At 47.3% G+C, this 71,285-nt stretch overlaps 5 protein-coding genes across 5 annotated transcripts; 3 read left to right on the top strand and 2 right to left on the bottom strand.

Annotated features, from left to right (window-relative positions):
- Nucleotides 1-28,560: 28,560 nt before the first annotated feature.
- On the bottom strand, nucleotides 28,561-29,427 carry LOC127228561 (keratin-associated protein 5-2). The gene has a single exon (XM_051193425.1). It carries the CDS (start codon nucleotides 29,386-29,388, stop codon nucleotides 28,561-28,563), a length of 828 nt encoding a protein of 275 aa, XP_051049382.1. The 5' UTR covers nucleotides 29,389-29,427.
- Nucleotides 29,428-35,769: 6,342 nt separating this feature from the next.
- LOC127227813 (keratin-associated protein 5-1-like) lies at nucleotides 35,770-36,657 on the top strand. The gene has a single exon (XM_051192138.1). It carries the CDS (start codon nucleotides 35,770-35,772, stop codon nucleotides 36,655-36,657), a length of 888 nt encoding a protein of 295 aa, XP_051048095.1.
- Nucleotides 36,658-47,327: 10,670 nt separating this feature from the next.
- Nucleotides 47,328-48,035, top strand: LOC127228566 (keratin-associated protein 5-5). The gene has a single exon (XM_051193432.1). It carries the CDS (start codon nucleotides 47,370-47,372, stop codon nucleotides 48,033-48,035), a length of 666 nt encoding a protein of 221 aa, XP_051049389.1. The 5' UTR covers nucleotides 47,328-47,369.
- A 5,407-nt stretch (nucleotides 48,036-53,442) lies between these two features.
- LOC127228564 (keratin-associated protein 5-4) lies at nucleotides 53,443-54,232 on the top strand. Its single transcript, XM_051193430.1, has one exon. The coding sequence runs from the start codon at nucleotides 53,486-53,488 to the stop codon at nucleotides 54,224-54,226; it is 741 nt and encodes a 246-aa protein (XP_051049387.1). The 5' UTR covers nucleotides 53,443-53,485; the 3' UTR covers nucleotides 54,227-54,232.
- Nucleotides 54,233-63,310: 9,078 nt separating this feature from the next.
- On the bottom strand, nucleotides 63,311-64,022 carry LOC127228567 (keratin-associated protein 5-5). The gene has a single exon (XM_051193433.1). The coding sequence runs from the start codon at nucleotides 63,998-64,000 to the stop codon at nucleotides 63,341-63,343; it is 660 nt and encodes a 219-aa protein (XP_051049390.1). The 5' UTR covers nucleotides 64,001-64,022; the 3' UTR covers nucleotides 63,311-63,340.
- Between the last annotated feature and the right edge of the window lie 7,263 nt (nucleotides 64,023-71,285).

Below are 71,285 nucleotides of genomic sequence, written 5' to 3'. Positions count from 1 at the left end.
GACCAGAGAGCTCCAGATACAGTGAGAGACTGCCTCAGAAAAATAAGCCAACAACTGAGAGAAACAATAGCCCTGACCTCTGGACTCCACACATGTGCAAGTACACCCTCCCTACACACACACACACACACACACACAAGCATAAACACACAGAGATGACCAGGTATCTGCTACTGCTGTAATACATCTCTGGAGGATGGAAGGCCAGGATCAAGGGTGACAAAGTCACATTTCTCTAAAAGAGGATCCGCCTGCTTATCCAGCTTCTGACGATTGCTAAGTGTACTGATATGTTCATGGGTTCCCAGTCTCTGTGACCTTCCTCACATGGCCCTCTCCTCTGTGTGTATGTCTCTGATGTCTCCCACAGGGAAGGACTCAGGATCAGTTCAGGTCTCAGAAACAGAGCAAGACTCAGGGTCAGGGCACGGGGGGGGGGGGGTCAGAACAGGACTCAGGATCAGAAGCATTAGAACAAGATTCAGGATAAGGGCAAGAATTAGGATCAGAACAGGATTCAGGATCCGGGTCACAGCAGGACTCAGGATTGGTGCATCACTGGGGGTCAGAGAGGGATCTGGACCAGGGCGGGAATCAGAATTTCTGTGAGCCTACAGAAGCCAGTTCTGGAGGAGCTCATGGAGCCAGGCAAGGAAACTATTTAGATAAGTCTTCATCTGCGTAGTGCACGGGCTCCTCCTGGTGGCTGCATGCTCTGAGCTTTTGGTCCTGGTAAGACAGGACCTGACTTTGTAAGCACTGAGGCAGGGACCTCAGGGTTCTAGGCAGTGAGAGTTCAGAACCCTGAAGTGGGTGCCTGCAAGTGCAGCTTAGGGTGTTGTGTAGAGATGCCCACTGGCCCATTTGTGGGCCAGGCTATTAGGTGCATGGTTTCCTACTTTTTCCCCTGACCCACCCTCCTAAAGAGTTTCTGAGGTGATTCAGGCCCTGCCAGAAGAGGCAGACAAGGTACAGCAGAGACTGTGGTAAGAGCATGGAACTCTGACCTCCGGGAAGACAACAGCTCCCTCTTGCAGTGTCTCCAACTGTTCTGGGCCCTGCTGGACCCTGTCCTGCCCCTCTACATACCACTCAAACACATGGGGAAGTAGCTACGCCTCTACTGCCCCTGCTGGAACTTCCTGCTTCTTGCACCCACTGACACATCCTTGTGTCCAGGCTGGACACCAACCACTATCATAGCTTCAGTTTTCTGTACTGTCTGATTCTTCTCCACTTTTCTCAGCTGGGACGGGTATTAGTGCCATGCCCATGGCAGCTTCAGGCCTGCAAAGGGGCAGGTGCACTGGGGCTGAGAGGGCGCCACCTAGTGGCTGGAAAGGACAGCCTTCAGGAGGAAAGGCTGCTCTCCTCTCCCAGTCCTGTTCTGGAGGGTGAGGGAGAAGAGGAGACAAGTAGCTAGCTGGCCTTCCTTGGTTGGGGTATCCACTGAAGGACATGAACGCAAGCAAGAGTGCATTCTGGATGAGAGTGGTGGAGGCAGGAGCCCTTGAGGCAGCCTCACCAGTGGAATGGAGGATCTGAGCTGCTCAGGCAGCAGGAGGAAAGAAGGAGGTCGTTCAGTGGGAGGAAGGCCCGGCCATCCAGCACTACGGGCAGCAGAGTTGCAGAGAATGGGAAGCTTTGAGTGTGAACAGGGCCTACTCAGCATCCAATCAAGTCACAGACCCTGGGCCCATGCTGCTCATCCTCTGCTTCCAGAACATTCCAGAGAGCTCAGTCTCCCACTGTGTCTACTGGTGCTGATGAGGACTTAGGAATGGAGCAAACCTTGCCCTCTACTGGGGCCTGTGCCCGCAGTGCCCCTGTGTTCTGGATTTCCCACATCTCCACAGTCCACTCAGAGCCACACGGCCCACTCTGAGGCCTTGCCTGGAGCTTTGAGTCCCCATGAGGGCCATATGGGGTGGGCAGACTTGCAGGATGCTGCTGACCCTCCCGAGGGGCCCAGGGAGACTTGCAAAACGTCACAGAAAAATGAAAGGAGAGGAGATGGGGAGACAGCTGCGGCCTCCTGTAAACAGTCTGATTCCCAATGCGAACCAGATTGTGGCCCAGGACCTCAGGTAAACATGTGCATCGGCAGCCCCCAGCCCCCCACCGCCCAGGAGGCCCAGGGTCTGCATGGCCCAACTCTGGGACACATCACCGTCACCGCCCAGACGGTTCCTAATTAGGCAAAATTAGGCCTTGCATTCCTCCCAAATCCCCAAGATCTCTGCAATTTCAGGTCTTCCCCAAAGGAAAACATCGGGTAATTAAACAGCACGAGCAAGAATGGTATAGAATGTTCTCTGGCTGAGGAAGCAGCTCTGGTTTCCCATCCACCTTGGCTGGTCAGAGGATCTGCTGGGAGGTGGATTAACCATGGCCTTGTTCTCAGGGCCTGGGTGGCCGTGGGCCTGGGAGAAGGGGGTAGGCAGACCTGGTCTTGGATGTCTGCTGGGGGGGGTGTGGGGCTGTTAGGCCCCCATGGCCTGTGTCTTGTCTGTAGGCCACACCAAGGACAGTGTCTTTGACAGTATACTGCGGGGTTAAGTGGGGGTGTATGCAGCTGGCAGAAGTGCCCCCTCAATCCTCAGTTCTTCATGAGCCTGGGAAGCTGCCAGTGCGAGGTGAAATCCTGCCCAGTTGCCCTACAAGCCTTGGGTCTTCTATGTACCCATTGCTTGCTTTCTGTGTTTAGACCTTTCACACTTTTCCCCTACCTTTTAAATTGTGTTTCTTCCTTTTTGAAGATTAAATGTTAGAACGACCCCCTAGCGAATGCCGTTTTCTTACACAATTTTATTTTACTTTATTTTATTTTTGAGACAGGGTCTTACTGCATAGCCCTGGACATCTGGAACTCAAGACCAGGCTTTGAATTCATAGCAATCCTCCTGCCTCTGTCTCCTGAGTACTGAGATAATGGGGGTCTAACCGCCATGCCTTTCTTCCCTAATTTTGTAAGAATCTGATTTAGTCTGTCTTATGTTTTCTACTGTGTCTGTGCAACTAACCAGATACGTGCTTTTTTCCTTCTCTCCTTTCCTCTTACCCACAAAACAAAGTTGCCTGCTGGGTCTTTGTCCCAGGTGGTGGCTTCTGCTGCGCTTCCTGCTTTTGTTTTCCTTGCTCTGAGCATTGAACCTGGGGCTTCATGCGTAGGAGCCCAGCACTTTGCTGCTGAGTGACACTCTTAGGCCATAAAAAAATATTGCTGCCATTTCTTATTTAGAGGTCTTACCATGTAGCTTAGGCTGGCTTCAAATTCACAGTCCTCTAGCTCAGTCTCCTGAGCACCAACGATACAGCCCCAGCTCATGATGTTCTGTGTGTGTGTCTGCATGTATGCACATGTCTGCATAGACACACAGTGCTGTGGGTGTGGGTGTGTATAGGCCAGAGGGCAGCATCGGATGTCCTTCTCAATACTCTCCATCTTGTCTTTGGAGGAAGTCTCTTGTTGAAACCCGAGCTCTCTGATGAAGTTAGACAGGCTGGCCATGGAGCCCCAGGGACACTCCTGCTTCTGCCTCCCAAGTGCAATCTGAGATTATAGGCGTGTGCTGCCGTACCCAAGCTTTTAACCTAGGGGCTGAAGCTCAGGAAGATCAGGACTTTACTGAGGTGATTTTTTTTTTTTCAACTACAGGGTCGCAGGAAATTCCCAGCACAGCTTGGAGTCCTCACATGCTGCCATACAGTGTGGGGCTCCCATGGCAGGATGGGCATCCCGTAGCTGGGTACCTGGCTCTGTGCCAGCTCACAGCAAGGTGGGGCATGCAGCTGCCACGGAGACACAGGCAGGTTTCTTCTGTGCACACCTTACCCCCATCTCCTCCCATGAAGTACTCAAGCCCTCTTGTCCTTCCCAGGGGCTATATGGGGCTAGTTTTCTTTGGCTTGTCTTTTCCTCTGTGTGATGTCCTGAGACCCTGGCTGTTCCTGAGTGGACAGTTGTATTCCCCATCGCAGACCCACAAGCTCACTCCCCCCTCCCACTGAGGACAATTTAATCATTTCCAGTTAGGGTTATACATCAAAGAGTATAGGTGCAACTGTGTGCGGGCTGCGTGCGAACACACATGTTCTTGCCTCTGGGCTGGGCGCCCAGAACCGGGACTGTTGAGCCGTATGGTCAGTGTATGTTTAGTTTTTTGAGAAACTGTCAAACAATTTTCCAGAGATGATGTGCTATTCTACCTTCCCACGGGTGGAGTGGGGGACACCTCGTTCTTCTGGCTCCTTACAAGAGGCCATGTGGAACTGCCATCAGTCTTGCTGATGCAGGCCTAACGGACTTGTGTTCTTGCAAGGCAGTGCGGGCTGCACGCTCTGCCAGGAGCTCACTTGCCTTTGAAGCATTTCATTTACACCCACCCCTCCCAAACCTCTTTGAGGTTTCATATCGCCTTGACTGGTTCATCTGCCTCTGCACAATGTAGTGTGTGTGTATGTGTGTGTGTTTTAGTTTGGTTTTTTAGAGCTAATATCTCACTATGTAGTCCAGGCTGGCCTCAGATTCATAGTGACCACCCTGACTCTCTGACCAAGTTCTAATATTACATGTGTATACCACCAGGTCTGGTTTAAACTATATAGTTTTGATAGTTCCTTTTATTTTACAATTACAGCCTTTATCAGATAGTGCTCGAAAACCTTTCCATTTATAGTTCCTTCTGCACACTGCTTTAATCAGTCTTACACTGAGTGAAAACTTCGTTTCAGTGAGGTCTAATTAGTTTAACATTTTGGTGTGTGTATGCATGTTCATGTATTTCTGGATATACGTGTGGAGGGAGTGCATGCATGAACATGGAGGCCGGAGGTTTGTGTTTTGTGTCTTTGTCAGTCACCTCTACTTTATTTACTGAGGTAAAGCCTTTCATTGAGCCTGGAACTCACTGGTTCAGCTAGTCCAGCTAGCCAGCTTGCCCTGAGCCACCTTGGAACTACAGGTGGGTCCCCTCACCTGTTAGGAAAGTGTTTTACTCACTGAGCCATCTCTCTGGCTCCTCATCCATGATACTAGGAAGTAGCCCAGGAGGTGCATGTTTACTCCTGTGTGTTTCTTAAAGTTCTATAGATTTTTATACAATGTGGCTTAATACCTGTGAGATTTATGCAGCTTAGATCAAGGCCAGTTTTTACTTATTTTATTCATGTTTTTTGTGTGAGCAGGCACGTAGAAGCAGAGGTCAACCTCTGATGTCATGCATCGGGAGCTGTCCACCTTGATTTTTCAGACAGGGTCTCTCACTAGGACAAGTTTGCCAGCCTCCCATCTACCTCTGAGGTGCTGGAATTACAAGTGTGTGTTGCCAAACACAGCTTTTACATGATTCTGGGGATTCAACTTGGGTCTCAATCATCTCTCCACCTCCATGGGTCTTTAAAGCCTGTGGACGGCCAGCTGCCCTGGATACATGTCTGATGCGCTCTTCCTCTGTGAGCGACTTTGCAGCCTCCTGAGAATAAGGGAACTATGGAGGGGGTGTCTTCCCTCTGTCTGTGGTCTGCTTGGATGCCTCCCCTCAGGGTGTCCCTTCCATGGGTTGCCGACTTTGAAGCGAGTCTCAGAATCAAGTGGAGGGGCGCCTCCATTTTGCTAAATAAAAATAAGGTTAGCTGTTCTAGTTTTGATAAGAACTGTTACATCTATATAATCAACAAAGAAAAAAATATAAAACCAACCACCGTGATTGATGATATTAATGTACTTAGTGAGAGAATACCAAGAATCTCCACAGAGCCCAGGTTCCACAGGAATCACCTCTTTCCTGTCCAGTCTCTGTTACCTGCTGATTTGTGTGATTACTTTGGGTCTTAAGAGTAGAAAGTCAGGAAGCCAGAGAAAAGCTCAGCAGTTAAGAGCACTGGCTGCTCTTTCTGAGGACTCAGGTTTGATTTCCAGCACCCACATGGTGTCTCACAACCATCTCTAACCGCAGTCCGAGGGGATCTGACATCCTCTTCTGGCCTCACAGTGCCCGGCCCAATGGAGTACAGACATACATGCAGGCACACATTCATACTCATAAAATAAACAATCTTCTTAAAAGGATAGGAATTCATACCCTTATTGTTATAATTTCTGGAAGCACTTTCTCTTCTCCTGAAAAATGTATTTTTATTTATGTTTTGTTTTGGACAAGGTCTCATGTAGTCCAGGATAGTCTTGAAATTGCTATGTAGCTGAGGATGGCTTTGAACTCTTGATCCCTCTGCCTCTGCTTCCCTAATGCCGGGATTCCAAGTGTGCATGCCACCATGCCTGGCAACCACGCACACCTTCTTTATTATGACTGTGAGTGGAGAAATGACTATTGTTTGATAGTCATTTCTCTTGCATGTCCACTGATTATTCTGTCACTTACACCCTCCCCTACCTCAGAGTCCCCTCAATCTTCCATGGATGTCCCTTCTGAACTACAGTGCTTTTATTTTTCAGTTTGGATTTTGATTCTATACATTCTATATAGAAAGAACAGGAAGCATTGGGGATGGTGGAGATGGTCCCATGCTTCAGTATGTTTCTTGTTATTGCAGAGGACCTGAGTGTGATTCTCAACACTCACATGGGGCAGCTCACAAACACCCGTGATTCCAACTCCAGGAGGTCCAACAGTCTCCCCTGGGCTCCTCAGGCACCTTCACTAACACATGTACATACCATGCCTCATACAAACTCATGCACAAAATTAAAAACAAATAAAACTTTAAAAAACTAGTTTAAGAGAATAAGGGAATTCCATGGTAAAGTCCCTGACCCACAGAAATGACCAAAGCTCTGTCCAGAGCAGCTAACTGAGAGGGCCAGTCCTGATCTGCTCGGGAAGTTACAGCCGTAGCTAAGGATGCTCTGTCACAGCCACACACTGCTAGGGTGGTTTGTGACCGACAAACCCACCAGCCCTCAGAAAAGAAGCCACAGTGGTCCATGGCCCCTGCCCAACCCCCAAGCTTATGTGGCTTCACACTGGTATCAAAATTGAGATGGGAGCGCCAACGGAACTGGAGTCCAGCATTTCTCATGAACACATATGGAACAACCTGGCACGTCAGATCCAGTAACATATACAAAGGATTAGCCGTGGTGGAGGCATGCAGCCCTTACTAGGAGCAAAGAGTATCTGGGTATTTGAAGTCAGCAAATTCCCCATATAAACAGACCGGATTCACCGTATTAACAAACGAAAATTCCCACAGGATTATAGTCATATATATCAGAAAAACACTTGAAAAAAATCCAAAATCTATTCAGCACAAAACTCTCAAGCAGCTGGGAGTTCAAAGGCATTTTCTCCATCTGATAAAAAAGGCATCTATGAAAAATATGTGGTGGACTTTGTAGCAAGTATGGAGAGATTAAATGCTTCCCTCGGAGATAAGGAACAAGGCAGGAATGTGGCTCCCCGGCCTTGTCTGCCACCCTTCAAGCAAGGGTCTGGCTTGCAAGGCCTGAGAAACAAGAAAGGCGACAGATTGCAGAGGAAGATGGAAGACAGGCTGCCTGCCTGCCCATGTGCAAATTCTGCAAGGGTCATCAAAAAAACAATTTTTTTTTTCTGCTGTAAGTAATGAATGATGGGTAAAAGTATATTGTGCAAGGCTAACAGAAAAGATGGCAAACTCAGTCTAAAGAAATGATGGCACTGTCCGAACAGACGGGTTCCAGAGAATATTTGCAGATAATTAGCATTTGAGAAAAGGGGCTCACATCATTCTCCAGTGGACAGTGCAGATCAAAACCTCACCAAGAGAGGGCCTGGTGGGATGGCTTAGTGTGTCAAGACACTTGCCACTAGGCCTATTGCCCTCAGTTCAGACCCCTGGACCCATATGACAGCAGGGGAGACTGAACTCCAGCAGGTTGTCCTCTGGCCTCCACACACACACTGGCACACACTCTCTCTGCCACCTTCCCTCTCTCTCTCTCTCTCTTTCTCTCTCTCTCACACACTAATGTAATAATTAAAAAACAATCTTTCTGAGAGTACTAAGGTTTCATGGACAACAGGAGAAGGCAAGTGTTTTGGGGGACTTGAACCCTGTGTACTAAATTAATTTATACACTTGAATGATGTATTAAATGACAGGGCTGCTCTGGCAAATAAAGGGCTTTGCTGTGTCTCTATACACAGACTTATCATGTTTCAACAGCTCCACCTGAGCACACCACTGAGAAATGAAAGCAGGTGTCCGCACAAAATCTGGCTCACACACAGGTCACTGAGATGGTTTAGTAAGTGAAGAAGCTTGCCACCAAACCCAAGAACCTGAGTTCAATCCCTGGGGCCTGTACTGGGTAAGGAGAGAAGCAATCCTCACAGGTTTGTCCTCTGGCCTCCTCTCAAACGCCACAGTACATGCATGCTCTCCTCCATAAGTAATAAGTGTAAACATCACCTTAAGAATTTGCACACATAGGTTCATAGCAGTAAAGTTCACAGAAGCCCCAAGGGAAAACAGTGAATATCCCTCCATGTATTTGTGGGTTAAGGCATTGTGGTATATCCATGCATTGGAGTTGTATTCCACTGTAAACAGGGATGAGACATTGATGAATCTAGAGCAAAAGGACCACATCCCAGGCAAATCCACGAATATTCAATGTCTATCACAGGCAAAAAGAAAAGGAGGCAGGGGATTAGCTGGTGTGTGGCCTTGGAGCAACCGTGAGGAGGCAGAGTGGCTGCTGACAGCTGTGCAATCCTTTGGGAATGGACTGCGGCAATGCCACCCAGCTTTGGGCAATGCCACCCAGCTTTGTGACTGCTTTCAGACCCACTGACTGTGCACAACACTGTGAGATGTGTCCGTTATAGCTTAAGAAAGCTGTGAGTCAGTTGGTCTGTGTTCTGGAAGTTAACTGCAAAGCTCAGCCATTGTTCTTTTCTTAAGCATGGTCTCGCTGAGGCGCTCAGGCTGGCCTAGAACTCTCAGCCTTCCTTCCCCTGCCTCTCCAGTGGTGGGACTGCATGCGTTCACCACCACACAGGGCCCATGGTCTCTTACACAACCCTGTGAGGGAAAACAAGATCATTTGACCTTTTAGACACACACCCAGCTGCCCCCATCTTCATTCCTTCCCATGCTGTCTCCTGCCTGTCCCACCCCTTCTCCTGAGAGGACCAGACTGACAAGTCAGTGCTGGAACTACAGTCCCCAAGATGGGCTCAGCCCTGCTCCAGCAGAAGAGTGTGTCTGCATCTCCCAGTGTGGATATCCCCTCTCTTCTGCTCTCCTCTCCTCTGCTCTCCTCTCCTCTGCTCTCCTCCCCTCTCCTCTCCTGTCCTCCCCTCTCCTGTCCTCCCCTCTCCTGTCCTCCCCTCTCCTCTCCTGTCCTCCCCTCTCCTGTCCTCTCCTCTCCTCCCCTCTCTTCTCCTCTTCTTACCTTAACTTGTATTTCTCACTCTAAGCTGCCTTTCAAGAAGAAGTCATTGCAAAATCCCTCTTTCAAAAATGCCGTTTTAAGGGCTAGTGAGCTGGCTTAGCAGGTAAAGGCACCTAAGCCAGGCCCAGAGTGCTGTTTGGTTCCCTGGACGCACACAGTAGAAGATGAAAATTGACCTCTGCAGGTCACTCTCTGACTTCCACATGTGCCAAGGCACATGACTGTCCTTCTCCCGCCCTATAATAGACAAAGAATGTGATAAAAATACCCAAAGTATTAATAGGGTTTTGTTTTTGTTTTGTTGTTTTGGTTTTGTTTGTTTGTTTGTTTGTTTTGTAATTTCTTTAACAACCTAAGAATTTTGTGGTACTGCTTCAGGGGACCTGGGAACTGGCATGGCAAGGATCAAGGGTGAGCGTTGGTTGAGCCTACCTCTGATGGCCCTCAGGAGCACGTGGCAATGAAGGTGGCCTCGCTGGTTTTGCTTTCTGTAACCCGATTGTCACTTCGTTGCAGTCACTACCTCTATGGCACAAGCTCCCATCTTCCAGTTAACTCATGCCCTAGAAGACACAAGTGTGACACACATGGCTATGGGGTAGTCTTCATGGCTCTTCTCCTTTCCTTCTGTTCTTACAAAATTCTGCTTTGATTCCACAGGAATACTGTGTTGTCCTAGCAAGACGGAGGTAAAGTGTGATGCCTGTGTCCCACAGAACCCTGCCTCGACCAAGATGAGCTTGCTTTCCCCTGTGAAGGTCCTCTTGTATCCCTCTAGAGCAGTGGTTCTCGGCCTTCCTAATGCTGTGACCCTACAATACAGTTCTTCGTGTTGTGGTGACCCCCAACCCTAACATCATTTTCATTGCTCCTTCATAACTGACTACTGTTATGAATTGCAAGGTAAATATCTGTGTTTTCCGATGGTTTGGGTGGTTGTGCCCCACAAGTTGAGAACCACTGCTCTAAGGATAGGTTCAGATAGGCCAAAGTGTTTGGGGGAAGCATCTCACAATCCCACTGTGGGACAGCTAGGGGTGAAAAGCCAGGGACAGGCAGGCACCTGAAGGCCAGGGTAGGAAAAGAGTCTAGCGACCTTGTGTAGGAGAGGCAGACCTGTATGTACAGCATCCCCACAGGAAGGCCCCACTGTGAACGGGTTCCCATGGAAGAGCCATGAGGAGTGGCCCTGACCCTGTCTACTTTTCCCACGCCAGAGGAAAGCCGTTCCTGGCTCTGGAGGAGGGTGCTGGGCCAGCGTCTGCTGAGACTCACACTTGACATGTGGTACAATCAGGACTCCCCAGGGAGCCAGTCTCCTCCAGCATGGTCAGCATGCCTGCCTGTGATCTGGCTGAGCCCCTTCTGGGCCCTAAGCCTTGATTTCCTTCAACAGGAAGGGAAGGGCCCAGGGGATGAGGCCAGCCTCATAGCTGTCCTGGGAGCTGGGCATTCGCAGCTGATAAGGGATTATCTTCTCAGCTCTCACCTCTCTCCCACCCTGTAGCCTGGAAGTCAATGGTGGGAGAGGTCTCCCTACAGGATGTGTTAAGCAGAATTTGATAAGAGTAGTTAGTACAGGCCTCTTAAGTCTCATACAGACAAGAGGCCTGGTGTCACTCATTACAGACATTACAGACGTGTGTGTTTGCGAGTTAGCACTGAGGCCTCAGGGAATGGGAGGTCTTATCAGAGAGGCAAAGGTAAAGCCAAATGGTAAAAGTCACAGGGTTACCTTCTGGCTGACAGATGTTCTGGCTGACAGATGTCCCTTGCAGATGTTCCTCTCATGGCCACCAGTGAAAATTTTGCTGTGCTTTGAGAGGCCACCCAGCCTCTCTCGTCTTATGGCTCCCTTGGCTTGGTCTTTTGCTGTGACAGCCTTTTTGGACAGAGAACAACTGAATGACCACCTAACACAAGGCTGTTGACCTCCACCCTCACAATGTTGGAAGCTCGGCATGTCAGTGAAGGCATCAAGAACACATAGGTGCCCTGTCCTTTGACCCTGGTACTAGTTGAGTACCTACCTCCACACCCCTGCCAGGCCAGCAGGCCTCACCTGCCACCCGCTGGAACCATACTTTAAAGTGGCAGCAACAGGTTGTTTATTCTGTGTGTGAGTGTACCCCATATATTCACCATGGAGCCACATCTGTTCTCACGGCCATGACAGCAATGCCCACATCTGACCTGCCTTTCTGTCACATGGAAACCACACCACCTGACACACGGGCACACACACAGCTGTGTGCAGAGAACTATGGGACTAAGTCATGAACACAGCCTAGCAATGTTCTGGAGAAGGGAATGGAGGAGACATCACATATACCCACAGGTTACAGCCTCCTATCTGAGAGATGGGACCAGGGAGCTAGGCTGGACAGTGCCACACTTCCAACAGAGGGTAAAGCTAAGGTTACTACTGTACCCGGCTGCTGAACATGGCCCCATGATGGCCACATTTATCCCATCTGGGTAGATTAAATTGTTGCCAAAGACCGAGATTGTTCCCAGCTGCTGGCCCCCAGGCAGGGAGTGCTCTAGAACAAGCATAAACTTTTTCTACATACAACCCTCCTTTAATATGAGAGATTCTACCACACCTTCAGATGCATAGGTAATATTCCACTCCTGACAAGCTCACCTTTGACCTGCTGTCAGGAAAAAAAAAATTGGTATGCATATCAAACATTTACTGATAATTACGGTAATATTAACAATTTATGTAAATAAAATGAAAACCAACTCTTCAGTATGCACATAATTTTACCACTTTTTAAGGCTGAGAAAATTGCTAAGGTGGAGTGATGGCAAAGTAGGTTAAAGAACTTGCTGTAAAAAGCCTGGAGCCCTGAGTTGTCCTGGGTCTCACAAGAAGGCAGGGGAGAAACCAACTCTGTCAAGATGTCCTCTGACTTCCACGTGTGCCCTGTCACGTCCCATACCACACCACACCCCACACTCCATCCACACCATACCCCCACCACACCCCCATACCACCCCACACTCCACACTCCACACTCCATCCACACCATACCCCCACCACACCCCCATACCACCCCACACTCCACACTCCATCCACACCATACCCCCACCACACCCCCATACCACCCCACACCCCCATACCACCCCACACTCCACACCATCCACACCATACCCCCACCACACCCCCCATACCACCCCACACTCCACACTCCACACTCCATCCACACCATACCCCCACCACACCCCCATACCACCCCACACTCCACACCATCCACACCATACCCCCACCACACCCCCATACCACCCCACACTCCACACCATCCACACCATACCCCCACCACACCCCCATACCACCCCGCACTCCACACCATCCACACCATACCCCCCCCACACCCCCCATACCACCCCACACTCCATCCACACCATACCCCCCACACACCCCCACTCCACCCCACACTCCATCCACACCATACCCCCCCCACACCCCCATACCACCCCACACCCACACTCCATCCACACCATACCCCCACCACACCCCCATTCCACCCCACACTCCACACCATCCACACCATACCCCCACCACACCCCCATACCACCCTGCCCCCACCCACCCACACCCACACCTCATACCCCCACTCCACCCACCCCCCACACCACACCACACCCATCCCCACCCCATACCACACCCCACACCCCCACTCCACCCACACCCCATATCCCCACTCCACCCACTCCCCCACACCACACCCCCCATACCACACACCCCACACACACCCCCACTACCCACACCACACCCCCATACCACACATACCATCTCCCCACAACCCACCCACCCACACATACACCACACCCCACCCCCATACCACACATACCACCCCCATCCCACCTCGCCCCCATACCAGACACCATAGCACACACCCACCATACACTCCACACACACCCATACCACACACCACACCACCCACTCCCATACACCACATATGCCATGAATCCCCCATAGCACACATGCCACCTCCCTACACCCTCCCCCCACACACCACATACACTGAACACCCCACACATACCACCCCCATGACACACCCCCACAGCAGACATGCCACACCTCCCCACAACCCCACCACATAAACCATACAGACACACCACACACACACATGCACAAACAAATTAAAAGGAAAGAACAATGGCCAGCCTTACCATAAACACCATGGATTCAGGACACATTAGATTTTGAATTAACTTTTTACCTTTGTGAGTCCAGAACCTGTTAACTGCTGTCTCATTTTTCACTACCCCACATCCCCCAGTTTGAGAAACTGAGACCCTTCTGCTTTTATGGGACAGAATGTCTAAGACCCAAAGGGTCTACAGACAACTTCCCAACACTCAGAGTGAGACCTGGAGTGCTGGCACACACCCTTAACACCAGGAGGCAGACACAAACCGATCTCTGTGAATTGGAGCTAGCCTGTTCTACATAGACAGTTTCAGCCAGAGTGAGACCCTGCCTCAAACAAACCAATCAACCAAACCAAAGCAACACTTTGGAGGAAGCAGAAACCATCTCAGGGAAAACAGAAGCTGAGGTGGGAGGGTAGAGTTGTCACAGAGGTGGAAGCCCCGCCCTCGAACCCACTCTGAGCCAGAGGATGTGACTGTGCAGGCCTGGGGCTTGCTCAGCAGCTTTTTCTGGAAAGGGTTTGAAAATAAACATTAAAAAAAAATTTCTGTGTCTGTGTACATATGTGTACATGTGTGTTCCTGGTGTCTGAAGAGGCCTGAAGAGAGTGTTGGATCTTCTGGAGTTGGGTCTTACATAAGTGGTTAGTTGTGAGCCATCCAGTGTCGGTGCTGGTAACCAAACTCAGGACCTCTAGAGAAGCAGCAGTGTTCCTAACAACTGAGCCAATGATCAGATGACAGGTTGGTGTGTGTGTGGGGGGGGGGGGGTGGCTACCATCACCATGCTGTCTATATGTCTTTACAGTGTCCAGCTGAGGGACCTCCACTCTTTCTTTAGTCTGGTATTTCTGGTGAGTTCTTGGGCCAGGGTTTCCTGGTATGATTCTAAAACACCCATGTGTCCCCATGGTTTCAATTCACTCTGATAAAACCCTAGGTGGTGTCCTTCCATGCCCAGAGTAAGCTATTTGTCAGTGTGGGTTGGACAGATGGAGCCATTCCTGTGCCCACCCAGGCACAGCCGCCCTTCATTTGCAGAATGAAGTCCTCTCTGCAAAATGGATCCTCTCTGAGCAACACACAACCTGAAAAACCACTGTTTTTCAGCCCCATCTCAATAATTCCTGTCGAAGACACTGTCCTTGGTGCTGCCTACAGACAAGACACAGGCCATGGGGGCCTAACAGCCCCACACCCCCCCCAGCAGACATCCAAGACCAGGTCTGCCTACCCCCTTCTCCCAGGCCCACGGCCACCCAGGTCCTGAGAACAAGGCCATGGTTAATCCACCTCCCAGCAGATCCTCTGACCAGCCAAGGTGGATGGGAAACTAGAGCTGCTTCCTCAGCCAGAGAACATTCTATACCATTCTTGCTCGTGCTGTTTAATTACCCGATGTTTTCCTTTGGGGAAGACCTGAAATTGCAGAGATCTTGGGGATTTGGGAGGAATGCAAGGCCTAATTTTGCCTAATTAGGAACCGTCTGGGCGGTGACGGTGATGTGTCCCAGAGTTGGGCCATGCAGACCCTGGGCCTCCTGGGCGGTGGGGGGCTGGGGGCTGCCGATGCACATGTTTACCTGAGGTCCTGGGCCACAATCTGGTTCGCATTGGGAATCAGACTGTTTACAGGAGGCCGCAGCTGTCTCCCCATCTCCTCTCCTTTCATTTTTCTGTGACGTTTTGCAGGTCTCCCTGGGCCCCTCGGGAGGGTCAGCAGCATCCTGCAAGTCCAACCATTCCTTGCTATGCTCACTGCTCTCACCAATCTCACCAAGACAGGGTATTACTATTCTGGAGACTCTGGGCGCATTTTGTCCAGGGATTTCCAGAAGAGTGTCCAACCTTCCAACCAATTAAGTTAGTACTCTGCACCGATGCAGCAGCTGATTGTAGTAGTTGGTCCACTCTGTACTCAAGCAGATACTGGCTGTAGCAGTGCCCTAGTACAACAATGCACCGGGGAGGAAGGCACAGAAATGCCCATTGCTTGATACTCTCCTTCCCTCCCCTTGCCTCCCCCTCCCCTCCCTCCCCTCCCCTTCCCTCCTCTCCCCTTCCCTTGTCCTCCCCTCTCCTCCCTTGTCCTCCCCTCTCCTCTCCTCCCCTCCCCTCTCCTTCCTCCCCCCTCTCCTCCCCTCCCCTCCCCTTCCCTTTTCTGCCAACCCATGCTCCCCCCGTCTCCTTTCACCGTGGTTCAGTGCAGTTTGTACTGAACGGTCACAGCTCCATTAGGCCCATGATTTACTGGGTAGAGCACTTAGCCCCTTAATAACTTCTGAGAGTTCTGGGTGTCAGTGAGGCCAACTTTGTTCTCCTAGGACACATTTGCCACTGCTGGAATTTGCTAGTTGTCATTTAGCTTGTCATCTTAAACACTTTTATTTGTTCTCTTGACCACAAAGAGAGGCGCTAGCACAGCACAAGCAAGCTGTCCCCTGTGTAAGGAAGGCAATGACAGTTAATTGCCTGGTGGCAGCAGGGTAATTAATATTACTAATAACTCCTGATAGCGAGGTAACCACCACTGCCCCAGGAGGACCCCAAGAAACTCAAGGTCCCCCCACCCCCAGGGTCCTGGCATTCCACTCACACTCAGAGGGTTGGCAAATCAAGACGGGAGTGGAGGGGGCATTGGCTCCTGGCTCAGGGTACTATCTGCATGGAGATTTCCAAGAAAAGAGTGGCCTCGGTGTTGTGAGGCAGGAGCTATGAGTCTTACAGAGAGGACCACACAGCCATGTGGAAGTTCTCTCTGTCTGTTGGAACTCAGTCTTGCCAGAGGAGACACCATGAGCCTTTAGCTCTGACACTCAGGGCACCACAAGGCCCAGTGTCTCCTCATGCTTTCAGTGTGTGCCTTGGGCTCACAGTACCACTCAGTGTGATTAAAAAAACAAAAAACTGCCGTCCCCAGCCAACTCTGCATGTCCCTGCCTGGGGTCAGTTCCCTTGGCAACACTGTCTTCTGCTGATGAACAGTTTCTGTGAGGAAGTGACAGACAGCAGAGTGGCCACCTGTGCCTTCCTCACCTCCTGGGCTGGGAGGGACACTTTGCTGCTGGCTACCATGCTGTTATTAGCTGTGACACATGCTATGTGACAGAAAAACTGTTTCCCATGATGTCGTCTATGCTCACTGGCTCAGTGCTCCATACCTCTGCCATGTGAGCCACGGTCACAGGGAACTGGAACTGAGTCAAACAACCTTGGCTGTACCTCTTCTTCTGGCATAATGGTCCCCACCTTACCTCCCCCCAGCTTCATTCTTCACAGCTGCAACTCTAGCAACTCTAGCCTTTGTCACCATCCTTTGTAGCCATCCCAAAGCACTCTTCCTGTCATTTGTGGCTGGTTTCTTCTGTACAACCCCCCCCCCCACACACACACAACCCTGCAACAGAGCATCACAGAGCCTCTCAGCCTCACCATCCAACACCCCTCGCCAACTCCAGGGCCTCTCTGCTACCCCTGGGCTCCAGACACAGCTCAAGGCCTTGAGAAGCCTGGCACTGAGGGGACTGCATGAAATATGGACTTCCCACAGGACACAGAAGATGTGCTTTGTGTGCCTGGGCAAACTAACAGCTCACAAGTTTGATTATGAAATATGCTGGCTAAATCAGTTTTGTACTTTACTGCCCAAGGCTGCAAACCGTTTGTGTTTAATTGATTTCTGCCCACGCCATTCTCAGCTATGTTGTTGTCAAGGCTCTGTGTATTTATGCTGTCAAAGCTGCCACCCCGTACATAAACACTGTCTCCCAGGGATGGAAAACCATGTCCTGCCAGCGGCAGTGTGCTCCGCCTTGCAGGCAGCTTGCTTTTGTCTCTGGCTGGGGGTTGGCTTGTCAGATACTAGACCCAGGCCCTCGCTCTCTCTGCTTCTCATTTTTCCTTCCTTCTCATCTTAACCAAGGCACTTCTTTTTCTCTTAAAAAGTTATTAGGTTACAAGCTTTGCTCTTAATTTCTCTATAAATTATCTTTAGCTAAGTGCCCAGTATATGCACACCACTCTGCAACCTGGCACTATTATTACCTCTGTTTGATGCACAGCTCTAATTATGGGATGGATATTTGATCACAGAGCCCAGGCATCAATATCCCTGTTAATAAACTCACAGCAAGGGTTGAGAAGATGGATCAGTTAGCAAATGCTTTCCTTGTTAAGTCTGAAGCATGGGGAAATGAATTTGGAACCTGTGTAATGAGCCAGGTGCAGTGACACAGGTTTGTTATTCCATTGTGGGTGAGACAGGAGGCAGAGGCAAGGGGCTCTCTGACAGATGGCTGGCCAGCTAGGCTGGGCCTACATGGTAAAGCTCGATTGTCCTCTTACACACACACACACATACACACACACACACACACACACACACACACACACACACACAAAGCTCACAGTAAAACACTCCTCTGATCTTTGCACTGGCCAATCTGTGCCCCAGTGCCCACAGACACAGAAGCGGACATCACATCCCTTGGAAATGGAGTTACAGGTAGTTATGAGCCTCTCTATGAGTGATAGGAAGCAATCCTGGGGCCTCTGAAACAGCAGCAAATGCTCTCAACCTATGAGTCATCTCTCTGGCCCACACAGTGGGGACAAATTAAGGGCCATGTACGTCGACAGTACCACAACTTTCTTCAAATTTCATTGTGAGTCCAGGTTGCTTGACACTGCGTGATGTAGTATCGTTGTTCCAAGACACTGGGACCTCTGCACACACCCTATTTGTGACCATCTCTGTGCTGACAAGGGGTCACTAGAACTGAGACCCAAAATGTGATACGGGAACCAAATGCCATTCACACTCCAAGTTTAAAAGATGAAGATAAAGAGTCTAGCAGAAATATGAGCAAATCCTATGCTCAGAGGCGCACCAGGAAGAGATGCCAGTGACTGGCACTCATGGAAACCTATGCTGTGGAAGGGCCAGAGCCGATGGGTCACCAGCTGTCCAGAAGAGCTGGGAGTGGGTGGGCACACGCCATTAGTCAGGGGTGGTAGACAGCCATGTGGCTGTCTAAGAGATCCCCTTTTGGCACCAAAAGTTCAGTGTCCCTGGGAACCTCCCACACCTGGACAAACCAGGTAGCCTGACACTTGGCATTGCACTGATCCAGCAAATCAAGCCTGACCCTGGCCACTGTTGCTGCCAGCCCTTCCCACAGGCAGGTGGCATTTATGTGTGCAGCTTGTATGGTGCTTACCCACTGTATTGGTTAGACTCACAGTCACTCAAAGTGGTGGTGACAGAGGCTCCTGGCCGTCCTCTTCAATAGCAACGGCTTGAGCTTCAACTCTGAACATGAGGGGCTCACACTGACTTTAAGAAAGTTGCTTTTTTTTTTTTTTTTTGGTGTGTGTGTGTTCAAGCATTTCCTTTCTGACTTTGAGTCCAAGTTCTTTTACAAGCAGCTGCTGTACTTACTTTATTTGGGGCATCTGTCTTGGGCACAGACATCATTCTTGCATTTTTATTAATTTAGACAGAAGTCATCTCCCGTTGCCGTTCCTTTGAGGGGAAGCCCTAGCCTGGGTGACTTTTGCAAGATGAGTGCCCTTCCTCCAACAACAGAGGCGAAGAAGCCAGGTCTTTCCTGCCTCTTGTAGCAGAGGTCAGGTAAGCTGGGCCTGGAGGAACATGGTGACAGTAGACCTAGTTTGCAGGAGACACCTTCTGTCCATGGGACCCTTACCCACATATCTTGTCACCATCTGAGTGCACCCAGGTTGAGTAAGGAGCATGCTAGCCCCAAAAGGTCTGTCTGTCAATAAAGATAGGCGTGACCTCCTCTCATTTCAGGCTGAGGCCTCACTGGACCATCGTGTGTATCTTCAGGCACCTGAACCCTGGCATAAAGCCGTACTCATGATGTCAGGCAGGGTGAGCAGAGTCCTGTGATAAGGTAGGCCATAGGGGAAGACGTCCCACATTCAACAGCAAAGTCTGCGCTTATGTCATGGAAAAGGCCCTGGGCCTGGAACTGCTCTGCAACACGTAGCAAAGAAGGATGTGAGCTCCAGCCCTAACCCTGCAGGGCCTGGGGCTTTCTGGCTTATGGCTACCAAACCTGGGACCAAAGACAAAGGCAGGAGCTAGGCAAGACCATCAATATCTCACTATGGAGAGCAACGGCCACCCCAAGGTCCAAAAAACCCCTTCATGTCCTACCTAAAGTGTGGAAGCTGAGCATCAGTAAAGCTCAGCCTGCAGAGGGCTGGTCACCCAACTGGGCACTCAGTGAGGCCTGGTTCAAGGCCTCTGGGCATGAATGTGCTGTGTTGCATAGATAGAAAGGGGCAGTTCCGGGACACTGGGACCCCCTCCCCCATCCCCAGATTACACAGCTTGAGCTAGAGACAAAGGAAGCCCTGGAGGCAGGGTGGGGATATTGAGATGGACAGTCACGTTCTGCTCACAAATGGAAGAGCTGAGCCCAGGTCCACGGATGAACTTCACCTCTCAGACAAAACTGAGCCACCAGGACAGCACGCAGCCAACCACCCACTGCTTGCCAGTACAGCCTCTCAACACAGGGCCAGGTCAGGGTGCTTCACTCATTGTGGTAGCTGCTTCTCTGCTTGGGTGAGGGGCTCTATTGGTCCCAGCCAACCAGGACTTGTTCATTTTCTCAATCAACACTGTCACCTGGTGGTAGACTCTTGCAACTGCAGTCAGCCTGATTTTTAGGTTTCCAAGCCTGAAACTGGTTGTTCTTGGAGCCCAAAGTCCTTGTAGAAGGCATTTTATTTGGTGTTGTTTACCTCTCTGAGACAAACAGAGGCATCTGTGCTGCAGTCAGGTGTTGAAATTTGGGCTGGAGAGAGCCCACTGGTTAATAACAGTTGTTTGTCTTGCAGAGGGTGGTGAATTTGATTCATAGCACCTACATGGCAGTTCACAGCCATCTGCAACCTATGCAGGGGACATGACACCCTCTTCTGACCTGCTTAGGCACCAGCTCCTCTCTGGAAGTGGAGGCAGGAGGGTCAGGAGTTCGAGATCACTCTCAAATGTATAGTGTGCTTGAGTCCAGCCTGGTCTCCATGAGCCTTTGTCTGAAAACTGTACATACAACATTCAAATTCAGAAACACACACATAGCTGAGCGGTGGTGGCTCACACCTTTAATTCCAGCACTCAGGAGGCAAAGGCAGGTGGATGTCTAAGTTTGAGGCCAGACTGGTCTACAGGGGTACACAGAGAAACCCTATCTCAAAAAAGAAAAAAAAAGAAAGAAAACATGTAAGTAAAATGGCCTGTGCTAAGTATCTCCTCAGCAGACCACAACAAACACAGAAATTGGAAGCCCACCTTAGGTGGAAGCCATTTTTTACATTTCCTTTAATTCTTTAATTTCTCATCTGTATACAGTTTGTAAATTGACCAGTGCTTTTTCACACTGGGCAATGCTACACTAGGGTCCTGACTAAGATGGCTCCTAAGCCACGCCTTCTTGTTTTCCAGGCCCTGAGGCGGCAGGATTTTCTCAGCAGTCCATCTTTTTGGGTGCTACTGTAGCCTCTGTAGATGGTCACACAGGCATGGGCATCCTTGAGAAAGCCAAAGGCCAAGTGCCATACCATGTCTCTGTTTTACACATACACACACACACACACACACACACACACACACACACACACACAACTTCACACACACACAGGCACTCAAACCACATACACACCACACACACAAATTCATACACACACACACACACACATGTACACTCACACCACATACACACCACAAACACACTCATACCACACACACACACACAGATGAGAGATGGCCCTCAGGTGCCATCCAACCTGTTTTCCCTGACAGTATTTCTCACTAGAAGTGGGAATACCAATTAGGCTAGACTGGCTGGCCAGTGAGCCTCAGAGATCTCTTGTCTTTGATTCCTTAATGCTGTGACAGACACATGCCACTACATCCAGCTTTTCACATGGGTACTGGGGATTGAACTCAGGTTGTCATGCTTCAATGGTAAGCACTTTACTGACTGAGCCCGTGTCTTTCAGATGGTTTGTTTGTTTGAGTCATATGCATTTGTTGTACAAAGCAATGGGGTTCATATGACATTTTAATTCAAGGGTATCAGCCACTTTGACTATTGTTGGCCCCCACTACCCTCCCCTGACTCCCCTCACTCTCACACCTGCCAAGTCCTATTCATCTCCCCAAATAGTGGGACTCCAGCCAACTGGGCAACCAGGCCTTGCTCCACAGCCTGGGGACACAGCTGCAGGCTCAGGCAGGGGCTGCATTCTCTAGAGCATGCTGGGAGTCATTCTCTGCATTGTTTGCTACTGGAAAATTCAAGTTCTGTGTCTTCCCAGGGGCGGGGGCTAGATCTCCAGCTGAAAGATGGCCAGCTGCAAGGCTGCACACTCAATGATGATGCCAGAGCTCTCCCTGACAGAGTCTCGGAATGAAGTCCCGGCACCATTTGAACCAGGATTTTAAGGGCAGATCTATCCAGATTGCCAAAGCCAACAAAATCTCCAGGACATGGTGTTGCGATCTGGCTGTGCCCTGATTTAAACTGCTCTATAGTATGTGAATAGTGGCTTTCAGGCTATGCCTTGTCCTGGGTGACTCCATTTCACAAAGAGGCATTTGGCTCCATTTTGAGTCAGGATGACTCTGTACTTCCCTGTGCAAGCAGACACCACCTGTTCAGCACCAGCCATGAAACACAGACTGACAATCTATTTCTAAAAGTCAAAAGGTGCCATGACACAAGCTTAGCAAAGCAGGCTGGGACCATATGAGCACAGGGATATAGCAAAAAATCTTTTCAGGAAAGCTGGGGTCAAGGACTTATTGAACACACCAGACCAATGACAGGGTACAATACTTTTATCTGGAATCCATAAAGAGGAAGACACCTAACACTTCCATGACAACAGCCCCACCCACCTGTAATCCGACCACTCAGCATCAAGGAACCAAAAGATAACTCCCAACTGTCCCAGGAGCTTCATCTCAGCTTATCCCCACTACTGACACAGCCTACTTAAATAGCCACCAATCCATTCATCTGCGTATCTATCTATCTACCTACCCACCCATCCATCTATCTATCCACCTATCTATCCACCCACCCACCCATTCATCCAGGTTCAGTTTTCCACCTAACCTCTGCAACTCCACTCAACTCTGAGGCTTTCTATGTACTCATCAACAGGATTCCTCATCTGGCATCTCATTCCTCCACCCCCCTGCTACCTATCTCTTTATCAGTTCTCTGCTTTTGCCTTCCGTTAGGCCTCTCTGCAGTGGGAACTCCTTGAATTCTGCAGTGGCCTCTTTATTGCCGGTCTGTAGTAGCACAAATATATAAAGTGGTTAATTACTTACTGTGTGAAGTATAATGCATGATCTGAGAGTTGATGCTGGTATTAAACACCATATTTGCAGGTATATGTGCAAGCCTTGGTCCTTCATGCAGATGGTGTAGTGTTTGTGTGTATACCACTCAATCTTCCTGTTTTTGTTTTGCTTTGTAATATTATTTTTTGAGACAGAGTCTTGCCATGTCATAGTAGTTAAGATAGGAATAATTTTGCCAACAGTAAGGTATTATGGGAAACCAAAACCACTTGGCAAATTATAGCCAATGAACCAATGTACCTTGCATACTTACTGTATTTAATCTACAGCAACACGGTGGAAACAAGTATGCGTCCATCTCTGTTTCTGACATGCTCACAACACACACCTCTGGGTTTCTCATAAGCCACTGCCAAGGAAAAGTTTCCCACTGCCAAAGGACAGTTGGTTTTGTGTGGGGACAGCAGGACACTGCCATGTTTTCCTCCTTTCTCCTTTTTTTTTTTTTTTTTTTTTTTTTTTTTTTTTTTGGTTGAATCATAAGAATGTGTGCTGTGTACCACTTAAAACCCACCCCACTGTGTATCAGGGTTCAGAGAAAAACTGGGGCTTTGCTCCACCCCACTCTCACCCCCACCCTTCCCACCCCCCCCCCCAACCTCCACCCTGCTGCAGGCCCCTTTTGCAATGGCCACAAAAGGAAGCTGCTTGCTGCCTGTTAAGAAAGAGGAGGAAGAGAAGGGGGAGGAGGAGGAGACGCCAAAGGGAAAGAGAGAAAAACAGCCGGAAAAAAACAGCTTCTATGTTATTTCCATTTCAAAAAAAAAAAACTATTTTCCCAAGAGAAAAGACCTCATCCATGTTCACTAGCATAGCCTATTTTTACCAAATGCCTGAGACATATTTCCCATGAGGAGTGAAAAATCTGTAGAACATATCTAGAAATACTGTCTTCCTTCAGCTTCCTCAGGGAACTAGTCCCCAGAGTCCCTGGAAACCCAGAATGTTAAATGTTCTGTTTCTTAGGCTGAGGAAATGGTGCTAACATGAAATGTTTTTTTCTATCTTATTATTCTACTCTACTCTACTTTAGGAGTGGGGTCTTAGCAGCAGCATTTGGGAGAGTGGCCCCTGCACCTCGCCTGGGCAATACAGTGGAGCTGGCCCTGACGGTGTATGCGTGGGAAAACAGACCCTGAGGTCTCTGAAAGCTGGAGACCTGTTCCTGTCCCTTGCTCATCCCTGCAAAGGGTGAACTAGTCAGGGCAATGCACAAGAGCCCCCCCTGGTGGTGAGGACAAGGGAGAGCCGGCGGGCCCAGAACCAGGGTTATGTGTTGGCCACCCCAACATCCAGCCCATCTATGATCTACTGGAGCATTTGAAGGGGCGGATCCTACAGAACCAAAGCTGAAGGATGTCCATGGCACAGGGCAACAACAGAATATTCAAGAGGAGTCCCGGTGAGGGCCCAGCACCGACAGTGTAGCAGAAGCCAGAGGCCTGGAACAGACACTGACTCTTTGCAGTGAACACTTGCAGGTAAAGATGTATGGATAAGAGGGTTTACTGCGTGACTCACTGTGTCACACTACGGCTTCCAGGACGAGATTAATGTTTCCTTTTCTTTTTTTTTTCTCTTAAATTTTATTTTATTTTATTGGGGGTTGGGAGATGTTGCAAGGGCAGAGGGTAGATACAAAGGGACGGAGAAATGAGTGGAATGGAGATGCATGATGTGAAAGACACAAAGAATAAATAAAAAAGGAATTTTTAAAAAGAAGTGGGGTCTTACCGCCACCCCATGTTGGGAACTCAAGGGTACGGGTGCATCCCACACTCACTGACTCGGTCAACTTGAACTTTAATCCTTCCCCAATATTTCTGAAAACCTAGCAATGTCAGAGCCACTGATCTGCTGCTATTCTGTGTTGCTCAGGGCACAACTTCAAGTCCAACATTTGAACACATAGGGGAACATTTGCAAGACACTCGGCCCAGGGACCTGCTCTGAAACCTACCACTCACACCTTAATTTTAAGAAAACTATGAAATGTGACCCAATGTTCTCAGGGGTGGAAAGAGCAATGCCCAGGCTGAGCAACCAATTAGAACTCCTGAGACTGTGGAGGGCTAGGGTGTCACAGAACAGAGGGGTTTTAGGCTCTTCTACAGCCATTTACTGCACACCTCTGTTTCTGAACTAACACACATAGCATCCTTATGGCCATGAGGTAAAATCCTTCAGAATACACAAACAGACCCCTATCTTCCCCAGCCCCAAGTTGAGGATACCCACAGGTAACACCTAACGCCTACGGCGAGGTGCCCTGTTTAGCTATAACTTGTCTATCTGATGTGTCCACAAAATTATTTGGAAGTGTCACGATTTATGGTTTTCTTTAGAACGTGGAATTTGGGGAAACATGAATCTGTGTTCTGGATTCATGGTCACTCATATTTGGCTCCAGTATAAACTTGTGTTTATGCATTGGCAAAAAATGATTATTTTGAACACAGTAAATGTTATCAACACACACACACTGAATATCCATCACACACACACACACACTCATATATACACATACAAATACAAACACACAAATATATATACACATAGAAACACATACACAAAACACATTTTAGTATGAGTTCAAATGATTTGTTTGAACATTTCAGAGTTTAAAGATCACCATTTTGATATTATAATTAATATATTTGTGATGTTTAAAACTCCTTGTAGCATCTATAAAATGTCACAGTTTGAGGGGAAGACCTGGAGATGAGGCATCCAGAGACACAGCTGAATTATCTGTGTCTGAATGGAGAAAAAGAAAACGGAGCCCCTAATACCCCCAGAGAACACAGCCACACCCAGCTTGCCAGCAAGCAGCCAGGGCAGCTGGTGGACCCACTCCCTGGCCTCTGGAGTCTCAGTACACATGCATGTGTGTGTTGAAGCCAAAGGAAAACCTTGAATGTTGTACCTCCAGTGCTGCCATCCTGTTTTTGAGGCAGGGTTTCTCACTGACCTGGAACTCATGCCTAGGCTTCCAGGCCAGCAAGCAGGCCAGAGAGACAAGATTCCCTATCCCTGCCTCCCTGGGGCTAAGATTATCAATGTATACCACAGAACCCAAAGTTTTCACTTGAATTCTGGGGAATGAACTTGGGTCCTCTTGCTTGCAAGGCAGGCACTTTATGAGTTAAGCAATCTCCTCAGCCCTCCAAATACCTTTAAAATGGGCTCGTCAGTGTAAGCAGAAGCAGACTGGGAGCTGGATTGCCGTATGTGGTTATATATTATTTATGATCTAATAAAGCTTGCCTGAACAGCAGGATGCAATGCTAGCCACGGCCATAGAGGCCAGGCAGTGGTGATACACACCTTTAATCCCAGCATCCACACTAGTTAGCCATAGAAGCTGGGCAGTGGTAGTGCAGGCCTTTAATCCCAGGACTCAGGAGACAGAGGCAGATGGATCTGTGAGTTCAAGGCTACCCAGGCCTACTCAAGAGTGAATCAGCCTAAAAAAGGAAAACAGAGCTCACACAAACAGATCTCAGCACTTAGGATCCCACGCCTGTAATCCAAGCACTAGAGGGGTATATAAGACCTCAGAATCTCATGAAGGATTCAGTCTTCAGGAATAAGTCTCTAGCCAAAGGACAGTCCTTTCAGCCTAAGGTAGAGGTATGAGCTAGTGGCTGGCTGCTTTGCTTCTCCAATCTTCAGCTTGAAGCTTGAATCCCAATATCTGCCTCTGGGTTTTTATTATTCATGTTACAGCCATAAATTTGAGGTCATTCTAGTCTGTATAGCTAGTTCCAGGAGAGCCAGTGCTACATAGCAAGACCCTGCTTGTCTCAAACAACAAACAACAAATGCACGCACACACGCACGCATGTGCGCGCACACACACACACACACACACACACACACACACACACATTCTCTGTTTGGGTTTAGAACTAGGTCACTTTTTACTGACAGACGAAGTAAGGAGCTCACCACATATGCATATGATGTGCTTTGCTCATAGCCCCTCCATTACTCTTTCTTTATCTCTTCCCTTTTCTCCTTCTGCAACCCCTGCCATCCCCTTTCACACTCATGACCACAACTGTAGTGATATTATTTTAAACTTAATCTTTTATGTAACAGTTTATTAAACATCATTAATTTTTTATTTGTTTGCAGTGCTGGGGACAGAATCCTTAGCCTTGGCATGCTAGGCAAGCGCCCTACCACTGAACTACACTCTATGCTCCCTGGCTCAAACCCCATTCATCTGCCTATAGGTCTTATTTTTAGCCATCTTGTTACATTAGCTTATTAGTTCTAGTAAATCATTTGACTCTCATACATAAAAATGCGTTATTTATGAGTTGTAGCATGTATTCCCTCCTAATACTTAGAGAGTTGTTTTTCTTGCCTTATTGAAGTGGTCACCATCACATTACATCCTCCTTTGTGTGCCTGTCTGAGCCCTTATGTTCCTTCTAAGCGGTAGCCTCCATTCAGTACATGACAGGATTGTCTAGTTTCTGAGCAAGGTCCCACGTGAAGGCCCAGGCTGTGAGCTTCATTACATGAGCCCTCAGGAATGACTTGTCATTTGTCTCGGGGTGCTACAAAACCCCATGACCAAAAAGCAAGTTGGGAAGGAAAGGGTTTATTTGGCTTACACTTCCAGATCACCGTCCATCATTGGAAGAAGTCCAGACAGGGCAGGAACCTGGAGGCTGGAGTTGATGTAGAGGTCAGGGAGGGGTGCTGCTTACTGGCTTGTTCCCCATTGCTTGCTCAGGGATGGCACCACCCACCATGGGCTGGACCTTCCCTACTGATCACTAATTGAGAAAAAGTCTTATAGCTGGATCTCATGGAGGCATTTCCTCAACTGAAACTCCTACCCATCTCATGGCTCTAGCTTGTGTCAAGTTGACACAAAACCAGCCAGTACATCATTCTTGTCCAGTATGCAGAGGAGACTTGTTAAATCAGTCTTCCTGGAGTGTCTTGTGACAAAACTCAACAACGGCAATACTCTAGGTAAAGCTTCCTCTAGAGCACAGGCTTCTGAGACACCAAGTGACAGAGGAGCAGTGATTGCCCACACATCCTCCCCTCCAACAAGGGAGCCCAGCTACCACCTCTTCCTTCCCACACCAGTCCTCCAATGCTGTCCATCCACATTCAGTGAAGGGCTGAAGTCTAATTGGCTCTGAATCTGGAGCCCAGGGCAGACTAAGTGGGTTGGGAGTGGGTGCAGGAAATTATATAAGGAAAACAGAAGACAGGAGACTAAGTTTGTGCTGTGCACACTGTTTATTTAGGGGTCCAGGATCAGGACTTGACCCAGGGGAAGCTAGAAGGATCAAGACTAGTCAGTCTGGGTGAAGGGACAGCTGTCAGACTGACTTACAAAGAGGGACAGACAGGGAAGAAAACCTACCAGAGGGGAAGAGAACAGGGAGCCAGGAGTGGGGTCCAGTTGGTAGGTGGCATCTTGGATTCCTCTTCCTGTTTCAGGCATCTTTGGTGATGTGGTTTGAAAAGTACTGAGCCCCAGGACAGAGCAACCAGACAGCCAGTATATCTGCATCAGCTCTGCCACCTGAGGTCCATGGCCAGAGTCTCAGATCTTGCACTGGCAGCACACAGGGACACAGCAGCTAGACTGGCAGCAGCAGGGTTTGCAGCAGCTGGACTCACAGCAGCAACAGGGCTTGCAGCAGCTGGACTGACAGCAGCAGGGCTTGCAGCAGCTGGACTCACAGCAGCAACAGGGCTTGCAGCAGCTGGACTGACAGCAGCAGGGCTTGCAGCAGCTGGACTCACAGCAGCAACAGGGCTTGCAGCAGCTGGACTGACAGCAGCAGGGCTTGCAGCAGCTGGACTCACAGCAGCAACAGGGCTTGCAGCAGCTTGACTGACAGCAGCAGGGCTTGCAGCAGCTGGACTCACAGCAGCAACAGGGCTTGCAGCAGCTGGATTGACAGCAGCAGGGCTTGCAGCAGCTGGACTGACAGCAGCAGGGCTTGCAGCAGCTGGACTGACAGCAGCAGGGCTTGCAACAACTGGACTGACAGCAGCAGGGCTTGCAACAACTGGACTGACAGCAGCAGGGCTTGCAGCAGCTGGACTGGCAACCCCCACAGGAGCCACAGCCTCCCTTGCAGCCCCCGCAGGAGCCACAGCCACCCTTGCAGCCCCCACAGGAGCCACAGCCACCCTTGCAGCCCCCGCAGGAGCCACAGCCTCCCTTGCAGCCCCCACAGGAGCCACAGCCACCCTTGCAGCCCCCGCAGGAGCCACAGCCTCCCTTGCAGCCCCCACAGCTGGAGCAGGAACAGGCAGGCACACAGCAGCACACAGGCTTGCAGCAGCACACAGGCTTGCAGCAGCTGGAGCAGCAGCCCCCACAGCTGGAGCCACAGCCTCCAGAACAGCCACAGCAGCTCATGGTTCTGGTGTTGGGTTGAGGATGGAGTAGGTCAGAGGAGGAGATAGAAGGGAAGTGTGCAGGTGTGGAGTCCCCTGAACCTGGGGCCTTTATATCCCTGCCCAGGGTCAGGTGTAAACCTGTACATGGTCACTTCCTGGTTCCTGTCTGTGTCATAGTCTAGGTATTATCTATTATTTATGCTTTCCTTGTGCCTTTCTCAAACAGACTACCATGTCTTCCAAGGAATGTTGCTCCTCAGTAAACACTAACAAGTGTCCAGTAGCTGACTCCTTTCTTTGGAGACTATAAGGAAGCACAGAGGTAGGAATGAATGACTCAGGTAACTTGGACTTGCTAGTTTATTTGAGCATGGCTTCTGTACTGTTCTTCCCAAGACCACTTTTTATTTATTTTTCTACAATTTTTTATTTATATTACAAACAATTTTGTTTACCTGTCAATCCCAGTTCCCTCTTCCTCCCCTCCTCCCTTGTCTCCCCCAAAGTCCCCTATCTCATCTCCTTTCTGCTCCTCAGGAAGGGTGAGGCTTTCCATGGGGGAATCTTCAAAGTCTGTCACATCATTTGGAGCAAGGCCTAGGCCCTCTCCTGTGTATCTAGGCTGAGAGAGTATCCCTTTATGTGGAATGGGCCCCCAAAGTCCATTTGTACAATAGGGATAAATATTGAGCCACTACCAAAGGCCCCATAGACTGCCCAGTCCTCCTAACTGACACCCGTGTTCAGGTGGTCTGGGTTTGCCCTATGCTGGTTTCCCAGCTATCAGTCCGGGGTCCATGACTTCCCCTTGTTCAGGTCAGCTGTTTCTGTGGGTTTCTCCAACCTGGTCTTGACCTCTTTGTTCATCACTCCTCCCTCTCTGCAACTGGATTCCAGGAGTTTGGCTCAGTGTTTAGCTGTGTTGTCTGCTTCTGTTTCCATCAGCTACTAGATGAAGGCTCTAGGATGGCATATAAGGTAGTCATCAATCTCATTATAGGGAAGGGCATTTAAGGTAGCCTCTCCACTATTCCTTAGATTGCTAGTTGGGGTCATCCTTGTGGATCTCTGGACATTTCCCTATGCTGGATTTCTCCAAGACCACTTTTTAGAATTTTCTGTAAAGACAGGGTTTCTCTATGTAGGGAGCTCAGGCTGGCCGTGAACCCATTATGTATCCCAGGCTGATCTGGAACTTGCAGCTATCCTTCCTGCCTCAGCCCCTCTATTGCTGGAATTGCAGGTATTCTCCAACATGCCTGGCCCAATATTGCCTTCTAAAGCTGTTTCTTGCTGAAGCAGAACTAGGACACTGTGGTCATGCCCTTTAGAAGTCCTTCCTGGGGACTGATTCTTCAGGCCTGGAGTCTGGGCTCAATTCTAATGACTGCTGGGCTTAAGACATCGTGGGGAGCTTTGCATGTAGACTGAAACACTGTCATAAGACTTGATCCCAGAGCTCAGTTCCACTTCACATAGTGAGTATTTCTGTCTCTAAAGGACACATTCTAGGCCTTTCGGACTATTGCCCAGGGGTAGACAGGTGTAGGTAATATACCAGCTGTCCAGAGACACGTAAATGCAATTTTGTGTAATTATGTCTCGAATCCAGCCTGGGTTTGAGCAGTGGAAGATGCTCTGTGTTGTTCCCCGATAAGCCACACTGTGTCGCTGTGAGAGGCTTGCTATCCTGTAGCCTCTCCAGAGGTTCCTCTTGCTGCCTTTCAGAGTCCACTTCTTCTTACTCTCTATTGTGTTTCAGAAGTAGCAGCTGTGTGTGGATGCAGGTGCAAAGGTGCCAAAGGAAGCCTTGTCCAGCACGAAGGGCACCTCAGAGCACCCAGCCCATCCAGGATGGGACCCAGCTGGAAGCTGGAAAATATCTTCTCTGAAGGCCGGGTCTCAAAAAGGTGCAGGGTCCCAATCTCTGGAGCCCCCTTATATCTTCTACTCACAACCAAGTACTGAATTAACTGACCAAATTCTGTCAGAGCTCCTCTCACTACGCTTGGCCAGGCGCTCTCTGAGGATGGGGGGGGGGCCTTACTCCCACGGGACCTTGTTCTTTGGACTCCATTTATTGTCTTTAGGATTTATGTCTAAGTGGAAGAGGGAAATTATAAGCCATCCCCACTAGACCGTCAACATGGCACAACACACCAGGAATCTCCTGTTTTGAAAGTTGCCATCCCTAAATGGGTGTTGAGCCTTGTTCTTCAGTGTTTACGTGATACAGGCATGCTTCTAAGTGTGCATTATTTATTGTGAATATACAAATTTTATCTTTTTATGCTTCACGTACTACTGTATTTTAGCAGCTCGCTTTCCTTGGGGTACGTGGGCATCAGAAAGGAGTTTAAAGCTCTAAAGGCAACAAACTAAATCTGGGCATGGTGGTGCACACCTTTAGCAGGAGAGCTGTCACAAATTCCAAGCTTGGCTAGAGAGCAAGCCCTTACTGAAAACGGAACAAAACCTGTAAAGATTAAACACACAGCTATGTCTGCTTCAAAAACAACTTTATAGAACCAGAAACAACTTGTGTTAGTGAGCTTGAACACTTGGAGGAATGGCCCCATTTCCTGGAAAGTGAAACTGTTTAATTATAGGAAATAATTTTGAAAAGTTGGACAAACCAATAAAACCTTAGAAGACACTGAAATCATTCTCAGATCTTTGGCCTCATAAAATCCCAGAGAAGGTTTACACCTGAGTTCTCATAGATGTTTCTATGAATGGAAAAATAACCCAAAAGGGAAAGATGGAGACTCTGAAAGCAAGAAAGTGATGTCAGATAAAAGACAGAGACCCACAGTATCACCACCAGAGTACACAACTTCTAAATCAAATATTTAAAAATTCAATATGGCTATTTTGTGCAATAAGGCACAGCCAAAGAGAGTCTATACAAGAATAGAGGAAGGATTCACTGTCAGAAAACATCACTGTGGGCTGGAGAGAAGGCTCAGCCATTGAAGGCTAGGCTCACAACCAAAACTACAAGAAAAATCATGGTAAGGCAGATGTGGCTGCCGTGACCATAATCCCAGCGGGCAAGAGGGTGCAGGCAAGTTTGAGGATAGCCTGGGCTATACAATGAGGCTGTGTCTCAAAATGGGGAAGGAATGGAAGGGAGGCAGAGAGGGAGGAGAGGGGAGAGGAGGGAAGGGAAAGGAGACTAAGGAGATGGCTCAGTTGGGAAAATGTCTGCCTTGTAAACGTTAGGACCTGACTTTTAGTCCCACAACCTGATTAAAAGTGCTGGCAATTGCTGGGAATGGTGACACAAGCCTTGAACCCTGGCGCTCAAGGTCTGAGTAGGCAGATCTCTGTGAGTTGGAGGCCAGCCTGATCTACATACAGTAAGTTCTGGGACAGCCTGGAATACAGAGTAACACCTCATTTAAAAAACAAAACATCCAAGGCTGGTAGTGCATGCTTGTAATCCCAATGCTGGGTAGGTAGAATTTATAGTGGAAGAAAATTCTTAACAAATCTTCATAGCCCACAGTTTTGTAACTTCTATCTTACACCACAAGCTGCATGGTTTTATACAAACTGTACTTCAGTCAACTGTTAGACATGCTTCTTGTTTATCTAAAATGCTTGCTCTATAGGATTAGATGTCTCTTCTAAATCCTGTGATGAGATTTTCTCCCTCAGCCTTAGTTTCCATTTGGAAGCAGCAAAGCCAAACTATTCCACTGAATTTCCAATCAAATGAAATTGACATTTCAATTAGCTGGTATTTTATTTAGATTTGATGGAGGTAAATCTCTATACAACTACTTTGGCCTTTTTATTTCAAATGTTACAGCTAACTATTAAATTCCTGCACTTAGCTACCCACTTTCAAAGAAAGAGAGAAAAAAGAGGCAATATTTCACTATAAATTAATATAGTTCAAAATCTGACCCTAAAATTCTCACAAATTCTCTTTCTCTCTCTCTGTATCTCTGTTTCTCTCTCTTTAAGATAGGCATGCCAAAAATTAATTTTATTATGGAATGAGTTAAGGAAAAGACACACAAAACTGATTTAATGCGGTCAGAGGTTTACTGCTGGGTTATGCTGGGGATTCTGGGGACAGATTTTGCCCCAGTTTGTCATCTGAATGCTCCCCAGGGAGCATGGGGCTGGCAAAAGCTTGATAGTTGCACAGTTCACAAACAACAGCAGACATCTCCCCAACACCCTTGCTTCTGTTTCACCCTAATGGCTCAACTGATACCCACAGACCAAGAGGTTTCAACCTTCCCTGTTATATGGCATTACCACCCCTCTCCCCACCCCCAAAAGCCAACAAGCCGGAATCGGAAAGACAAAGCCAGTCACCAAATGGCAGTGGCCAAATGGTTGGGAAAGAGTCTCAACAGCTCAGTAGAGCCCCCTACCCACAGGAGTGCAAGGCCCAATGTGTACCAACTAGGGAGAAATTTACTGAGGGTCAAATTTTCTCAGAATCCAAAACAAAACCCAATACACATTTTTGAGACTGAGACACCTTGTAACGCCTAGACAGTAAGGGTGAGATCTATGATGGACTATGATGATCATCCAGCTATAAGACTAAAATCTGACAGTTCATTCAAAGGTGCCTTGAGCCAGCCTAGGTCCAAATACAGAGGAACAGAAAAACATTGGACCACTGTTAGTCATTCTCCCTCGCAAACCCCCACACTCACACACAAACAAACTAGGAGTTTAGAGTACAAGTTTACTAACAGTCAAGCTTGTCCAGCAAGGCCATGTACCTGATACATTTTAAACAGGATATAAAATGAAGAGATGAATCCATACACATTTTGTTGTTGTTGAGAAGCAGCAGAAAGATAAGACCAGATGGTGGCTGAGAGTATACCCTCCTAATTACTCAGCTGGAAAGGAAGGGGCGGGGGCTTTTTTGCCATGCATGCGGGTTGTAGGATATGTTCTCTTCACTCATCCAGTGTACCAACCATTCTGGAGCGAGGTGGGCCTTGCTAAGTTGTAAGATCAGCCATCTCACTTTTGCTGCTCTGAGCCTCCAATGCTCTTATTATGAAGCGAGGATCTCTGTTACTCACACTAGCTTCCTGGTTAAGCTCGCCCAGAGCCTGGAAAGCCTGTTGCTCTCAAAAGCCCACATCAACTTCTCTGCTTTACTCACAGAGGTGGAAACAACTGATGCTCGCTGAAGTGGGAAGATGAGAAAAGTGTCTTAGATAAAGTAACTCTGCCCCTGTGTGAGACCTCTCAACGTCCCTCCTCCCATCATGACTCTTACTGTAAGAACCAACAGTAAGAACTTCTTACTGAAGTTATTAGGGTCAGGAGCACAGGCCCTGGCAGCCCTAACAAGTTAGGCTCAACCACCCACCTCCCATTAAACAGACAAATAATAACAAAAACCAGAGAAAGGAGATTTACTCAAGGTGGCCACACCGGAAAGAAGAACAAAGAGGACTGGGTCAGTCTTTGTGGTCCTGACATGATGCTCAGATTGAAAGAAAGCAAGAGGTATACATAGCTGAGCAGTACCCGTCAAGATGTGATCCTGCCCAATACTGTCCCTTCATTGTTTTGGCTCTTCCAAGGTGGTATCTTCCCCCTTATCCTCTCCTTCCCTGTAACTGTCCACCGGTCCATACAAGTCATTGTAAAAAGGCACAAGAACCTAAAACTCAGCATCTGCCATCCAGATGTATATCTGTGTCTATGGTAACGGGATCTCGCTGTGAAGTCCTGGCTGGCCTGTAACTCCACATATAGACCAGGCTATCTTACAACTCACAGAGATCTACTTGCCACTGTCTTCCAGACACTGGGATCAAAGGTGTCCATCACCACACCTGGCAAAAGTTGGTTTTGAAACACTACACTTAAACACCAGATGACATTTTCCAAGAAAATAAGGCCATTTTGGGGAGATAGAATGGGGGAATTCAGCCAAAGCAGCCTTGTGTAAAGAAGAAGAGGCAGGTGACCTGGAGAGTCACAGGGTTTAGGTTCAATGAGGAAACTAACATGGTGACAGACCAGAGAAAGTGAATGTTGAGGTGGGCAAGTGGCAACCTGAAATCCAGGAAGAGGCAAACACCGAGGAAGTGCAGCAGTCATGGGATGGAAGCAAGACTCACTGCTGTGTCTTTTTACAGCTCAAAGGAGGGGCTTGAGCACATCCGGGACACTTGTTAATGTTGATTGGGAAGCATCAGGAAACCAGAGGTAATAGATAACACCATGCAGAAGAGAGTGCTAGACTATGACACGGACAGGAACCAGGAAGTGCCATGTGCCACCTCACACTTGACCCTGGGCAGGGATATAAAGGCCCTAGGCTCAAGGGACTCCATACCTGCACACTTCCCTCTCCACCTGCTCCTCTGACCTACTCCATCCTCAACCCAACACCAGAACCATGAGCTGCTGTGGCTGTTCTGGAGGCTGTGGCTCCAGCTGTGGGGGCTGCTGCTCCAGCTGCTGCAAGCCTGTGTGCTGCTGCAAGCCTGTGTGCTGCTGTGTGCCTGCCTGTTCCTGCTCCAGCTGTGGGGGCTGCAAGCCCTGCTGCTGTCAGTCCAGCTGCTGCAAGCCTTGCTGCTCTTCAGGCTGTGGGTCATCTTGCTGTCAGTCCAGCTGCTGCAAGCCCTGCTGCTGTCAGTCCAGCTGCTGCAAACCCTGCTGCTGTCAGTCCAGCTGCTGCAAACCCTGCTGCTGTCAGTCCAGCTGTTGCAAGCCCTGCTGCTGTGAGTCCAGCTGCTGCAAGCCCTGTTGCTGTCAGTCCAGCTGCTGCAAGCCTTGCTGCTCTTCAGGCTGTGGGTCATCTTGCTGTCAGTCCAGCTGTTGCAAGCCCTGCTGCTGTCAGTCCAGCTGCTGCAAACCCTGCTGCTGTCAGTCCAGCTGTTGCAAGCCCTGCTGCTGTCAGTCCAGCTGCTGCAAGCCCTGCTGCTGTCAGTCCAGCTGCTGCAAGCCCTGCTGCTGTCAGTCCAGCTGCTGCAAGCCCTGCTGCTGTGAGTCCAGCTGCTGCAAGCCCTGCTGCTGTCAGTCCAGCTGCTGCAAGCCCTGCTGCTGTCAGTCCAGCTGCTGCAAGCCCTGCTGCTGTCAGTCCAGCTGCTGCAAGCCCTGCTGCTGTCAGTCCAGCTGTTGCAAGCCCTGCTGCTCTTCAGGCTGTGGGTCTTCCTGCTGTCAATCCAGCTGTTGCAAGCCCTGCTGCTGTGAGTCTAGCTGTTGCAAGCCCTGCTGCTGTGAGTCTAGCTGTTGTAAGCCCTGCTGCTGTGAGTCCAGCTGTTGTAAGCCCTGCTGCTGTTAGTCCAGCTGCTGAAGCCCTGCTGCTGTATCCCTATGTGCTGCCAATACAAGATCTGAGGCTCTCAACTTGAACCTGTCCTGAACTGGCTTCCTCAGCTGTGGCCTTCAGTTTATCACCAGGTTTCCCATGTTCCCTTAGCACCCCTACTTTCCACAGGACCAAGTCAAAAGTGGTTTCCAGTTCCCAAGAAGAGGCCATCTTCTCATCCACTGTCAACAAATTCTTCTCTGGAGTCACACCACCTATAGTGTCTTCCCCATAGCCAGCCCACTTAGCCATCTGCACTCAGGAGATGATTCCTGCTATGTCTTTTTTTTAACTTAGCAGGAGCCAGCCCTTGGTGTTGCTGCAATAAGGTGAGTATAAAGACTTTCTTGGACTAGTATGCCAAGAAATAACAACCCCTGCTTTATATTAAATCGAATATCACAAACCAATAAAAAACAATCACACGAACCAATCACAACCATGCCTCGTTCATTCTGTCACTTGCTATCACTCCATGGTTTCCACTTTCTCTTGGTGGGACTCCACCAGCCTGCTGGAGGTTCTGGGGGTAGCTAAGGGCTCTCCTGCACCATAGCTCCTTCTACCTGTCTCCTCCCTCTCTTGGACCTTGCTCCATTTGCGCCTTACTAGATTTGGTTGGAGGGACACCTAACTGCTAGGCCAAAAGAGGCTCTGAAGCTGTGACAGCTCCTGGCTGGGTCAGACCCACCCCTCTGACAACTCCCTTTGGAAGGCTTTGACATTCTCAGTGGGCATTTCAGTGCAGATCTCCTGGCACACACACCTACCCTCACCAACCCCTTCTCTCTGGAGCCTTTTCATCCAGCAGGTGGCACTCTTTTCTAACAGGGAGCTGTCTGTAAAGGACTGCAGCAGAGGAAGACTGTGCATCCAGCCTTCCCTCTAAAAGCTCTCACAAGATGCCTGGGCTCTGAGAAGTGAAGACATTAATTCATGAGCAGCCTGTGTCCTAAGTAAAGGAAAGCACAAAAAGTAAAGGCCTGGCCCTGTAGGGCAGCACTGAAACTGGTGATACTCTGAGGACCAGGAACACACAATCAGGTTGATAAAGGAAACTGGGAACTCAGGATGCATGGCTGGTGGGAGTAAAGCTCTAGTTCTTAAATTAGGCACATCTGTATGAAATCAAGATATATTATTCTTTGATTAATGTAATTTATTTTATTTAGTGATATGGACAAGAATCATACACACACACACGCACACACACACACACACACACATCAAGAGAAGGTTCTGTCCTTTTACCTTGGATTCTGGGCTGTCAGGCTTGCACTGTAAGTACTTTTACCCTCAGAACTATCTTGACAGTCTTACTTTTTTCTTTAAAAATATAGTATTCTAAGCTGGGCAGAGTGACTCACATCTCTAATCCTAGCACTCAAGAAACTGAGGCAGAAGGCTTGCCATGTGTCATAGTTAGCTTCAGCTATCAACCTGACACAAACCTAGAGTCACGTGGGAAGAGGGAACCTACACTGAAGAATTGCCCAGAACTGATGGGCCTGTAGGAATGTCCGCGAGGCATTCTCTTGATTAATGATTGATGTGGGAAGGCCTGGGTCACTGTGGGCAATGCTACCCCTGGGTGGGTTGTCCTGAGTTGTGTAGAAAAGCAAGTAGAACAAGCCACGGGGAGCAAGGAGTAAGCAGCCTTCCTCCACAGCCTCTGCTCCAGTTCCTGCCTCCAAGCTCCTACCCTGACTTCCCTTCCTGATAGACTATGAGCTGTGAGGTCAAATAAACTTCTTCCTTCCAAAGTTGCTTTTAGCTATCGAGTTTTGTAGGTGGGGCTTTTCAGGACCTGCTGGTTCCAAAATAAAGGCACAGAGACAATATTAATTAGAAATTATTGGTATATAGCTCAAGCTTATTACTAACTAGCTCTTACAACTTAAATTAACATGTTTATATTAATCTACATTCTGCCATGTAGCATTACCTCTCATCTTACACCTCCTGTTTCTATGTCTCACTGGCAACTCCTCTGACTCCACCCTTCTTCTTCCCTTAGTCTGGTTCTCCCACCTAACCTTACCCTGTCCAGCTATTGGCTAGTCAGCTTCTTTATTAAACCAACCACAATGACCTATATTCACACAGTGTGGAGGAGTGTCCCACAGTGTCTATCACAGCAACAGAAAACAAACTAGGACACACTGTGTGTGTAAGATCCCCAGAGTGCAGGGAAGCCAATCTGAACAGCATAACTGGTCCATCTGAGTTAACTCAGAGACCTCTCATTACAGGAATTGTGGCCTTGGTTTAATGGCTGGGCGTGGAGTGAGAAGGGAGGTATTAGCCTCTTACCTCTGGGATGAAATTTGGAAAACTCGATGCCCGCTCTGTGTTGGCTGCAGTAGTGGCAGTTAGTAAAAGATTGGGATACCTGAACTTAAAGGGTTATCCCAGAAGAAAAGATGTAGAAAATGAATGGAAAATTGGGAAAACTAGAGAATTGAATTTAAGATAAAACGAACCCAATTTACTTTACTTTATTTTAATGTGTGTCTTAGTTAAAGTTTTTATCACTAAAATGAAACACCATGACCAAAGCAACTTGGAAAGGAAGGGGTTTATCTGGCTTACACTTCCATATCACTGTTCATCACTGAAGGAAGTCAGGACAAGAACTCAAACAGGGCAGGAACCGGGAGGCAGGAGCTGATGCAGAGGCTGTGGAGTGGTGCTGCTTTTGGCTTACTCCCCATGTTTTGCTGGGCTTTGTTTCTTCTACAATCCAGGATCACCTGCCCAGGGATGGCACCATCCACAATGGACTGGGCCCTGTCCCATCAATCAAAAGAAGATGCTTTACAGGCTTGCATACAACCCAATCTTATGGAGGCATTCTCTTAATTGAGGTTCCCTCCTCTCAGATGACTTTAGCTTGTGTCAAGTTGACATAAAACCATCCAGCACAGTGTGTGAACATGTGTGGAGGCCATGGAGCAACCTCAGTTCTTACTGTCAGAAACTTTGTCTCTTCCTTTGAGACAGGGTCTGTCACTAGCCTGAGGCTCACTAGACTTGGCTGTCTGGCCAGTGAGTCCCAGGGATTTTGGTGTCTCTGTCTTCCTTGAGCTGAGACTCTATCTGGCATTTCACATTGGTTCTGCGGATGAAATGGGGGTCTTTGTACTTGCAAAGTGCAAAGTGCATGACAAGTGTTTTACCAAAGGAGCTGTCCTGCCATTTTTAAATGTCTGTCTCCATGCTCTACAAGGCTGAGCAACACACACACACACACACACACACACACACACACACACAGCCTACAATAGCTGCTTCTTCCTAGATGATAGGGTGGGGACTGCTAAGGAACCAGTAGTCCAGGAATGAGCACTGCCTAGCTTTGACTAGCAGCTCTTGTGTGTATCGGTCTTGCTGATGGGGAAGGGGTTCTTCCATGGATGAGGAGGAGCCTATAGCCCAGAAAACCTTGAGATATACAGACCACAATCAGACCCACCAACACAACCGTTTGTCAGAGAAAGGCCTGCTGCTACTGTGGATCCGTTGAAAATGGGATGGGCCAAGGACTCTGCATGTATGTGTGTGTGTCCATCTGTGAGTGCACATGTACATGTCTGTTAGGATAACTGCTATTGGTAAGTGGATGAGCTGCTGAGTAGTGCACTGTTCCAGACATAATATGTTAATATTTTCAAGACAGAATGACTTTTTTCCTGACTGGGAGCTTGGTTAATCTGAACTGGAATGATCGGATCCTTGTGGCTAGCTAGTCTGGAGGGGCTCAGCTATGGAACAAGTCTTGGGGGAGAATCCCAGCATGTTTTTGTTTTAATATCAAATACAAATTGTCCTGAAGTGAATGGATGGTGACAGCTCAGGCCTCCCGAATTTGTTATGACTCCCAGTAGCCTCATTTAATGGGCTCCTTCTAGGCTATTCATCTGGAGACATGTTTGACAGGATATGATGAGCATGCACTAACTAAGGCCTTGTCTTAGGGTTTAGTATTGCTGTGAAGAGAGATCACAACAACTCTTATAAAGAAGACATTTAATTGGAGTGACTCGCTTACAGTTTCAGAGGTTCAGTCCATTATAACCATGAAGGGAAGCATGACAATGAGCAGGCAGACATGATGCTGGCTACATCTTGCAGGCAGCAGGAAGTTGCCTGACTGTTACACTAAGTGAAGCTTGAGGAAAAAAGACCTCAAAGCCTGCTCCCACAGTGACACACTTCCTCCAACAAAACCACACCTACTCCAACAAGGCCACACCTTCTAATAGTGCCACTTCCTTTGTGTGGGGGGGGGCATCTTCTTTCAAACCACAACAGGCCTGTGAAGGTCAAATCCAGACAGAAAGCTGAGGTTACAGGGGGAGGAAAAGGCATGCATGGGTGTGCCTGGTCTAGGAGATCAGTCAATGGGGCCACCTATATCTCTGGATAAGCTTTGGAACCAGCTCCTTCCTGACCTGTTCCATCATGGTAATAATGGGTAGTTTCACCCTCTCAGTACTCAGGCCAACCTACTCAGTGTCACCATCTACTTCCAAACAGGGGTAACCCCCATTAATTGAACCTTTGAAATACACTTAGGATTTAATTAACCAATTGCTTAACTGGTAATTTACTTAACAACTACCTTTGCTGCCATACTCAGTCTCAAGTGGCACTTGCTAACTGCCACTTACCACTGTCATGCAAGTTATAAACATCAACTCCCCCAGCAATCAGAAACTTTTCTGGGCTGCCCACTCCTTTCTTACAGATTTAATTGTTCATTTTTGGATAGCCATGGATTCATATATAGCCACAACAAAGCATAAAGAGGACCCATGTTACCTGTCCCAGCTTTCACATGGCACCACCCTGAAAATGTTACAATAGTGTCACCCTCAGAAGACGGGTATTAATACAGTATAGACAGAGTGGATGTGATGAAAATACATTGTATACATGGATAAAGTCCTCGAAAATTAAATGAAAATAAACTATCACATTTAAAATGGACTAAATGAATAGCATTTCTCAAAAAAAGGAAGAAAAGCCTGTTGAGATGGCTTATCAGTTAAGAGTACTGGGTACTCTTCCAGAAGACCCAGGGTTCAACTCCCAGCACTCACATGGCAACTCACAATTATCTGTAATTCCACTTCTAGGGGGAGCTGACACCCTCTCCTGGCCTCCTCAGGCACTGCATGTATGTAGTATACATGCATACATGCAGGCAGAACACCTACATGAATGAAATAAAAATAAGAAAGTACCCCGAGAGTTGACAGCAACATCCCATGAGCTTGGGTCCGGGGTGAATAAGGAGAGAGGGAGCGTCCATCTCTTTGTTCCTCCTGCCATGTTCGCCTGGCCATGATGGACTGCACTTTCAAGTTGTGAGCCACAGTGAGCTCTTCCTTCCTTAAGTTGCTTTGATCAGATATTTTGTCCCAGCAATGAGAGAGGTTTACCATGTGTCCCATCTTGGATACAATATTGAACACTCTCTCCAGTGTGAAGAAAGCTGGAGTGGTTTGAGAGACCCCAAAGGGAGTGGTACTATTAGAAGGTGTGGCCTTGCTGAAGGAAGGGCTTTGAGAACTCTTTTGCTCAAGCTTCCCTCAGTGAATCAGCCAACTTCCCATTGTTTGTAAGATGTAGCACTCCAGCTCTAGCACCATGTCTGCTTGCATGCTGCCATGCCCCCCCCCCCATCATGATGATAATGGACTGTGCCTCTGAACTGTAAGTGAGCTACCAACCCCAATTAAAAGTTTTCTTTATAAGAGTTGCTGTGGTCATGGTGTCTCTTCACAGCAATAAAAAACCAAACTAAGACAACAGCCATTGTTAGACTACCCAGACCACATCATTTAAGCCAATCTAATAAATCCCTTTTGTTGGGGTCCAGAAAGATGACTCCGCTTCATCTTGGCTCAAGGTCAGAGAGTTCAAAACTGTCCTTAGTAAGTCATAAGACCTAAAGGTCTAAGGCATGGCTACAGTAGGATGTTTGATCTTGGCCTTGAGTGTCTTATCTAAATAACAACAGACTTGGTATGGGGTGTGGTTATTCTTTGCCCTCAAGGTCAGATAACAAGAAATTGAATCTAAGGTGTGGCTACCGAATCCTTGGAGAATTGAGGAAGAAAGTCTGTTTGTCCTGTATGCATGATACCATGTTCCCCTTTTTGGTTAAGGTATTTAAGGTATTTAAGACAGGTGAAGAATAAACTGTTTTTTCTCTGAATGTCTTTACCTAGCCTTTCTCAATCCATACTCCACCTCTCAGATACAAACCAGGGGCAAGTCGGCTGGTTCCTACTGTAGCCCTGCAAAGACAGGCTCCTACACCCCTTTTAACATATACTCACTCTGTCAGTCTGTTTATCTATAACAGACGTTGACTAACACCACAGGGAAGGAAGAGACATACCTCCCAAACTCTGTGACCCCAAATAAAAAAGAAAAGGAAAACATCTATAAACAAACACTGTACATCAATAGACCCAGGGACAGAAACCACATGATCATGACAATACAGAAAAAGCCTTTGACAAAGTTCAACATCCCTTCAGGATTGAAATTTAGGAGAAACCAGGCCTAGAAGGAACATGTTGTAACATGATAATGGCTGCCATGGCTAACAATACAGTAAATGGAGGAAAACTAAAAGTATTTCCCTTAAAATTAGGAAAATACAAAGTTATTAATTGTCTTCACTTTTTAAAAGATTTATTATTTTTATTATGTGAGTATGTATGCATGTCTGTATGTGTATATGTGCACATTATTGCAGAGGCCAGAAAAGGGTATCAGATGCCCTGGAGAGCTAGAATTATAGGTAGCAGTGAGCCACCTTACATGAGTGCTGGTAACTGAACTCAGGTTCTCTGGAAAAGCAAGTTTTATCATCTCTCCAGCCTCGTTCTCTCTGCTTCTATACAGTATGGAGCTTAAAGTTTCAGCCATAGTAAATGGTTTTAGCAAGAAAAAGAAACAAATGGGTTATGTGGTTGGAAAGGAAAAAGTAAATTTATCTTGCAGATGATTTAATGTTATATTTAAAAAGCCCTAAAGAGCCAGGCATGTTGGTTGGCACATGCCATTAATCCCAGCATATGGGAGGCAGAGGCAGAGGCAGAAGCAGGTGGGTCTTCATTAGTTCCAGGCCACATAGTGAGACACTGTCTCAAAAAAAAAAAGAAAGAAAAAAAAATATATATATATACATACATATATACATACATACGATATGAAAACTGGGGAATCATGAAAATTGGTGGGGTAGAGATGTGGGAATGAACCAAGGAAGAGTTAAGGGGAGAAGTTGTATAAATATGATCTAAATAAATTGTACAAAATTCTCAAAGAATTGATTAAATATTTTTTTAATATGGGGGCTGGGGAAATTGCTCAGCTGTTGAGAGCACTGGCTGCTATTATAGAGGACCCAAACTGGTTCCCAGCCCCCAGCTCATGATCATTTGTAACTCCAGTTCCAGAGGATCTGATGTCCTTTTCTGATTGCTGAGGGTACCAGGCACACGCGGCATAGACATGAGGATAAAACACTCATACACACAAAATAAAATAAATAAGCCTTTAAAAATTAATAACAGATGAAGTTCAACTTGCCAGTAAATATACTAAGAAAATCAACAAGCATACTTACCATCAGAGAAATGAAAAATCCAAACTATACAGTCAAATGGTTACCATGAAAAACAAGGCTGGGAAGTAATGGTGCACACCTTTAATCCCAGCACTTGAGAAGCAGAGGCAGGTGGAGCTCTGTGAGTTCAAGGCCAGCCTTGTCTACAGAGCAAGTTTCAGGACAGCCAGGGCAACACAGAAAAGCCCTGCCTTAAAAGACTGGGAGTAGGGTCACCATGACATCCTTACTCCTGGGAAGATAGTCAAAGAACCCAAGCCAACACAGCAGACTCCTTTACAACCACACTCCTCACACAACAGCCAGGCTATGGGATCAGCTGAGATGCCCATCCACAGGCCAATGGATAAAGAAATGTGGTTTACATACACAATGGAGCTTTCAGCCATAAGGAATAAAATTATGTCATGTTCAGAGAAATGTGTGTTACTGGGGAATATTATATTAGGTGAGCAATCCCCACACATGTGTATACGTGTAATGATATGACAGCAGAGGGAATATTTGTGGAGAGGAGGACACTATTTGGAAGGAAGAAAGGGAACAGGAAGGGTGAGGGGGTCAATATGGCTGACACACGATTCATTTGATTGGATTCACAGAATATCATCCTGAAATCCCTTAATTCAGATGACAAACATACCCTCATACCCTAACAACAACAACAAAAAAAGCTTATTTTGCTTTGTTCTGATTTGTATTTTGGGATAGGTTCTCACCATGTCACTGGGCTGGCCTGGAATTTGCTATATAAACCAGGCAGGCCTCAAACTTAGAGATTCATCTGCCTCTACCCCACCATCCCCAGTGCTGGTATTAAAGATGTTTACCAGCACACACAGCTTTAAAAAGATTAAAAAAAGAAAGAAAGAAAAAGAAACAATCAAGAACAGCACTGAGAATCCATGACAAGAGCATATAAACTGTAAAGTAAATAAAAACAACTAAGTAGTAAAGACACCTGTCAGATAAGAGGCAAGGAGTATATAGAAGAAGGATGGTGAGAGCCTGGAGAAGTAGTCGCCTCCTGTGAGCTGGGGCTACTGGTTTGCTTTCTATTGCTGTGATAAATACCATGGCCGAAAGCAGTTTGTGGAGAAGGTTTATTTCATCTTACCGCTCACAGTTCAACATGAAGGGAAGTGAGGGCAGGAACATGGAGGAAGGAGCAGAGGCAGAGACTGTGGAAGGATGCTGCTTACTGGCTTGCTCTCCATGGCTTGCTTAGCCTGCTTTCTTATAGAACTCAGGACTACTTACCCAGGGATAGAACTGATCCCAGTAGGCTAAGCCCTCCCACATCAGCCAGTCAAGAAAATGCCCCCAGCTGGTCAGTGGGTACATCCCTATAATCCCAGCCCTCAAGAGGCAGAGGTAGAGGCAGGTGGATCTCCGTGAGTTTGAGTACGGTCTGGTCTACAAAGAGAGTTCCAAGACCACAAAGACTGTGACACAGAGAAGCCCTGACAAACATAAGGAAGGAAGAAAGGAAGGAAGGAAGGGAGAAAGGAAGAAAGAAAAGGGCATTTTCTCAATTGAGGTTTCCTCTTCCCAGATAACTCTAGCTTGTGTCAATTTGATATAAAAAAACTAAGCGGCGGTGGGGAGGGGGGATGCTAAAGAAATGTCTCAGTGGTTAAGAACACCAGCTGCTCTTCTAGAGAACCTGGGTTCAATTCCTAGCACCCACATGTCAGCTCATAACTGTCCCCTAACTCCAAATTCAGAGGATCTGACACCCTCACACAGACATACATGCAAGCAAAACACCATAAAATAAGTTAAAATTAAAGCATTAATACAAACAAACAAAAAATTAAGCAGGGCAGCCTATGATGGAACAGACTGAAGGTGGAGGACTTCCCACAGTCAGATATCGACTTTAGCCTCCTATCAGTCTTCCCGGTTCACGTTCCTCTCCGTTAAATGCCGGTCATATGTAGAAATGGCTTGCCTCAGTGCTTGACTTATGCTGGAGATAGGAGAGGATTTTGTCACTTGGAGACTGTAATCTTAGAAAAACTGGTCCTCAGGAATAGGTCCTGTAAGGAGTAGGTTTTTCCGCCTGCCGCTGGTCTTGTCCCGCCGCTGCACCAGCCCCAATTAACACACCAAGACTCTGTATTTGATATAATGCTGTTGACCAGTGACTTGGTTCTTATCAGCTAGCTCTGTCTTAAGTATTAGCCCATTTCTGTTAATCTATGTATTTCCACCTGGTCTCCTCTTACTGGAGAGCTGACTGGCGTCCTGCTCTCTCCAGACTCTCCATCTTGACTCCTCCCTATTACTTCCTCTTTCCTCCTTGTCTCCTAGTTCTGCCTATCTTGCTTTCCTATTGGCCAACAGTGCTTTATTCATTAACCAGTATGAGAAACATATTTACAGACTGACATCACCCATCAGTGTCCCACCCTGCTTTGATGGCGAGCCATGATCTTGATGCCATCCTTGTCACTGAAGCATGGATATTGAGCCTTTCCCTTCCCTTTCCTAGGCCCCAAGAGGATTTACACTTTTTATTATTCTTCTACAGCCATGTGAGCCTTTACCTGTGCCCATCAGAGAGTAGAAAACACCCACATAGAACTTCTTGAGACTGCCTGTGAAGTAATAATATGATGGGTGGATTTAATCACATATTGGACGTTGCTGAAGGAGAAATAGGTAAACACAGAGGACATCAACAGAAACCACCAGAACAAAACCAGAAAATTTTGAAATGTGTGATGAGATTGACACCTCTTCCCTCTTTCTGTCCTTAACTTCCTTCTTCCTCCTTCCTTTGTTTATTCCTTCCTCCCTTCCTGTTTTCCTATCTTCCCTCATTCCTTTAACTAACAGTAGTTCATTGGACTGCAGAGATTAAAAACAAGTCTTGTCTACATGTAAACATAAAAAGAAGTGATCACATGCTGAGTGCAAATACCTGGGCAGGGATATAAAGGCCCCGGACTCAGGAGGCTCCACACCTGCACATTTCCCTTCCACCTGCTCCTCTGACCTACTCCATCCTCAACCCAACACCAGAACCATGAGCTGCTGTGGCTGTTCTGGAGGCTGTGGCTCCAGCTGTGGGGGCTGCTGCTCCAGCTGCTGCAAGCCTGTGTGCTGTTGCAAGCCTGTGTGCTGCTGTGTGCCTGCTTGTTCCTGCTCTAGCTGCGGGGGCTGCGGTTCCTGTGGGGGCTGTAAGGGAGGTTGTGGCTCCTGTGGGGGCTGCAAGGGAGGATGTGGTTCCTGTGGAGGTTGCAAGTCCAGCTGTTGTCAGTCCAGCTGCTGCAAGCCCTGCTGCTGTCAGTCCAGCTGCTGCAAGCCCTGCTGCTGTCAGTCCAGCTGCTGCAAGCCCTGCTGCTGTCAGTCCAGCTGCTGCAAGCCCTGTTGCTGCTGTGAGTCCAGCTGTTGCAAGCCCTGCTGCTGTCAGTCCAGCTGTTGCAAGCCCTGCTGCTGTCAGTCCAGCTGCTGCAAGCCCTGTTGCTGCTGTGAGTCCAGCTGTTGCAAGCCCTGCTGCTGTGAGTCCAGCTGTTGCAAGCCCTGCTGCTGTCAGTCCAGCTGCTGCAAACCCTGCTGCTGTCAGTCCAGCTGTTGCAAGCCCTGCTGCTCTTCAGGCTGTGGGTCTTCCTGCTGTCAGTCCAGCTGCTGCAAGCCCTGCTGCTGTCAGTCTAGCTGTTGTGCCCCTGTATGTTGTCAGTGCAAGATCTGAGAGTCTGTCTATAGACCTCGGATGGTTCCTGAAAATCTCTTCCTCTTAACTGAACTGCATTCTGACATCATGAAAGAAAACAACAACAACAACAACAACAACAACAACAACAACAAACTCCTCTGCATCCATTCTTTGGCTTACGGCAGGCTGTGGTGCCAATATGAGCACCAGGCCTACAACCTTGAGGTTATAAAGTACACCATGTCCTGAGTCATGCCCTAACTACTAAATCCCATGTCTTTTCTGGTTTTGCCACTCCATCTTCTCAGAATTCCAACACTCCAGTTCACTGTATGTCCTCACTGGCCCCTCTCACCCCAGCTCTCAGCCTCATCCACTGCCCAGCTGTCTGAGCCCTACTTCCTTTGGAGTTTAATCTCCAGGGCATGATGGCACTGGAGACCCTCCAGTTAAATCATGGGGGAAGGGATTCTTCCATTTGTCCCCTGATTATGTGGCTGTGATTCACCAGGAGCTCTCCCTTTGTTAAACACTGTACCTAAATTATTAAATAAATGTATTGCACACCTCTCAAAAGCTTGTGCCATCATCCTGTGTTTTCAGTCTGTGTAGTTAGGAAGTTGTGGGGTTTAGCTGTTACCTTCATGGCTTGGTCCCCCTGGCCTCCCTTTGCTAGGGTCCCATCACAGAGTTCTACAGATCTGGTGATTTAAATAAAGAAACCAACATAAAGGTCTCACTGGAGATGTGGCTCAGTGTAGGCCACTGAGTAGCATAAGGGAGACCCTGAACTCTACCCCACTGTCACCAAAACGAAAACAAGAAAACAAAACAAACAACTAACAAACAGGGGGAAAAGACTTAGTCTTAGGATTGTGAAGGCCAGATGTGTGAAACTGAGATGTCACGGAGTAGTAGCTGTGGCCTCTGTCCTGTGCCCTCTGTTGTTGGCTTGCCAATTCTGTGTGTCTGTGTCATGGTCCCATTTCTTGTAGCATAGTTATGTGTATGGAGGCCTCTACAATCTGTTATGGCCCCACTGTAACTTATTATGTGGTGTGTGTGTGTGTGTGTGTGTGTGTGTATGTATGTATAAATATTTTCTTTGTGTTGATGAAAGGGTGTCAGACCCCCTGGAACTGGAGTTATAGACAGTTGTGAGCTGCCATCTAGGTGTTAGGAATTGTACGTGGGTCTTCTGGAAGAGTAGCCAGTGCTCCTAACCACTGAGCCATCTCTTCAGCTCCAACTTATTACATTTGTAAAGACGCTTTCCCCATATACAGTAATCTCTGAGGTGCTTTGGGACAGGATCATGTTTTCCTTTCAGATTCAGGGAATCACACCCTCCTATCTTCCACATAGAAGAACTTATGGGCATCTTTGGTGCCCTTACTTTTACCTACTACCAAACCCTACCATCTTTCCCAAGCATGTCACCTGGCACCTCCTTTTGCCTGTGCCTCCACCTCCCTGGACCTCATATCAACCTATGATACTTATTGTTAATCTTGAGCCACAAAACAAAGAACCCATCACATTGTGGACTTACATGGCACTCATGATATGTCATAGGCATGGTCTTCTCTGGGCTTTGCAGCAGAAGACAACATCAAGTGCTAGCAGGCTGAGGCTCTGGCAAGGTCTCTTCCTGGCCAGCAGATATTACCTTCTCACAGGTCCTTATGATATTGGATAAATTAGATAAATATGAATAAAAAGGAAAACTGAAGCTGTGTCTTGGTGTCTCTGTCTCCTAATGCTTACGATGGCCTTTCGTGGTTAAACCACCTTGACATTTAGGGTAGGTTATTCCCATTATATCAGGAATGAAAACCTCTAGGCATCCAGACTTACACACCAATGAAGGGTCTGCATCCTCAAAAGATCAGAGGTCATAATAACATCCCTTGTATAATGGTGCTCGTGCGTGCATACACACACACACACACACACACACACACACACACACACACACACACACCATTTGTGGGGATTATGGGAAGAAAAACCCTAAAAGGAAGATATGGTCTACCATGATTTGGAAGGGGGAAGGGATCACCTAAATCAATATGTCACCCATTTCATAAATATTTATAAATGATGGGAGATGTCATTCTGTAAATATGTTTCTCTTATTGGTTAATGAATAAAGCACTGTTGGCCAATAGGAAAGCAAGATAGGTGGGACTAGGAGACTAGGAGGAGAGAGGAAGTGGTAGGGAAGAGTTCTAAGAGGGAGGATGGAGAGAGAAGTACGCCAGCCCCTCTCTCCGGTTAGGTAAGACCACGTGGAAGTACTTAGATTAATAGAAATGGATTAATATTTAAGACAGAGCTAGCCAATAAGATAAGCTAGTAACAGGCCAACAGCTTTATAACTAATACAGCATTTATGTGTGTTATTTTGGGGCTGTTATTTTGGCATGGTGGTGGGACCAGAATGACAGGAAAAACCTGCACATAACACATAAACCCTTCTTTGAAATTCATAGTCCAGAAGCCACCAGGCTGATCACTGCCTTGAGGAAGACCACTTCAAACTTTATTTGTAATGTGTGCTTTTCCAAGTAAATTTCTAATCAAACTATCTATGTCTCTTGAATGATTTTTTTTTTAATTGAAAAAAAATTGTTGTTGTTTGAGACAGGGTTTCTCTGCATGGCCTTGGCTGTCCTAGAACTTGCTGTGAGACCAGGCTGGCCTCAAACTCACAGAGATCAGGATGTCTGCCTCTACCTCCCGAGTGCTGAGATTAAAAGCATATGCCACCACTGACCAGTTTAAGAGAAAATTTTTAGATACTATATTTTGATCATGCATCCCCAGTTCCCCTCAGATTCTTTCCACCTTCTTACTCACCTAACTATATGTGTGCTCTCTCTTTTTCTCTCTCCCTCTATGATGGGAGATGTCATTCTGTATATGTTTCTCATACTGATTAATGAATAAAGCACTGTTGGCCAATAGGAAAGGAGATAGGAGGGACTAGGAGACAAGGAGGAAAAAGGAAGTAGGAAGAGAGAGCCAAGATGGAGAGTCAGAAGAAAGCAGAATGCTGGCCGGCTCCCCGGTAAGAGAAATACATAGATCAGCAGAAATGGGTTAATAATTAAGACAGAGCTAGCTGATAAGAAACTAGTAACGGGCTGGCAGAATTATATCTAATATAGAGTCTTGGTGTGTTAATTGGGCTGGCGCAGCGGCGGGACAAGACCGGCGGCGGGAGGAAAAACAGTACACCTTACACCTCTACCTCTGTGTATGTCTTAAAAACAAAATTAAAAATCCAAGAAACACACGTGTGCGTGCGTTTGTGTGTGTGTGTGTGTGTATCCTGCAAAAAAAAAAAAAAAAAAAAAAAAAATCAAAACTAGCAAAAGACCCATAAGGTGAAAAATGGCCATGCAAAGCAAATGAAATAGAAAGTCCACAAAAATACCATTGAGCTTGTTTTGTGTTAGGCAACTACTCCTTGGGATTACTACTGCAAATGGGGCTAGCCCTGAAGTGTGCTTAATATACTAGCGAGATTTTTAGGAAAGCATTTATTTTCCATTTGCCAGTAGATACCAATTTGTGATCACTTCTTGACTAGGGGTGGGACCCCGTGTCCACTTCTCCCTCTCAGTGCTGAGACCCCAGCCATTTGAACCTGTGTGGGTCTTCTGCATGCTTTGCCTGAATTATTTACTTAAAAAAAATACAAGAACAGAGAGACAGCTGTAATATCTGGTGCCAATTTCCTTCAGAGGCATGACAAACTCTGACTTGTGAGGCCAAGGGAGAAAAATGTGTGTGGAGCCTTTTGAAACACCCAAGTGCCACTAAAGATCATCTAGACTTCGCCTGAATGTTATAGAAAAAATTAAATTTGGAGGCCTCTACCAATGAGGAGAGAGAGGAAAAAAACCCAAAAAACAAAACAAACAAACAAACAAACAAAAAAGAACAGCCATATGGTGTTCAAAGGACCCAAATTGAAAGGCACAGACCAGGAGAAGCTTACCAAGAAATGACTTTGTCTAGACTCCAAAACAAAGACAAGACATTCATTTCTCTGAATCACCCAATTGAGATTAAAGAAGCTGATGCTGGCTGAGGTGGAAAGGTTAAGGAAAACATCCCCAGAATAAAGTGACTATGTGGTTATATAGGACCACTCAATCTTGCTATGTGGGACCACCCAATCTGATTATTTGGGACCATTCTATCTTTCCTCTCCATCCTGGGCCAACCTTCTAAGAGGAAATGTGTACCATTACCATCTCACCAGAATTGTTATCAGGATTGTTAGGGTACCAGCCTGGGCCCCAGCAGCTCTAACCACCTATGCCCAGCTCCTTTCAATGGGCCCATTAGCAAACAAGTCATGGGGAAAATCAGAGAAATGAGGGTTATTCAGATTCTCCACGTTAGAATAAGGAACAAGGATGTCCAGTGACCTTCCTAGCCCATCCTTAGATCCTGCCATGAAATTTGGGTTTGAATAGAGGGCAAGAGGTGCCCATAGCTAAGTAGTCCTGGTCAAGATGTGTGGGGTCCTGCCGGTCACTGATCATCACTGTCAGCTCCAGTCTCTCCTGCAAGGTGGTCTGACAAGTTCTCAGAACTCTGTGAGATCTCTCTGGGAGACTCTGGCTGGCACCAGACTTCAGCTTTTCCCTTTGCCAGTAGAAGACTCCTGAAGAAATTTCAATTCCTTGAGGACTGTAATTCAATAATCTAATAACTGAAGGAAGAGGCACACATGTCTCTCAGAATATCATACTTGTTAGGAATGTCACAGCTACAGAGACTTTCCTGGGAACAGGAAGACAGAGGCAAAGACCCCATCTCCCCACAGTGGAAAACCCTGTCATCATTGTTGTGGCCACACGGAAGAGGTCACACAAGGAGAAGCACCAGAGGGTGCCACGACACTGATGTGAGGGCATTTTCAGCGGGAGAAGCAACAACCTGAGCATGCCTCAGACACACAGCTCCGGAGAGGTTGGACCCCTCTGCAGGGGTCCCAGGGTGTAAGGGGCTCAAGAAGACATAAGGCAGAAATTAACTTACAAAACCTTAATTCCTGTTGAGGCCATTCTGGAAGCCCCATTCTGTAGAAGGGGAGTTCACTGTTCAGAGGGACAATGAAACCTGCTCAAAGACAAAAGGGTGTAACAGCCTGAGTCCCAACCAGGCTACACCCAATGACATAGGCCAAGGAATCGAGAGTTATTTTTCCTTCAGTATGAATTCCATAGGAAATTACCTCAGAAAATCCACATTCCAACCATAGAGAATCAACAGACCAAAGAAAAACTACCAAACAAGTATAGAGTAAACAGGGAAGACAAGAACAAGGAAGAAACCACATGTGACTTTACACCTGGCCCTGGGCAGGGATATAAAGGCCCCAGGTTCAGGGGACTCCACACCTGAACACTTCCCTCTACACCTGCTCCTCTGATCTACTCCATCCTCAACCCAACACCAGAACCATGAGCTGCTGTGGCTGTTCCGGAGGCTGTGGCTCCAGCTGTGGGGGCTGCTGCTCCAGCTGCTGCAAGCCTGTGTGCTGCTGCAAGCCTGTGTGCTGCTGTGTGCCTGCCTGTTCCTGCTCCAGCTGTGGGGGCTGCAAGGGAGGCTGTGGCTCCTGTGGGGGTTGCAAGTCCAGCTGTTGCCAGCCATGCTGCTGTCAATCCAGTTGTTGTAAACCTTGCTGTTCTTCAGGCTGTGGGTCCTCCTGCTGTCAATCCAGTTGCTGCAAGCCCTGCTGTCAGTCAAGCTGCTGTGAACCCTGCTGTCAGTCCAGCTGCTGCAAGCCCTGCTGTTGCCAGTCCAGCTGCTGCAAGCCCTGCTGCTGTCAGTCCAGCTGCTGCAAGCCCTGCTGCTGTCAGTCCAGCTGCTGCAAGCCCTGCTGCTGTCAGTCCAGCTGCTGCAAGCCCTGCTGCTGTCAGTCCAGCTGCTGCAAGCCCTGCTGCTGTCAGTCCAGTTGTTGTAAACCTTGCTGTTCTTCAGGCTGTGGGTCCTCCTGCTGTCAATCCAGTTGCTGCAAGCCCTGCTGTCAGTCAAGCTGCTGTGAACCCTGCTGTCAGTCCAGCTGTTGCAAGCCCTGCTGCTGTCAGTCCAGCTGCTGCAAGCCCTGCTGCTGTCAGTCCAGTTGTTGTAAACCTTGCTGTTCTTCAGGTTGTGGGTCATCTTGCTGTCAGTCCAGCTGCTGTAAGCCCTGCTGTTGTTAATCCAGCTACTGTATTTCTGTGTGCTGTCAATGCAAGATCTAAGGTCCTGGTCATAGTCCTCCAGTAATCCTGAAGACCAGCACCCTCCAGACAGGAACAGAAGTGGCAGCCCTGAGCCCCAAGGTCCACTTTGCATCTTTATCCTCCAGCTCTGAAGCTACATCTCTAGATTGAGGGGGCTATGTCCTGGTGTGGAGGAGAACACCTCTTGCTGGGAGCTCACTCCTCATTCCACACTCAGCAAATCAGATCTCCATCAGCTTCCTTCTCTCCAGTCTCCAACACTCTGACCTCCTTGGTACCTGGCCTCACCTGGATGCTCCATCAAGTCTGCAGGTAAGTGGCAGACTATGGAGTTCTCCATAGCTTGCGGCCCCAGGGAGCTGTGAACTCCTTTCCACCCAGCATTGGCCAGGCCAGGCCTAGCTCCACTTGACCACCTCTGGGTTTCTATCCTTTCTGTTTCTCTGTCCGGGTGTGTACTGTGCCTTTGATGCAAACAGCCTTCAATAAACATTCTCTGCCCACTGTAATTCTCATGTCGTTCTTTGTTCTCATAAGTAAAACCTACCATTTTCTCTCTACCCAGTTTGTCCTCTGAAGTTCCTTGTGTTAGTTTCATGTCCATTCTTATACTTTCTTCCCCACACGCCAACCCCATCACACCAAATATGGAATGTGCTGGGCCAGGGAGGCCGGGCACCAGAGCAGTTCTCTTGGGGTTGGGCATCTTTGGCGAATCTGGAAATGGACATGGTACAGTGGGCGGTTGTTTTTTTTTTTTAAGTCACTGAGCCAAAAACAAACAATTCAAAGGCCATCCCATGAGAAATGGACAATGCTAAGGGTAGATCTATTTCTTTCTGGGGTGTAGCCAAAACTTCTGCCCCTGAGGCCTGAGGATACCCTGGAGGTGTTCAGAGCTGCCTTCCTTGCTCTGGATACATTTAGCCTTGCTGAAGAGGAGTTATAGAGCATGTTAAGATCCTTTGTCTATGTCTTGTTGTCCCTTACTGTCACCATGAATTAAGATAAAAAGAAGTAAACAGTTCCTTTCTTCAGTCACATAGACCATTTCCCACTTGTAGCAGCTCATACGGTCCAAGGTTGAGTCATCTATCAACAGCATAGGCCACATTCCATCAATACAGCAGTGTCCCATGGATAGTGGGGGTTAGGATCACAAAGGGTTTTATAGAATGTATGTCTTCAAGATGGTAGAGCTAACGGCCATGCTCATAATTTCTCATGCCTCGCTTTCTAGTTCAGAGCCTCTACCAACTCAGTTACATCCAAGCTCCAGACTACATACTTCTTATTACAAGAACTAAGTTCCTTAGACCATGGCAAGAAATTACTAGAAACTGAATGGGTTCAAATAGGAAAAATGTATTTTCTCAGAAAGCAGGAAGCCAGAAGTCTAAAACAACATTTTAGCAAGAGCATCCTCCTTTCCAGAGATTAATGGAGAATAGATGTTTCATTTGGTAGATGCTGGAATTCTTAGTGTCTTAGTTACTTTTCTATTTCAGTGGGAAGACATCGTGACCAAGATAAATTATTGAAGAAAGGGTCTATTGGGAGCTTACAGTTTCAGAGAGTAAGAGTCCATGGTTACCATGGCAGGGAGCATGCCAGGAGACAGTAGTTGAGAACTTATATTCTGAGACAACATGAGGAAGAGAGAATGATAAGGACTTCTGGAACCTCAAAGCCTACCTCCAGTGATACACCTCCTCCAACAAGGCCATACCTTCTTAACAGTTCACCAACTGGGGACCAAGTCTCCAAATATATGAGTCCATAGGAGCTGTTTTCATTCAGACCACCACAGACAGCCTTCTAACTTGTCTTCCTCCCTCCCTGGTCACATTCCCTCTGCCTTTGTGGACTTCCATCTCTCTCTTTTATAAGGATATGGTGGGATTTAAGGTTGACCCAGATATTCCAAGTAAGCACATTTCTCTTTTCATAGTAACCCATATTGCAGGGGCATCATTGGGTCCAGCAGACCTGTCCAGTACATACCTGAGATAAGGAGCATGGATGGAGGAAAGAAGCAAACAAGAAACAAGATGTAGAGTTGGGAGGGCACCTGGTGAGTAGCAGGATCAGCCCCAAGTCTATTACTCAAAGCTTTTATACACTCCAATCAAAGTGGGGGGAGGGGAGGCGGGAGACTTCCTTACCCTAGTACAAAGAACAAGCAAGCGTAATTAACTTCTCAATATCCAAAATATCTGGTGACCACACCCTAAACCAAATATCAACTTTTATGAGCCCCGATATCTTTTGGTTTTGTTGTTCTTTGTTTTGAGTTGATTGAGGAGTTGATTTACATTTAATTTTATCCTATGTGTGTGGGTACTTTGCCTGCACGTATGTCTGTGCACCATGTGTGTGCAGTGCCTGCAGAAGTCAGAAGAGAGTGTTGGATCCCCTGATACTGGAGTTACAGGTGGTTATAAGCAGCCATGTGGTGCTGGGAATTGAACATAGATCTTTTATCAGAGGAGCAAGTGCTCTTAACCACTGAGCCATCTCTTATGCCCTGGCTTTGAACTCAAGAAATCCTCCTGTCTCCATCTTTGAAGTCCTGGGACTATCGGCATAAGACACTATTGTGGACATCATCTGGGCTCATTTCTGAATTCTTCATCTGGTTGTGTCTGCAAATTCTCTTTCAAAATAAGCTAAGGCTACCCTTGTGTTCCATGTGTGATGTTCACAGACTCCAGGGATTTCACATGGCATGCATTTTAGAGAACCACCATTCTTATTCTCAGGCTTCAGATATTGACATATGTTCCATGTGCAGAGCATGTTCAGCCACCACAGCCCACCTCCATTCCAACTACACCCAAGCATCCCACCACCTCTCTAAGCATACTTCTATGTTAGTATCAGTTATTCTTCTCATCGATGTAACAAAAGCTATTTAAGGAGGGTGGGATGTGTTTAGACTCACAGTTTGAAGGTACCGTCCATCAGACTGTAGAAGGCGTGGAAGCAGGAATGTTTCCAGTTAGAAAGCAGAGAGAGGAGTTCTGGCTTTCCATTTACTTTCTTCTTTATTCAGTCCAGGACCCCAGGCCATGAATACTGGCAATCACTCCTCACTTAAACCTCTCTGGAACTTCCTTCACAGAAACATCCAGAAGTATGCCCCTTAGGTGATTTTAATCCCATTAAATTGAGAAAAAAAGATCGACCATCACACACACCCACTCCAACATCTGCACCAGCAGTAGTGAGTACAAATCTGTACAGAGCACCGTTATCCAGAACCCCAATTGTCAGCATCTAAATCACCCAGAACAGGTGCTGGTGAGACTCTGAGCAGGATCTACCTCAGACCAATGATGCCAGTGCTCTATGACATAGAAGTGGCAAGGCAGAAGGAGACATTTATAGGCACTCTCATTCTCAAAGAGGAGATGATGGAAGAAGCCCTCAGCCACTCTGAGCTCCTGCCAGGCAAATTTCATTAGGGACTGAGGTTTTGGGTAAGAACTGTGTGGTTTGACACACTGTCCTGTAGACCACAAAGGTCCCACTGGCCTCCAAACCACCCTCAGGTCTCCATCTTCTTTCCAAAAGGGTAGCACCCAGGCAGCCCACGAGCCTTACCATCCCATTCCTTACCTGGAGAGTACAGACATCCCTGCTTTGTTCCCTTTGTCCTAGTTGCCTTCCTGTTGCTGTGGTAAAATTCAGAAGAGTTTATTTGTGGTTATGGCTCCAGCTAGATAAGGGTCCATCATGGGGTGGGGCATGGCTGCTGCAGCAGGAAGCCGAGAGCTCACACAAGAAGCAGAAAAAACACTGGAAATGGCACAAGTCTTTAAACTCTCTAAACTTGCCTTTAGTGACACACTTTCTTCCAACAAGGCCATATCTTCTAAGTCTCCCTGTACTGGGTGGTTTGGTGTGTCAACTTGACATAAACTATAGAGTCATCAGAGGAAGGAGCCTCAGCTAAGGAAATGCCTCCATCAGATCCAGCCTCAAGACATTTTTTAATTTGGTGATCAATGGGGGAAGGGCCCAGCCCATGGTAGGTAGTGTTATCCATGGGTTGTGGTATTGGGTTCCATAAAAGGGATGGGCTGGGAGAGCCATGGGAAGCAAGCAAGTAAGCAGCTCCCTCCATGGTCTGTGTATCAGCTCTTGCCTCCAGGATCCCACCCTGTTTGAGTTCCTGTCCTTACTTCCCTCCATGGTGAACAACAATGCTGAAGTGTAAGTCTAATAAACACTTTCCTACCCAATTTACTTTTTGGTCATGATATTTCATTGCAGCAATAGAAATCCTAAGACAAATCGGTACCAGCATAGTGGAGTATTGCTGTGACAGACAATGTTTTTGGGAGGATTGTGGGAGAACTTTGGAAATTTGGATCAGAAGAATCATTGAGTGTTAAGAGCTCAGTGAAGTGTTCTTTAGGAACTTGGAAGCTAAGAATGTTGAGAGAAGTGCAGAAGATGGAGGCCTGGCTTACACAGTTTCAGAGGGAAGACTAAAGACTATCAGGGCCATTTGTTATTTTTATTGAGACCCCGTGGTCCTGGTTAGCTGGGGCTGAAGAATCAGCTGTAATTAACAAGATACCAGAACTACTAAGGCAAAAGTTTGCTTTGCTGGGATACTTGATACTGGTCATCTGGAGCTAAGACATTAGCAGTGATTAAAAAGAGATCATCATTACTGGTGAAATCTTCTGGGAAGTATTTCCTGAAAGCACAGAGAAGCTGTATTCCAGAGGTGGCCAAGATTGTACCTCATGCTGGTAGCTGAACTTGGTGATGTGTAAGCATCACCCAGGTGGTACTGGTTTGGAAGGCATGCAAAGAAGCTGAGGTTTGGCAACATGAGGAGACCCTATGAGAGGCTATTGGTGAAAGTGCAGTCCTTGCAATATGCAAGAAACCCCCAGCATATTGGAATGACAGTGCCATGGGAAGACCCCAAAGAACAGTAGCAGAATGGGGCCGTCCACAACCTAGAAGGCAAGTTGTGTGTTCTTCAGGGGGCAGAGCCAGAGAAGTAACCTAAGCCCTTTGGAGGAGTCCAGAAGATCATGAGTGGATCCCAGACATTGGACAGTTGGACTTTTGTTTTGCTTTGATTGTGACTGTACCCTGATTTTTCCCTCTTTAAGCAGCTTCCCTCCATGGCCTTTGTACCAGCTCCTGCCTCCAGGATCCTGCCCTGCTTGAGTTCCTGACCTGACTTCCTTTGGTGATGAACAGCAATGCTGAAGTGTAAGCCAGATAAACCCTTCCCTCCTCAACTTGCTTTTTGGTCATGGTGTTTCATCTCAGCAATAGAAACCCTAAGTCATTCCCTAAACAGCTCCACTAACTGGAGTGTTCAAGTGTTCAAATACATGAATGGGGATTGGGGAACATTTCTCTCAAACCACCACATACTCCATCTCTCTAACCGTGAATGGCTCTGGAACCAAGTGGATTTTCCATGCATACCACAGAGACTTACATCACAACAAAGAAGGAGAAGCATCCTTGGATCACTCCCCAGGGCCCCATCTCTGTTCCGGGCTTCTTCTGAGAAGGCTGAGCAGCTGCATGCATTGCATGCCCAGTCAGATAACACAGCAGTTCCTCAGCTGTCTTTACAGAACACACTTCTCTAATAAGAGTTATCCATATGCAGCATCTTTTGCAATCTTGCGAGGCTGAATGTTTGGCTTAGTGATTCCTTCCTCAATTATCTCTTTCACCTCTTTCAAACAGAAAGAGAAGACAAAGACTGGAGAGATGGCTCAGTGGTTAAGAGCACTAGCTGCTGCTCCAAAGGTACTGAATTCAATGCCCTGCAACCACACGGTGGCTCACAACCACCTTGAATGACATCTGGTGCCCTCTGCTGGCCTACAGAGCATATGCAGGCAGAAGACTATATGCATAATAAATAAAATCTTAAAAGGAAGGAAGGAAAAAAGAAAGGAAGGAAGAAAAGAAAGAAAGAAAGAAAAAGAAATGAAGGAAGAAAAAAGAAAGAAAGAGAGAGAGAGGGAGAGAGGGGGGAGAGGAAGAGAGGGAGGGAGGGAGGAAGAAAAGAAGGGAGGAAGGGAGGGAGGGAGGAAGGAAGGAAAGAAAACAAGCCACACCTTTAATACTTTGCTTGGAAATCCCTACATTAACCATTTACAAGATCTGCCTTTTCTGCCCTCCTTGGCACCAGGTCCACCTGCACGTAACACAATCGCCTGCCCTCTGGTTTCTACTAACATTGGCATTTCTTTCTCAATACTATTTGACAGAGTCCTTAATACCTTCGGATCCACCAACAGTCTATTCCAGGCTTTGCGGACTTTTCTATGATGTATCTCAGTGTGTTTCTATTCCTAATTGCCTAAATCCAAGACTGCCATGTTTAAGTACTGTCTCAGCTGCACCCCTTATTCATGTGTCCCAATACCATCCCAGCAGCCCTCCATTCCCAGACACCAAAGTCTGCATTCATTTTCCATGATCTTTTAACAAGTGACCACAGCATAATAGTTTGATTCTTATGACATTTTCTCCTAAGTTCTGGTGACAGAAGTCTGAAATTGAAGCTTAGTGGGGTCAATTCTCCTAGGGAATGCAGGGTTGTTACATTTCTGGCCTCTTGTGATTCTGTGTAGTTGACATTTCCTGACTTGTGGCCAAATGACTGTAATTTGCCTCCTCAGCCGCAAAGTGTTCCCTCCCACAGATCTGTCTGTTGATCTGTCTGACTATCTGTCTTTCTGTGCCCTCTGTAAACATTCTCATTGTGGCATGTGGAGACCACTCAGATAAGCCAAGGAATTTTCTACACCTTAAGATCATTAATTTTGTCTGAAAAGACTCTTTCTCAACAATAATATGTCATTCATTCTTTTGCCAGAAAAGATGACATTCACCAATCACACAAATTAGGATGTGGACAACCTATAATGATGGGCCAGAGAAGAGAAAACTCACTCTAGCTCATCAGAGGTGTTGTCTGTCCACCGTGTACATCAGCACCATATCCCATGGTTCCAGTGAATAGTGTCATGAGTCAGGTTCAATGATGGGTGAAAGCTGTGGCATTCCATCGTTCACAGGCATGGTTGCCCACTCACCCTGTGGCTTACACACATGTGCCTCACACAACCTGCTTGCCCATTCCTGTGGTTCACACTTGTGGTTGCAGACCAGACACATGGTCATCAGCCTGCTCACTTACTATGTAGCTCACACCTAAATTCAACATCCTTACACAGGGTCACTGACCCACTGACTCATTCACACTACAGCTCGTACACATAGCCACAATCCTACTAACTTATTTATGCCCCTGTGGGTCCGTAGCTAGAGGTTTGTTGTTCTAGTTTCTCTGACCTCTGGCCAAGAGTGTGTGTCCAGATCTGTCACAAGGAACCCTATCTTTCACAGGATCCCCAACCCCAGTAGAAGTGGACCCATGCCTCAGTCCATCCTCATATGTCATTCAATTCTCCTATAATCTTTACTTCTAACCACTTGTATGTGGACTTCAGGGTTCCACAGCAGATGAGGACACAGCTTCAGAGATTGTCTGACTGGTGCCCAGAATGTGTAAGTTTACCCTATACAACCCACATCGAACCATGTGTGTGAACTTATGTGAGCAGTGTATACATACTTATGGTATGTGTAGAATGTATTTGTATGTGTGCATATGTATATATAGTGTCCATGATGCAATATGCATGTTCACTCAGTGTGCTTGTATGCATATGTATTATGTGCATGTGTAAAATATGTGTTTACATTATGCATAGTGTATTTATAGTGAATATAAAGTCTGCATGTATGTTCACATAGTATGTATTCATGTACATACACAGTGTATGCATAGCATGTATGTGTACACAAACTACACAGTGGGAGTAGTTGCAAGCACTTTCTACTCCATGTTTTTAGCTGGTCCCCTTCCCTCCTTGCCTTGTTTTCAAGGAGATGCTGACCTTCTCCTCTCAGTTCCCAGCTGATGCCCATCTGCAACACTGTCTGGGCCCCTTCTCCATGGAACTTCCAGCCTGATATGTCAGGATCCATACTTGACCATGTCTTCGTGTCCCTTGCTGCAGGTTTCTTGGTGGCCCTGAATGAATTTCAAATCAGTATTCAGAACACTTTGGTGTGATACCCAAGGCTCTATCTACCTAGAGGATGAGAAGTATGTCAGGCTTGGTTCCCGCCATCCCATAACAAATCAGGGTCCTGCTCTAAACACTTCAAGTAAGCCCACCCCTTCTGGGCCTTGAGGGCCGCCAGCCTGTCCCCATGCTAAAGCCCTCTGTGTCTTGAGCTCTGATTTCCAAAAGCTTAGGTAAGCTCTGCTGAAGCACCTGTTTCCTGGCCCCCCTTTGTTGTCTCTTTGTCTAGATTCTCAAGGGAGCCCAAGACTCTAGCAGCTGCCTTGATTCTCCAGGCTCCATTGCCCAATTCTGGGTATGTGCTGGGGTTGGTTCCAGGAGCAGCCTGGCAGAATGATACACTGTACTACAGACTACTATATGAGGCTCAGAGGAAGAATAGGGCAGGGGTTGGGGATGGGAGTATAGTGCTGGTTAGTTATGAGAACAAAGAATGATATGAGAATTACAGTGGGCAGAGAATGTTTATTGAAGGCTGTTTGCATCAAAGGCACAGTACACACCCGGACAGAGAAACAGAAAGGATAGAAACCCAGAGGTGGTCAAGTGGAGCTAGGCCTGGCCTGGCCAATGCTGGGTGGAAAGGAGTTCACAGCTCCCTGGGGCCACAAGCTATGGAGAACTCCATAGTCTGCCACTTACCTGCAGACTTGATGGAGCATCCAGGTGAGGCCAGGTACCAAGGAGGTCAGAGTGTTGGAGACTGGAGAGAAGGAAGCTGATGGAGATCTGATTTGCTGAGTGTGGAATGAGGAGTGAGCTCCCAGCAAGAGGTGTTCTCCTCCACACCAGGACATAGCCCCCTCAATCTAGAGATGTAGCTTCAGAGCTGGAGGATAAAGATACACAAGTGGACCTTGGGGCTCAGGGCTGCCACTTCTGTTCCTGCCTGGAGGGTGCTGGTCTTCAGGATTACTGGAGGACTATGACCAGGACCTTAGATCTTGCACTGACAGCACACAGGAGCACAGCAGCTGGACTGGCAGCAGCAGGGCTTGCAGCAGCTGGACTGACAGCAGCAGGGCTTGCAGCAGCTGGACTGACAGCAGCAGGGTTTGCAGCAGCTGGACTGACAGCAGCAGGGCTTGCAGCAGCTAGACTGACAGCAGCAGGGCTTGCAGCAGCTGGACTGACAGCAACAGGGCTTGCAGCAGCTGGACTGACAGCAGCAGGGCTTGCAGCAGCTAGACTCACAGCAGCAACAGGGCTTGCAGCAGCTAGACTCACAGCAGCAACAGGGCTTGCAGCAGCTAGACTGACAGCAGCTGGACTTGCAACCCCCACAGGAGCCACAGCCTCCCTTGCAGCCCCCACAGGAGCCACAGCCTCCCTTGCAGCCCCCGCAGGAGCCACAGCCTCCCTTGCAGCCCCCACAGGAGCCACAACCCCCACAGGAGCCACAGCCTCCCTTGCAGCCCCCACAGGAGCCACAACCCCCACAGGAGCCACAGCCTCCCTTGCAGCCCCCACAGCTGGAGCAGGAACAGGCAGGCACACAGCAGCACACAGGCTTGCAGCAACACACAGGCTTGCAGCAGCTGGAGCAGCAGCCCCCACAGCTGGAGCCACAGCCTCCGGAACAGCCACAGCAGCTCATGGTTCTGGTGTTGGGTTGAGGATGGAGAAGATCAGAGGAACAGGTAGAGAGGGAAGTGTGCAGATGTGGAGCCTCCTGAGTCTAGGGCCTTTATATCCCTGACCTAGGTGACTGATTGGTCCAAGGTCTCTTCCTTATGTCTATTTTTGTACTGCCTACACAGATACTGCCTGTGATTTAAAGTAATACAAACACTGCTATACCTTGTGATATACTTCCTTATACACACTGTTTTCCTCCCTAAGTCTTCAGTGCTCTGATTTCAGGTTCTTGTGTGGCCTCGGTGTAATTCTGGGTGTCCACAATGCATTCTCTGCAGTTTGCAACCCCCGGGAGGATCTACACAAGCAAGAAGGCAACCATTCAAAGTTCTCTTGTGGTCATTTTTCATCTGTTTCTTTCCCTTTGAAATTAGTTACCTGCCAAAACATTGCTCACACTGTTTAATATCATCCTTCACTAGAGGTGCAATTATCCAACTCCAACCTTTTATGGCCTGTTACTCATTATTGCACTACAGGCCTCCACACACAAGTTTTCATGCTAAGTCTTACACTAAGTCTTCATAGCCTTGTGCTTATTTTAAAATCATATTTTCTAAACATACTAGTTTATAATCTTTATATAAAATAATTTGTATTTCCCTAGACAGGGGATAATGCTCCTCCCAGAAGCCACAGGTTGCCAAATAAAAAACCCACTACTGGGTATAGGAGCCTCCTCATCAAGCTGTTGATCAGAGGTGTCCTGGAGATTTCCTTGGACAAGTATAAGCCATTGCCACTGCTCTTAGTTGCCCACAAGAATTTGATATTTAAGATCCTGTTGCTGAAGACACCATATACATCAATCATATAACATGGAGAATCAAACAGGTGCCGGCCTGGAAGCTTCCTCCCTGATGGCTGACTTTCTTAGTATTGGAAGGTTGGACATGCCTGGTGCAGTAAATTGTCAGGTAAGACCCAGAGCCAGAAGAATATGGTGAACCAGAAACACAAAGCAAAACAACCATTTGTGAAGCCTGGAGTGATGTTAATGAGGAATTCTGAGGGTGGGAAAGCAGGGTTATGCAAAGCACTGGCTGCCAAAAACACATCTTAGGAAGTGCTGATGCTTGGCAAATCAAATGGCCATATGTGTCCCAGACCCTGGGAAACCAGGTGGGTGTTGCTATGCTAATGCCAGAGCTGTTGTGGCTGTAACCACATGAATGCTACCATATCTTAGCTACCTGTATGTGTGAGGCATATGTCCCCAGATTACTGAAGATTCTACCCATCCTGAGCCAAGTGTTTCTGGACACTCCCAGGCAAAGTGAAAGAAGATAGGATTAAAAGGAAAGAGGGAAGGAGGGGGATAGATTGGCTGCTGAGACCTGCATTCTTTCAGGTGTTCAGCTGCCTCCAGAATTAGCAGAATTAGCAGAATTAGCAGAATTAGCAGAATGTTTTAAGAGATTGGAAACATAACCTTACCTTTTTCTTTTTTATTGTTAATTTATTTTTTACATTCCAACCAGTTCTCCCTCCCTCTCCTCCTGCACCCTTCACTTCCCTCCCCTCCCACCTGCCCCTCAGAGAGGGCAAAGCCTCCCCTAGGAAGTCTACTATGTCTGTCCCATCATCTTTTTGAGGCAATACCGTACATTTTAGTTGGCAGCTCTCAGTTGTCAACAAATGTCAAATTCCAGCAACTGTCTGTCAAGATTTCTGGGTTCTTGTGTCCTGCAATACGAAACTGAGCAGGGACATGTGAACAGCAGTAGAAGTAGAAGTCATTAGGACAAGTGCACTCCCTAGGGAGGGTAAGGGCTGAAGCTGGGACACAGGCCAGAAGCTCAGAGTGCCCACTTCCCACAGGCTGGGGTCTCCAAAGCTCGCTTGCATGGCCCACCTTTTTTTGTGCATTCTCTATTACACATTGGTCTTTGGCAGACAGTTTTCAGTCTTCCTTTCCACCAAGTGGTTACTTTCATATGGTAATTTTTAAATGTATCGTTTTAATACTTTTTAAAATTTATTTAATGAGTATGGCTGTTTTGCCTGCATGAATGAATATATGGGAACCATTTATGTGCCTGGTGCTGGTGAGAACCTTTGTTCCATCCTTTGGAACTGGAGTAACAGATGATTGTGAGCTACCTTGTAGGTACTGGAAATCGAACTTGGGTCTTCTGGAAAAACAGCCAGTGCTCTCAGCTGCCAAGCTATCTGTCCAAATTCCTTTCATATGGTAATCTTAAATATTTTTATTATTACATATGTGTTTGCATGCCACATGAATGCAGGTGCTACATGTATGCAGGTGCCACATGTGTAGGTGTCCCCAGAAGACAGAGTTGTGTTTGCTGGAGATGTATTGGTATCTTGTAAGTTCAGTTCACAAGATCACCTCCAGATTCAGGTCAGAACTTCCATCAGCATGGAAGAAATGACCAAAGAGAGCTCATTTTCCTTCAGCTCCCCCAAAAGATTTTTTGGGACCACAGCTCTCAGGAGGGGCTGTGTAGCAGGAGAGTGGGGTCAAACTTACCACATGAGGGCTGTAGAGATGGTTTGGTGATTAAGAGCACATGCTGCTCTTCCAGAGTATCTGAGTTCAGTTCCCAGGACTCTTTGTCAGACAGAGTACAACTGTCTGACAAAAAGGCAGGAATTTAGATAAAGAAAGGAATTTAGGATATTTCTAATCTAAGGGGTTACAGAATAAGTTACACACAAGTCATGATCTTTATGCTTCAGTTGGCTCTAATTCTATTCAGCTTCTATGTTCCTCTAGCCTAAATACACATTTTTTTTTTTACAGGATGCTTGAAGCAATTTTATATATATATATTTACAAGAGTTACATCTCATTGGTCAAAAGCACATTCCTTTGGGTGAGTGATAAGGGCAGATCCTGTTACAAGCGAGTTTTCCCGTTGATCTGGTCCCATCACCTTGCCAGCCCCAAACAACACAGGCTGTTGGCCTGTTACTAACATTTCTTATTGGCTAGCTCTGTCTTAAATATTAACCCATTTCTATTAATCTAAGTATTTCCATGTGGTCTATCTTTACCAGAATTCTGTTCTCTCAAGTCTCTACATGTTGAATATCTTCCTACCTCTTCTGGAAACCTCCTTGTCTCCTAGTCCCACCTATCTTGCTTTCCTATTGGCCAACAGGACTTTATTCATTAACCAATAAGAGAAACATATTTACAGAATGACATCGCCCATCAAGAGCCCTTTACATGACAATGCAAAGTCTCAAGGTTTCCGGAGTAAGACTGTGACCAGAGTGCAGTGAGGCAAGTTTCGAGACATAGGTCTTATCACAGACTTGGCAAGCAAAGAGCTGACATGATTTTTTAGGTTGCTTTATGTTAATAATCTTGGTTAGACACCTGTAACTCTGACCTTGTGAAAAACAAAAACAAAAACAAAAACAAAAAACCCTTTACTCTAGTTTGAATTTGCTCTGAGGTAAAAATGAGCTAATTATGTGTAGTTTGTCTTAGACTGAGGAGATATTGTTATTTTTTTGTGTTAGTAAAAGGAACAACACAGGTTTTTAAGTTCCTCACAATCCTCGTGGGACAATAGATCTAGTTTATAAAGCATACCCTAGTATATTTTCTATATATCAAAATTATACAGTTAATGAGAAACCATCTTCCTAAACATCCATAGATGTATGTGCCCATAAGATTGCGACGTAATCATGAGAGTACATATACACAGCATGTGAGATAACAAATTACGGTGAGAGTACTGGAGAGCTACCATAGCTGTCTTTGTACATGTGAATTTATATACAGAAGCAGTCAGTATTTATAGGCAATATTCTCATAAGCCTTGCCTATGAATTTTCTTCAACAGATTAGTTGAGCACCTGGTGGGTTTGCCTATAAATATCAGTTGTCATCTGTCCTAATTGTGTCATGGTCTCCAAGAGCTCATAGGAGAACAGGCGTTGCAGGCAGTTGTACTCTGTCTGACAAAGAGTGCTGGGAACTGAACTCAGATACTCTGGAAGAGCAGCATGTGCTCTTAACCACCAAACCATCTCTACAGCCCTCATGTGGTAAGTTTGACCCCACTCTCCTGCTACACAGCCCCTCCTGAGAGCTGTGGTCCCAAAAAATCTTTTGGGGGAGCTGAAGGAAAATGAGCTCTCTTTGGTCATTTCTTCCATGCTGGTGAAAGGTGGGGTCCCTGCGAAGGGTCTTGGCTTCCTACCTGTTGCTATTGTCCAAGTAAATAACTTCTGGCTGTGTATGAGTGCTCTGACCTCCAGACCAGCACACTGACAATCCCTTGGATGCCACTTTCTAAATGTCCCCCTGATGCTATGAATGCATCATGTTGTTCCTGTAACAGAAAAATTGTAAAAATGACCTCCATTTTACAACAGTTACCCTTGAGTGTGAATAGAGCTTGTGTTGTGGAGAGACAACACCCATGGGATGATGGCCTGTCTGTGTGAAAGGGGTGTTTGTAGATTGTTGCTAGAGTTACTTTTGTCCTGTCAGGTCCCATCGCTTCAGCCCCAAATGAACACACAAAGACTTATATTAGTTATTAAACTGTTAGCCAATGGCTTGGGCTTCTAATTGGCTAGCTCTCTTTAAATTATTAACCCATATCTGCTAATCTACGTATTGCTACGAGGCTGTGGTTTACCCGTAATCTGGCATGTTACTCCTTCAGCAGCATGGCATTTCTGCCGGGCTCCTGCCTACCTTCCCCAGAATTCTTCTCATCTCCTAGTCCCACTTATCTTCCTGCCTCATTGGCCAAAGAGTGTTTTATTCATCAACCAATAAGAGAAACATATACAGAAGGACATCCCCCATCAGTAGATGCCATCAAGACCCTTTGTTACTTGAGCTGATCCAAGAGGACACTGTCCTGTATGGACTTGGACTATGTAGGTGTGGCCTAAAATATGTGTATTGGTCAAGAGTGTTTAGAACAGAATTAGAATAACATTTATTTATCATAAAAGGGAACTTATTTGTTAGCTTACACCATAGGGGCTGGGCAATTCAACAGTGGCCTTCTACCTGCTGGAGAGGCAGAGAACCTGGTAGCTACTTAGCCCAAGATGTTAGACACTGCAGAACAAGAGACACTAAAACATAGCCCCAGTCAAGTGCTGAAGGCCTGGAGCACCACTGAAGAGGCATTGGCGTTGAGCTCATGATGAAGGGATGAAGAACCTGGAGTCTAGCTATGGCAATAGCATCTATAGATGAACTTAGTCAGGGAGAAAACAAAGCTTGCGCATATACACATATACACACACTCATTTCCTTCTTATCTTAACTCCCTCTCACCAGGACCTGGAGCCCATTGAATAGTACCACACAAATTCAGGGCATGTCTTCCCCTCCCCCATCTCACCCATCCACATCAACCCTCTCTGTAAACTTCCCTGCAGATGTGTCTTACCCATCCTAGGCAGCTCAGTCCAGCCAAGTTGACAACCAAAATCCCCCATCAGAAGAGGCATGAAGAGAGAGGTCAGAGAGACACATCCCGGTAGCTCAGGAAGATGCTGTGGATGGCTAACAGGATGAGAGATCTTCAGCTGTTGAGGATGGTCACTGGCAGACAACACTCAGAAAAATGAGGACATCAATACTATAACTAATAACTTAACTCTTTAAAGAACCCACAAGGAGAGGGCTCTGAGCTCTGGGTGGGAATCCAAGCAATGCTTACACCTCAGCAGTGGCCTCCACACACCCTAGAGAGTGAGCACAGTTTAGCTCTAACTGGACTTCAGAAACATACTCTGTGAGATTAAAAGTCACGTGGTTTGAAGTCTGAGTTTGTAGCAGCTTTGTCACACAGCAACAGAGGACTATCACAGGCCCGCATCCCATTTGACACTCAGAAACCTTCACTCCATAGACACTGAGTCAGGGGGTTTCCTGTACTCTCTACCCAGGCTGAGACAGATGTTGACCCTTAAGTAAGTAGCATCACAATCTGAGATTGCCTGCCCCACCTGCAAGTCCTCTGTGTCTGGGTAACCTAAACAATTCCCTAATAGAGGAGCTTCCAGACTTACTCTCACTTAGTGTCATCAAATGGCTCCTCAGCATTTAACTAAATGACCAAACTCCAGCAGAGTCCTGCACGCTCCTTGGTTCTTCCTACTACAGTTCAAGCCATGGTATCAGTGGTTCTGACTCTGTCCCATGTCCTTCACATGTGCACATGTGTCTTCATGCTAAACACTCTGTCTGCTGCAGGCATTTCATCTGTCCACAGCATGTGGACATAGATGTCCCTGGAGATGCCAAGGACAGACAACTTGCTAGAGTCCTCATGCAGGTGGCCCTGACAGCAGAGCCCAAGCCCTCCTACTGCCCACCCAGTGAGCCTGTGGGTGCTGCACCTATCCTCAGACAGCTGTCCCTCTGACTCCTGCACACCTATATGAGACCATCACTCACCCCGCTCTCCATGTCCGTGTTTACAGTATCCTCTTTGCTCCTAAGAGGTGTCTTTGAAGGTTCTGGTCTCAGGCTGTCCTTTCCTGCTAATCTGTGGTATGACTCAGCAGCAGTCATTTCCTAGAGAAGGTGGGACCATGATTTCCTGGCACCTGTGGACCCTAGGCCTTCATGGGGGGGGGCTGTATACCAGTCATTATCGCTAAGTGAATACGTAGAGTATAGGATGTAGGTGTAGGTGGGTTGGTTTGTTAGGCTGGAGATTAAAAAAAAAAAAATCACAAGAACTGAATCATATGCACAAGAAAGGTGTTAAATAAACATTTTAAAGTGCCCCTTTGGGCCAAAAGAAGTAAAGGAAAGGAAAGAAAGAAGAAAGAGAAAGCAGAGGTAGGAGCCTGTACTAAGCATGCCTCATGGTAGGGGTGGCCTTCCTGCTACTGGTAGGGAGGAACAGATGGGGTTCTAAGGGGGCTGTATATATGCCGAGAAAAAGACTCCCATCCTGGGTCACATGGGAAAGTAATGGGCAGGAGGACTGTGTCCTCCTCTGTTGCCCAACAGATGGATGGCCAATTTTGGAGACTAAGGAAAGTCATTCTGGATCACAAAGTGAGTTTAAAGGTTCAGGGTTCCGAGACACAATCCAGACTCAACTCCAGACACCTCAAATAGGTAAGATGACCTAGACTTCTGGTCAGAAGCTCAGATCTTACATTGGCAGCAAATGGGGAGAGAGCAGCTGGATTGACAGCACGAGGACCCACAACCTGAAGAGCAGCAAGGCTTGCAGCAGCTGGACTGGCAGCAGCAGGGCTTGCAGCAGCTGGAA

This window comes from Phodopus roborovskii, unplaced genomic scaffold, assembly GCF_943737965.1.
Source record: "Phodopus roborovskii unplaced genomic scaffold, PHOROB, whole genome shotgun sequence".
NCBI lineage: Eukaryota > Metazoa > Chordata > Mammalia > Rodentia > Cricetidae > Phodopus > Phodopus roborovskii.
This window is presented reverse-complemented; position numbering and strand designations above follow the sequence as displayed.

Excerpts from the sequence above, each read along its gene's own strand:
- LOC127228561 (XM_051193425.1), bottom strand. The coding sequence starts at position 29,388 with ATGAGCTGCTGTGGCTGTTCTGGAGGCTGTGGCTCCAGCTGTGGGGGC.
- LOC127227813 (XM_051192138.1), top strand. The coding sequence starts at position 35,770 with ATGAGCTGCTGTGGCTGTTCTGGAGGCTGTGGCTCCAGCTGTGGGGGC.
- LOC127228566 (XM_051193432.1), top strand. The coding sequence starts at position 47,370 with ATGAGCTGCTGTGGCTGTTCTGGAGGCTGTGGCTCCAGCTGTGGGGGC.
- LOC127228564 (XM_051193430.1), top strand. The coding sequence starts at position 53,486 with ATGAGCTGCTGTGGCTGTTCCGGAGGCTGTGGCTCCAGCTGTGGGGGC.
- LOC127228567 (XM_051193433.1), bottom strand. The coding sequence starts at position 64,000 with ATGAGCTGCTGTGGCTGTTCCGGAGGCTGTGGCTCCAGCTGTGGGGGC.